At 46.5% G+C, this 65,846-nt stretch overlaps 3 protein-coding genes and 1 non-coding gene across 4 annotated transcripts; 1 reads left to right on the top strand and 3 right to left on the bottom strand.

The window, feature by feature from the left end:
• The first annotated feature begins 11,225 nt into the window (after window positions 1-11,225).
• Window positions 11,226-14,784, top strand: LOC138952475 (large ribosomal subunit protein uL14m-like). The gene is made up of 3 exons (XM_070324152.1): window positions 11,226-11,370; window positions 13,342-13,400; window positions 13,900-14,784. The coding sequence occupies exons 2-3, from the start codon at window positions 13,345-13,347 to the stop codon at window positions 14,270-14,272; spliced, it is 429 nt and encodes a 142-aa protein (XP_070180253.1). The 5' UTR covers window positions 11,226-11,370; window positions 13,342-13,344; the 3' UTR covers window positions 14,273-14,784.
• Window positions 14,785-16,201: 1,417 nt separating this feature from the next.
• LOC138952474 (uncharacterized) lies at window positions 16,202-40,567 on the bottom strand. The gene is made up of 2 exons (XM_070324151.1): window positions 38,481-40,567; window positions 16,202-18,667 (listed from the first exon to the last, which is right to left on the bottom strand). Exon 1 carries the CDS (start codon window positions 40,550-40,552, stop codon window positions 39,545-39,547), a length of 1,008 nt encoding a protein of 335 aa, XP_070180252.1. The 5' UTR covers window positions 40,553-40,567; the 3' UTR covers window positions 16,202-18,667; window positions 38,481-39,544.
• On the bottom strand, window positions 16,202-60,376 carry LOC138953278 (uncharacterized). Its single transcript, XM_070325077.1, has 16 exons — window positions 60,362-60,376; window positions 59,997-60,133; window positions 55,928-59,495; window positions 34,743-34,853; window positions 34,147-34,256; window positions 32,551-32,632; window positions 28,446-28,562; window positions 27,936-28,023; window positions 27,342-27,452; window positions 26,921-26,960; window positions 25,400-25,534; window positions 23,861-24,009; window positions 22,700-22,809; window positions 21,571-21,671; window positions 21,152-21,277; window positions 16,202-20,353 (listed from the first exon to the last, which is right to left on the bottom strand). Exons 1-16 carry the CDS (start codon window positions 60,374-60,376, stop codon window positions 20,257-20,259), a joined length of 5,097 nt encoding a protein of 1,698 aa, XP_070181178.1. The 3' UTR covers window positions 16,202-20,256.
• Window positions 45,231-45,349, bottom strand: LOC138954031 (5S ribosomal RNA). Its single transcript, XR_011451698.1, has one exon. It is a non-coding gene; the product is annotated as a 5S ribosomal RNA (ribosomal RNA).
• Window positions 60,377-65,846: the final 5,470 nt, after the last annotated feature.

The following is a 65,846-nucleotide window of genomic DNA, read 5'->3' as shown; positions in this document are numbered from 1 at the left end:
TTTCAGAACATTGTATACGACAAGGCTTTTAAGCTTTCGGTGTGAGGTTTCAAAATTTTAATTATACGAAAAAGCTTTCGGGTTTCAGTGTTCGGTTTCAGAACATGTTTTATATGACAAAGCGTTAAGCTTTCAGTGTTCAGTTTCAGAACATTTATACGACAAAGCTTTCAGGTTTCAGTGTTCAGTTTCAGAACACTTTGATACGATAAAGCTTTCAGCTTTCAGTGTTCGGTTTCAGAACATTGTATACGACAAAGTTTTAAGCTTTCAGTGTTTGGTTTCAGAACATTTTATACGACAAAGCTTTCAGCTTTCAGTGTTTCGTTTCACATGCACACACTCTGGACAGCGGCGAAATGGGGTATCCGAGAGAGAGAGAGAGAGAGAGAGAGAGAGAGAGAGAGAGAGAGAGAGAGAGAGAGAGAGAGAGAGAGAGAGAGGGAGAGAGAGAGGGGCCGGGAGGCGGTTACGAAGGCTTGGGGGTCGTGGCCGGAGGGGGATTTAGAACAAGAATCCCAGAATAAACTTTGCCGTGAATAAAGATGCCATTAAGATGGCTGTGAGATGAATAAGTGGTGTCAGATGACCCCGGCGTCGAGCAGCGAACCACAACCTTTACTCAATTAGTCTGAACATGATCAACTGCCAAAGGGCTTTAGAAATATCAGGGGGGATAATAAGGGGCGGGAAAGAAAAACATGGACACATTAGGATTTAAGCCTGGTGATTTGCAAATCATGATTTATGAGGTCCGCTATTGCAAGGACTTTTGAGTCCATTCAGTGTCGTTGTTGTGTCGTGAATCTTATTACCATGTTCACTGAATAGATTGTACCAGTCAGCAGGCCGAAGAAATGCGATGCTGATAACCAAGGAAAACTTCTTCTTCTTCTTCTTGGCGTTCGCAGAGGTTACACAATCAGTCCAGCACTGGTGATAAATGTTGTCGTTTTCTCCAACTCCTGTCGACTGCCGTATAGTTTGGTCTGCAAGGGAGTTGGTGACGGCCACACTTCTTTTCGTTCCTCATCTAGTAAGGGACATCGCTGTAAGATGTGTTCCGCTGTTTGGTCCTCTTGACCGCAGGCACAGGTTGGTGATGGCGCCAGCTTGAACTTTCGGTTCATGTGAGCATTGAGCCTGTTGTGGCCAGTACGCAGCCTGATGAGGTTGACTTGCTGCTCTCTGGACATTGTGTGGTAGTCATCTCTGTTTGTCCTTGGCCTCATCAATGCCTTGATGATTGTCTTCTGCTCACTAAAGCTGACACTGTTTTCAGGTTGGTCTTCCACGGCTCCTTCTTTTGCCAGCTCATCTGCCCTTTCATTTCCTGGTATCCCACAGTGTGCTGGTATCCACTGGAGGACAACTCTTCTGGTTTGTCTGACCATCTGTAATGCTTTGGCCAGCTGTGGGAGTTTGTCGTTCTCTAGGGCCTGAAGGACTGAAAGGGCGTCCGAGAGGAAGACAACTTGGTAGCAAGGGTCTGCGGAGTCCTGAACGAAGGAGGCGGCCTGCATGAGAGCTTCTGCTTCTGCTTTATAGTTTGTGCAGTATTTGCCAGTGGCAACGCTGGATGTAGCTGTATGTCCCCCAGGGAACTGGATGAGAATGCCTGCACCTCCATTGAGCACGGCGTTAGTTGCTGATCCATCGGTGTATACATGGATCCACGCCTCTTTTGGGTACTGTTCGTCGATCAGGGCTATAAAGGTGAGTGCCTGTCGAGCTGTGTCATTCTGATCTTCTCCTGAGGTAACATGTGGAACACTGGTGCAGATCTGGATGCCTGGTTTCTCTGTTGCCTTGGGGGTTTCCTCTTCTTCTTGAGTCAGAGGTAGAGTGTTCTGTGGAAGGACTTCCCTGTACTGTCGAGAAAGTCTCTTGCTCTCGTGTACAAAGCTGCTCCGTTTAAGCCGGTTCTTGGTGAGGTTGCTCAGTCTGTGCTTCATGGGGTGGTCGGGTAGGCACTTGAGCTTCTCGGCCTGTACCATAGTCTTGGCTTCTCTTCTCTGACAGAGGGGTTGGATGGTGGTAAGCTTCTCCATTTCCTTGATGGGCGTGGATTTCATTGCACCGGTGATGAGTCGGAGGGCCTGGTTTTGCACACGGTCAAGGGTCTGCAGGTTTGTCTTGGCTGAGGTTGACCACGCTGTGGAGCCGTACTCGAGGTGGGGTCTGATTGTTCCCTGGTATACTGTCTTCAGTATCTTCTCGTTCGCTCCCCAGGTGGTACCTGCCAGCTTCCTGAGTATGGCTAGCTTGCGCCGGGCCTTCGTCTCTGCCTGTACAATGTGTGGTTTCCAGGTCTGCCGTCTATCAAAGGTGACACCAAGGTACGTTGCTTCTTCATCCTCTCTCAGAGGAGTTCCACCAAGCCTAATGGTTCCGGCTTTCTGCTTTGGCGACAGTGTGAATAGGGTGGTGGAGGATTTCTCCTTGTTGATGGAGACGCACCAATCTTCTGCCCATGCGTTCAGCCTATCTGCCGCTTGCTGCATTCTGTAGGTGGCAGTACTTGCGTGCTCCTCCTTGCACCAGATCACAAGGTCGTCTGCGTAGAGAGCAGCTTTGATCCCCTTGGGCATCTCAGACACCAGATCGTCGATGAAGAGAAGGAAGAGTGTGGGGGAGAGGACTCCGCCCTGAGGGACGCCATGTCGAAGGAGGAACTTCTTGCTTTTGGTCTGGTCGACGTTAACTCTTGCCCTGCGGTTATAGAGGTAAGAGCGAATCCACTGGTACATGTTGCTGGACACGCCTTTCCTCAGCAGTTTTACAAGGAGTCCATCTTTCCAGACCTTGTCAAAGGCCTTCTGAAGATCTATCCAGGTGACGAAGACCAGCTTCTGTTCCTGAAAGGCATCTTCAACTTCTTGCGCCAGGTAAGTGACCTGATCTTCGGTGCTGCGGAACTGTCGGAATCCAGCTTGTTCAGGGGCGAGGAGGTTCCTGGATTCCAGGTACCACCTGAGGCGCTCGTTCACAATTCTCTCCAGGGTCTTCACAACACAGCTGGTGAGGCTGATTGGGCGATAGCTGGTGGCCTTCTTTGGATCCTTCCCTTTTTTTAAGATGGGGATCATGATCGCTTCTCGCCAGAGTTGTGGTAGCGATCCTTCTTGCCAGCTGCTGTTGAAGACCTCGAGTAGCTTGTTCTCTGCTGCACTACCAAGGTGGGTTAGCATCTCGTTGGTGATGCCGTCTGGGCCAGGGGACTTCTTCGCCTTTGACTTTTTCAGAGCTGAGTGCAGCTCGTGGAGTGTGAGTGGTTGACTCATGGCGTCCACTGTCGACTGTCTGGCAGGTCTCTCTCTTTTCTCTCTTCTTGCTTCTCTCTGTTTCTCGGGGCTAACATGGAGGTTGCTCTCAGCTGCATAGCTTTCAGCAAATTGGTTGGCAGCATGCTTTCCAGTTAGCACCTTCCCGTTCTCTTCTAATGTGATCTTTCCTCTGCTGGTGTTCTCATCATTCAACTGCTTGGTGAGCCTCCAGAGCTTTCTGCCATCCTTCTCAAGGTTCAGAGAGCTTGTTTTCTCTTGCCAGCTTCTCCGTCTTCCCTGTAGCTTCTTTTTGAGAAATTTGGCTTTGGCTTCCTGGAGGCGGATGTTGTTGTTTTGTGACGGGTTGACTTCTGCTTCCCTTCTGGCGTCTGCCAGATCATCATCCAGTTCCTGCAATTCATTGCTCCAGTAGGGCTTATAGTCTCTCCTGGCACCCCTGGGAATGGACTCACGCGCTGCTCTGAGGATGCTCATGTTGAAGTCCTTCGCCACCATGTTGATGTCTCGACCCTCGACTCTGATGTCTTTGGTGAGTTCGCTGGTGCGGTGTCTAAAGAGGAACCAGTTCGCTCTTTTGTAGTTCCACCGTGGGAAGGAAGCTTCAGTGCAGGACTCCATGCCCAGGGTCAAAAAGACTGGCCGATGGTCACTTCCACCTAGCTGTTCTCCGACCTCTCTGCTGGTTAGCTGGTGCATGTCTTCCGTGCAGAAGGCTAGGTCAGGAGTTGATGTAGTGTGCCATCTTCTGGAGTAGAATGTAGGGCAGTCAAAGGGACTGTTCAAAAGGATGAGACCTTTGTCGTCCTGCCAGTTCTCCACCTCTTCTCCTCTCCGATCCAGGTGGTCATATCCCCAACTCTGTGAATGACTGTTGAAGTCACCCACCACGATGAAGTTGGAGGCCTTTGCGGGGATCGTGTCAAGGGCGAGGTGTCTATCATTGGGGCAGTAGAAGTTGACAAGATGGAATTCTGATGTCTTCGTCTGGATTCGAATCACCTGATATTCGGAGTCCTCCATGTGCGTTTCTATCAAACAGGCATTGATGTTGTTCCTGATGAGGGTCAGGATTCCTCCTTTGCTTCGGTCTGTTCTGTCGGACCTAAGGCATTGGTAGCCTCTCACTTTGAAGGACTTTTGGGGTGTCAGGTGCGTCTCCTGAATACAGCAGATGTTGATGTTCTTCTCATGCAGGATATGCTCCAACTCTGTCTTCTTGTTCAGGATACTTTCTGCGTTCCAGTGCATGACCTGAAAAGGTCGCTGCTGACTGGGTTTCTTCCTGGTTGTGGTGGTGCCAGTCACTTTCCTCCCGCGTCCCCTGGCGTGACAAGACGGACGGGAGGGACCTCCAGTAGTTGGGGCTGGGTCCCTTTGAGGCATGGGACCCGACGCTGCTCCACCCTGGGGGGTCCTCAATGGGCGAGCGCCATTTCCATCTGTGCTGGTTGATTGTGTCATCATTTGCGTAAGTGCGTGTACCCGTGGTTTGTTAGAATGCGCCGTGCGGCCCGGGTCCTCCGTCTTCAGCATTCGGGGTTTTCTGTCGGGGTTACCTCACCCTTAGCTCATGGCCCGTACGTCCTACCCTGAGAGCACAGGGGGGAGGATTTTCCGGGATCCCACCCGGAGCCAGTTTGGTCCGCGGCCGCAAGCGGCTGATCTCCATATCTGAAGACCGTTCCCCTATCCGCCACCCGGGGACGCGCTGGGTTGGGGGTGGTCGCCCCACTGAAAATCCCACACTGGGTTAAGAAAGATCAGCCTGTCCCAGACCAAGGAAAACAAAGTATACCCATAGGCAAAACTTGTCTGGTGCAAGGACAACATTTACCGTTTAGGTTAATTCCTTCTCTCTTTATCTACCCTAGAAATGCTGAGAACAAGACGCCCCCCCCCCTCACCCTCTTTAAAAAATGTATGTAGATATGTTTCCCTAATACCCTCTAATTGTATCTGATTTATCTGATGTCAGCTGCTCTACCTCTCTCTCTCTCTCCCTCTCTCTCTCAGAAACAAACACGTACGTTCGCGGAACGCATGCACACACGCAAACACAAAAAGACAACACGCACGTACGCACGCGCACACACACACACACACACACACACACACAAACACAAACACACACATACACAAACACAAACACACACATACACGGCACACACTGACACACACACACACACACACACTAACTAACACACACACACACACACACACACACACACACACACACACATACACACACACACACACTTTACACTTTTTTCGCCACACACTAACAGATGTCATAACAATGACTCGCTTTGAAACTTTGTTGCTGTTGTTTTTTAGTCGGCTTCGCCAGTCTTTTTTTTCTTCTTTTTTTTCTTTTAAAGTATAAACGCGGGTAATAGTGCATTGCAGCTGAGCAAAACTTCTGCCTTGCAATGCAAACACTCACTGAAAACCTCTGGCCATAAACTTTTACATATCGTTGTTTTGAGAACTGCCATCTCAGAGAGCAAACTTGTACAAATCAGTGTTTCGCAATTTCCCTCTCTCAGCTCAAAACGGGCGAACATACAGCGTCCTGCCTGTCCCTAACAACGGGAAAACGCTCGACTGAGGAAAATGGAGACTAGGCCTAATGGACGTGTTTGTTCCGCCAAACCTAGACACTTCAATCGGTGTATCCCTTAACGTTTAGAGTCAAAACAGGACGAGTAGTAGTGAATTTCACTTTTATCTCCAGACACTGTTTTCGGCTAATTTGACCCGGGGTGATTTAGGTATCTATTTGGAGAGGACTGTTTATACGTATACAGGGCTAGGTCAGTAGAAGAGATTAAAGAGTTGGACTGAATGGTTGTTGCAAATTACAAACGAAACTTGAAAGGCAATGAAATTGGGCAAACTGCATGTGACCCAGGCTGCTGTGCTTTTATAAGTGCAATGATTGTGCTAACAAATGTATACCAACGGAGTATATGAAGTGACAAACGCGAACCTTGGTTCCCATGAGAAACTGGTAACTCGGCAGTGACAATGTCAGAGAAACATTCAACAATTAACTCATCTTTGGTACACAAACACACACACACACGCACGCCGCACGCGCACACACACACACACACACACACACACACACACACACACACACACACACACACCACGGGCCACCACCACCACCACCAACTACAACCGTGACAAAACAAACTCAAAGGAAATGCTTTTGAGTATATACAATACTAGATGATTACCCGCTTCGCCGGGTACCGGCTTCGCCGGGAAGAAGTAGAGCCGAATACCAGGCTGCGCCTGGGACCCGGTTTTGCCGGGTGTACGCCGGCTTTGTCGGCGCACGAAGGAAGGGAGATCTAAAAATAGTAACGTGCAGTGACCTTCTAAAAATAGTAACGTAGTAACGGGAATATGGATTGACGCCACACGAAGGAAGGGAGATAAACGCGCAAAACAAAACACTGGAGAAGATAAGGAAGAGTTACTGGGAATGGATATAGTGGATCTACAGAAAAACCAAAATCGGTTCAGCGCTGCGCGCTGAGAGCACGTGTTGAAATATCTCATCGATGAGGTTGTGTCCGGGGTGTAGCTGAATACGGTCTCCAAATTTGAAAAAGATCGACCGAGATTTTTGGCCGTGCATCGCGAACAGACACACAAACACACAGACAGACACTAGTCGTATATATATAATATAGATATCTAAATCCAACGGATTGGCGATTTAGTTTCTCGTATAAAATATTCACTTTTTAACCGGTAACGTACCAAACATGATCGCGGCCGGTCAGTGATGTCATAGTAGTCCCTGTTTGAAATGTACATACATTTGAGAACAAACGTGTAACATCGTGAAGACGAAAGTTGTTTAAATTGTTAATCATCGGTCTATGCTTTTTGGTCTCTCAAGCACCAGGAGAGCAGTAGAGGCTGGTTCCGCCGCATAACTCTCACTTAGATTACTCAGCTTGTCTACATTTAGAGCGCTTACTCCCTTTGGCGGTTTGTCAGTTTGTTCGTGTTACAACAGGCTTTTTTGACAGACTTACACCACACAAAACTATAGTCTGAAGGCCTCTCTTCTAATATAATTCAAGGAGTTAACAGTAAGATCTCAGTGAAGCTCGGGTACGGGCAGTGCTTACCCTGTTTTATTTCGTTTTTAGTGTGACACTAAATGCAAAGTAAGAATACATTTTGTTTTTATTGCGGCCTTCAGGTGTAGACAGTTACCTTTACTGGATCATTGAAAAGTAGGGTCGCGGACTGCACTTGACAACCACTTGACATAGGTCGGAGACAGCAAAACTGTGCGTGGGAAAGACAGGAAAATCAGTGTCGGAAAGCTATAATGGTGTTCAAAACTTGTTTTTATGGGGGCGAGGACGCCCCCATTCTATACGGATAGTTTTGAGGTTGACCATGGGCAGCGCCATTTTGTTGTGAAATACGTCATCAGTTTGTGTACACAGGAAGTTGTGACATCCGTCACCCTATGGGAGGGGTGAAGGCAACATTGTTCATCTGTAGAAAGTTGTGAAATCCGTCACCCTATGGGAGGGGTGACGTCAAAATTGGTCATCACAGAGTTTGTGTAACACAGGAAGTTGTGAAATACGTCACCCTATGGGAGGGGTGACGTCAAAATTGTTCAACAAAAACATGATATTTCGCATTGTGCAGGGTCAACTGCAACAAACTCGAGCTCAAACCGAGCCATTCATACCTAGCTGTATTTGAGAGACTTATATACCCGACATTTTTATTTCTTATTTTTAGCACAGGTGTAGGAAAAATCATGAACCAAAATGTTATTTATTTTCTAATTTAACTTTTTTTTTACAAATATGACCATGGTCTTTTAAACATACAGTGACATTAAACATTGTTATGTTAAAAAAAAGAAAAAAGAAATAAAGCTTTTGTGCACAAATCAGAAAATACATTGTACATTTTACCTACAGGCCAAACAGTGTCTGTTGGCGGCAGAGGGCCCAGCAAGTTGCTATTTTTAGATCGATTAAAAGTTGTCAAGAACAGGCGCTTACATTTGGATGTGTCCACTGATAGTAGGTTTGGTTGTGATCAATCAGAATGATGTAGGAATAAAAATGTATGACAGTTTGGTATGATGACATGTAATTCAAATATGCTGAAATGTAATATTATACATGATATAATATTATTATGGCTGTTGCCATGACCATGAACCCCAAGAAAGGTTTAATGTTATGTAAAATCAAAATACCAAAATCAAGCACCTACTAATTTGGTCTACGGTGCGGCTTGGACCAAAAAAGGATGGACACGCAACTCGCTCAGCCAGCCAGCGCTGCGAGACTTACAGCGGCCAACTTCGCCGCGGCGCGCTCATTGGCTAAGTATTGAACTTGCGTCAAGGCCGATGCGCGTAGATTCCCAGAATGTTTACTTTCGGTTAGATTCTTCGACAGCATTCGCAGAGGTGACTGCCGTATTGTGTACCGCAGTCAGAAGTAATTTATTACTTTTGGGAGTTTAGTAACGTGATATCAGTTTTCAATTGTTCGTTCACTTATATTGCTTTCAGATTTAACACACAAGAAACAGTAGCACGGTTTTCGTTGCGAAAATGTGCATTGGCAGTGCTACGCGATCGAATTGTGTATTATGTACACGCGGTGTTCTTCTCAGGAAAAGACCGAAGCGACATGTGACGTCAGTCGTTCAGACCGCGAGCGGTGGGATGGGGGGGTTCACATGGTTTGTTTGTTTCAGAACCACACCCATATACACACATTTCACATGTAAACCATTTGTCCGCCCCCTGTCGATATTTATCGACTAAGTTCCTTGTTCTAGTTGTTGTTCGGTTGCTAATTGCTGATGATCAATAATGATGATGATCATTGATGATGATGATGATGTGTGTGTGTGTGTGTGTGTGTGTGTGTGTGTATGTGTGTGTGTATGTGTATGTGTGTGCCACGTTGTGTGTGTGTGTATCTTAGTGTGTGTGTGTCACAGTGTGTATGTGTGTGTGCCGTGTGTGTGTGTGTGTGTGACGGTGTGTGTGTGTGTGTGTGTGTGACGGTGTGTGTGTGTGTGTGTGTGTGTGTGTGTGTGTGTGTTCGACTTCAGTACGTTCGTGCGTAGGTACAAGCGTGCGTGCGCGCGCGTGTGTGTCTGTCTCAGGCTGTTTCTTTATTTCTTTGTTTCTCAAGTTATTTCTGTCTGTCTGTCAGTCTGTCTGTCTGTTCTGTCTGTATGTATGTGCATACTCGGAATCATATAATGAGTGGCAGTACGTATCAGTCAGTAATCATGGTAGTGGTCAAAGACCGACAAACTGCACACAACAGAAGTCCAGCTTGTGTGACCTTGCTGACGCCATGCAGTCATTGGAGCCGAGATAACAGACACAAACCCGGACCAAGGTTGGTAACATTTGGGGGACGACTATCAAGCGATTTTGAAACGGCTGAAATGATAAGTTCTGTTTGACTTGGGGAGATTTGCTACTGAGGGAAACAGATCAAAAGAAGATTAGCGATACAGACTTGAACACTGAGACATGTGTGGAGGTAGCTGTCCTCGATCGGCCGCAGTTCAGTAGTTTTGTGGCGGAGTATTCGATGGTGATTTTAAAACCATACTGTAAAACTCAGTGTCAAGGTCTAAACTCACTATCTCTCCTAACCCCCCCCCCCCCACCCACACACACACACACACACACACACACACTGTCACTCTGACACTGACACACACATACACACACACACTGACACACACCGGGGCACACACTATACACACGCTCACACTGACACACACACACACACACACACACACACACACACACACACACAAAACACCGTCTCAACTTGAACTGACAGTTCTGACTGCCGCACCAAGGTCACTCAACTATGTGTGCGGGGGTATGTTTTGTGAGAAAGCCTTCTATTTGTGATTTAGGTACTTCAGTTTTATTTTTTTAAATATCGCAACAACAGACTTCCAGATCTATAACACGATCATATGTGTTCTCTGTTTGCATGTCTGTCCAGTGCCCTGTCCCCCCATAAAGCATATCAACTCTACCTGTCCCAAGATAGGCCAATTGGTTCTAAGAGGACGTTAAAACTAATTATCATCATCATCAGTTTTATTTTAATTTTATTCAGTTTTGTCATTGTGTTTCCTTGGTTGCTGGCTTGCTTGCTCAGTGCCACAATGATTGCTTATTTGTTTGTTAAGTTCAAGTTGGCAGGGGCGGACGAGGGGGGGGGGGGGGGTTCTGGGGTTTCCGGAAACCCCCCCAGCCCCCCCAAAAAATATATATGTTTTTTTTGGGTTGTTGTTGTTTGGGGTATTAATCAGTGGCAAAATCTGCTGCCTGAAACTGGTAATGATCATCCTCAGAATGCACAAGATTGCACCATTTTGCATCCTTTTTTTCAAAATGTTCCGGGGGGGCATGCCCCCAGACCCCCCTAGCAAGCTAGGCGCTTCGCGGCGCCTTCACACCCATATCTTCACAACTCAGTTATACTTTTGGACCCCCCCATAAAATGAACTGATCCGCCCCTGGTTGGTTTGTGTTGGCTTTGCTTTCAATTGTCACCTTTACAGTGTGTGTGTGTGTGTGGGTGTATGCGTGTCAGTGTGTGTGTGTGTGTGTGTGCCGCGTCATTGTCAGTGTGCCGTGTGTGTGTGTTCAGTCGGGTGCGGCAGTGTGTCACTGTCACCGTCGGTGTGTGTGTGTGCCGTGTGCGTGTCAGAATGCGTATGTGTGTGTGTGTGTGTGTGTGTTTGTGTCAGAATGGGTGTGTGTGTGTGTGTGTGTGTGTGACGGTGTGGGTGTGTGTGTCAGTCACACACACGCGCGCGCGCTCAGTATAGGGCTCAGCATGTTCGCGCTTTCAGGTTGCGGAGAGAAAGAGAGAGAGAGGGGAAGCTATCTCCCCGTATGACATTATTGAAAGCGCAGAGTGACCTCCCATTCTAACCTAAAGGCAAAATGGCTGCGCCCTTGTAAGGTCTCGTTGGAAACAGGCAGCTCGTCAAATACAGTGTTAAACGTCTTGAAAAGAACCACATTGTAAGCAAATTATGAGAGTACATATGCAATTATTTATTTATTTTAAATGTCGAGACTTTTAGATCGTAGGAGAATGAAATGAATGGTAGTCAATGATCTGTGCTTTACAAGTGACTTTTTTTAGGTGGAAGTTTTTTAAGACTCAGTCAGACATAATTAACACACGTGTAACATGTTGAAGGCATGCCTTTTATTGTAAACCTAGAGATTTCGTCAGAAAGTGAAGAAATGGCTAGTTGGCAAATGAAAGTATGAAAAATTTTTGCCTGCTGTGTTTAGTTAAAATTAAATTAAAAAGTTATTTGGAGATGCAGTTTTACCTTTATTTGATACGGAGTGGCTCGGAATTCGGCGAGCGGGATCTGGAGCCCCAAGGTTTGGGCACCGGCAGTCACCAGTATCTTAGAAAATAGCCTTTTCTATTTTTCACCTATCAGTCAGCTTGCCTTCTTAGCTCAGTCGGTAGTGATGTGGGCTAGAGATCATGAGGTCGCCGGTTCAATCCTTGCCATTGTCGGTTCATTTTTTATTTTTTCTGTATAAAAATAATCTGTTTATAGTAACTTATTTCCCCCCCCCCCCCCCCCCCCCCCTGTTAATTTCCTTTGCTTTATTCTGATTCCAAAGCATTTCCATGATCGAACTAAGGTCAGAACAACAAAGCAGCTTACGAGTCACTCAGTGATTCGGCATTGGCCATTACCCGGGTCACTGAATTCATCCTCGAACCAAGCAACGTGTGTCACTGGTCCCGATGCTAGACTGAAGCAGCATTAGTTAAAACGAAATGCAGTTAATAAATACTTAACATGGAAACAAACAAAAACCAACAAACATGTTTTAATACTTTTATGTATGGCAAAATATAAATTTACTTTGCATCGACTGAGATACTTCGACAGAATCTCGCTGACACCTGCGAACGAACCGCATCTCTCGCCATGCTACGGTCAGTCGCTCATCAGTGACCGCGCTGTTGCCGAAATACAGGTCTATCTAAATCCAACACTGATCATTATCAATCTTTCTCCAGTTCTTTGAATTGAACAGCGATTAGAAACTCATACACAAACACACAATAATGATTTACAGGGTGAGCACCCATGTGAGTGCCGGTTCCTGAGCCTGGGGGGCTCGAGCACCAACTCGCCCGTGCTTGAGCCTCCAGGCTTGGGATCCGGCTCGCCGGACCTCCAGCCACGCCATATTTGATACGTATTTGTCAACCAGTAATGTTTATTGAAAATTACGACGTCAAGATTATGAGTACAGTAGTACCTGCCATATCCGGTCACCCATTAGTCATTGCAAAGGTGACCGCAAATATCAGGTGGCCGTTCATTACAGGCCCCCTCCTCCTCCAAAAAAACCCAAAAAACACGATCACGTTTTCATGAAGAAAAGAAAGCGATCATCCACGAGCCGCCGATTCATTGTCTCTGTTAGTTTTGCTTTCGTTTATACATCTTAATTATTTGCGTGTTTAACTCGATCGTCCTGGCTAAGCTATTGTTTCGTATGTTTCTATGTGTGTTGTTTGGATTATTATATATATAGATATGTATTTGAGTGTCAGATAAACAAGTGTTTCAAACTCACATCAGCTGTGATCGATCCGGAAGTGACTGCCGTAAATGTACATGTATGCGCATGTCTGTATTTACAGTTTGCGCATGCGTAAGTATTCATGTCGTCTGCTCGTGCTGTGCCCACAACACACACACACACCACAGGCGCTCGCCCGCGAAAGTGACAAGTGGCCGTTAAGTGGCCGCTCCTGTCGAGTAAGAGGGGCACCTTAGGGCAAAAATCAGTGACCGTTGACCGCGTCAGACAGGTTAACGGCCATTAAGAGTCAATTATAGAAGGAAAACTCATTAGTCATGGGAAAGCTGGCCGCTCCGGGCAGGTTCACGCCCACGAAAGGGCCGGAAATGGAAGGGACTACTGTACATTTTTCTTCTGTTTCAGACCATGAATGTAATTTGCCGTCAGGCAGTTAGCCTCACACAGGCTGCAAGGTCTTTCAGGTAAGTTGCTTTAATGTATGTGGAGGAAAAGAAGGATAGTCATTTTGCATTCTGCATATGGTGAACCTAACACTTATTATATTAAGCTAATAAATATTTGAGTAAATAATCAACCAACAAACGAAATAAGTAGAAAGGACCAGGTTTGACAGGAACAGAGGAGTTAGGCCCGAAGTCTATCAAGGTCTGTCGCTTGACATGCGTACCTCCTTTGGCGGGAAAATCAGCTGCACATCTCTGACAGATAATGCTGTCCATAAATATTGTGTAGGCTCTTTATGTTAGCACACCTGGTAATTTAACTATCTATCTTGTCTGCACGTCTTGACGTACCTCAATTATCTGTGAGTGTGATCATTCTGTTCATGACATCAATCAATCACTGACGTCAATTTATCAACAGTACAAGGTCATGCCTCCACAAGCTTGACGTACCTCAATTATCTGTGATTATTGTGTTCATGACATCAATCAATCACTTTCATCAATTTATCCACAGTACCACCTCATGCCTCCACGAGCTCAGGAAGCTGTCTAGAGTTCGTGTGGTGGACAACAGCTCGATAGGCCGAGCAGCCGCAGTGGCGGGAAAACCAGGCCGCGTCATCCACGTCTACAACAAGCAAGAGGTCGCTACCCTCGGAGACAAGGTCCTGCTGGCCATCAAGGGGCAGAAGAAGCGAGCATACGTGGTGGGGGTCAAGCAGCGACAGAAAGCGGGCGTTCCAAGGTTTGACACCAACAATGTGGTGTTGATAGAAGACAACGGTGCCCCTGTGGGGACGAGGATTACTGTGCCTATTCCCTCCATCCTGCGGTCCAAGGAGGGGGACTTTACTAAGATATTGTCTTTGGCTACTAAGTTTGTTTGATGATGCTGTTTAGTGTGGAAGTTTTGTGATATATGTGTGTGTGTGTGTGTTATTGACATAGAGTGCTCAACATTTGGTCTAGTGTTGATTTGTTGTAGTGGGTGCGGTTGTGTGAATCTGAATGACTTGAGTGAATAGAAATAAGAAAACATAAGCCCATTTAGAAATGACAACATATGTTATTTGTAGTGAGTGGCATTTTTTTAAGTGTGTTTGCAATTACCAGATAAAAGAACATACCTGGTTTAGCACTGATCAAAGATGAATTTACTGAAATAACAAGGTGTGTAGTCTGAAACTCATGTAGATTTACTGGAATAGCGCTGTGAGGGCTTCTCTGAACCATGATCATCCAGAACACCAGCAGTTGACCTTGACTGTACAGAATCAAATGAAAGGTCAAGGGATGATGGTAACGGCCAGTTGCTGAAAAACTTTCTGATTGTGATGGTTGAACTTTGCAGATAATTGCAATGGTTTGAACAGCAAAAAATAAATGTATCTGATGTGTTTGTGTGTGTGGTATTCTTACTCCGAATGCTTCAGTTCATGATGCAGTTTGTTGGCAGGGTATGTGTGAACATTTGCATGTGGGTGTGTGTGTGAGAGAGAAGTTCAGCAAAATGAACAATTGTCAGTTCTAAGCAAAATAAGGATTGGTGTGTGTTGAACATAAGCAGGTGGCACCCCATGCTCATTCTCCATCTCGTTTTACAATGGCTTTCTCACAGTAATAACTGAGTATCATCACACACGCACACACATATACACACACAAATTCCTTCAGGATTTGAAATAATTATTAATGAGACAACAATTACAACTTTATACAGGTGTGAAATTACAGTTCTTTTTATAATTACTTTGTGAAAATGCCTGATTCTGTGGAGAACATTTGAAAAAAAATTCCTCCAAAAGTCATTTGAGCAGTATTTTGTCGTAGTGGAATTTTGGCGTGACTCAATTCTTGGCGATTTTGATGTTTTTGTGCTTTAGACCAAGTAAATCATTCTCCATGAGAAATATTCTTTAAAATACGATTGACAATACATGATTTAACATTCTTTTATCTTTCTATCCATATCAGGTACAAATATAAACACTATTTCATAATAAAATTAATCAGTTTGTCCTTCTGCTGAAAAACTGTCTAAACTGAGTTATGCCAAAATTCCATGACGACGTCAATTTGTCAAAAAATGGTAGAAACATATTCACAGGATGCAAAGGATTTAGCTACAACTACAGATAATTCTGACGTGTAGATTTTAACTGCAAACCTGAACTATTTACATAAAGATACAAGAGAGGTGACAAAGTCAGCTGGGATATGAAATACTTTGATAAAATGCAAGAAGGGTACATTTAAATTGAGAAAGAGACGAGAAAGAAATGATAAAAGGTTGATGTATGTGTTCATTTCTTGTTGCTATACAACAATACTAACAGTTGGTTTCTTCCTCCAAATCACACATACATTCCTATTTCCTTGAAGCAAGTACAATTTTGCTAACAAGTTATACATATAAAAAACGCTCGCGCTGGACCCGAGTACTCTTCATATTAGCTCGCTCCCCCAGTATGAAAGTTTTGGTCTTGTGCACGATTAAGACCAAGTGATTGATCTGTGTGAATTACAGGCATTCCCTTTGCTATATAAATACATTGCATGCGAGCCGAGGATGTGCGTGGTGACTGGCCTTTCTCTTTTATTTGTAATTTGATCACAGTGAAAATGCACACACACACATTCACACACACACACTCTCTCCCTCACTCCCTTCCTCTATCTCTCTCTTACACACACACACACACACACGAGTACAGACTCATGCACGCGCACACACACACACACACACAGTAACACTAACACATGTGCACAAAATGAACACACACACACACCGCGCGAGAGAAAAAGACGTCAAAGACTTTTGACCGTGACGTAATCTTTTTATGACGCTATATTTCTCGTCAATGTGTGACGCGTTCGGCTGTTCTATGAGACTGCCTGGCTGGCTGTGGCTCCGCGAATTCCCCCCGCCGCCAAGTCGTTTTTTTGTGGTTTATTTTGCATTTAGGTCCCAGGTAACATTATGAAGTTTTAATACGATCAATCGGACCTATTATCAAGTTAGTGTATCAACTTTTGAACGAACTACGCCCAGTAGTTTCCCAGCAATAAGCTGTTAAGTCGAGACACACACACACACACACAGACAATTAAAGTCTGCTGGACCATTGTACTAGCGTACTCGGGGATAAAGCTATCTCTTTCACAACATTCAGATACAGTAAAACCTGCATCTAGCGGACCCTTATTTCGGCGGACACCTTAGCATAAAGGACAATTCAAGTGAGGACGGATGTATTTTACACTCAAAAACACCTTAAAAGAGCGAACACCTCAAAGGCGCGGACGCGGACACCCTTTTTTTGTCCCGATTGGGTTCGTTACTTGTCAACAACGGACAAACCCTTGAAGCAGACAGCTTTTAGCAGACGCTGGTCCGCCATCTTGGTTCTGCAAATACAATCTCGCTGGCGATGTGAACGCGCGAGAAGCTTATTTTGTAAGCCAATGACAGCACTTGAAAGTTGATTTTTGCATGGTGCACGCTCATTGGTCGATGCCGTGAACTCACAAACAAAAACACGGGTTTCTACTTTCTGTACTGTGATGCATCTTCGTCTCATCCTTCGTCTTCGTCTCATGCCAAAACGAAAATTTTTGACTTTAGAAGAGAGAGTCGATGTCATAAAGAAATTGGACAAGGGGCTGTCCGTTCGAAAAGTTGCTGATGAGCTGAATTGCGGAAAAACTCAAATTTCCAACATAAAAGCTGATCGAACACAAATTCTCAGTCAGTGGGAATCCGGTGCCAGATCGACGGCAACATGTGTTAAGAGAAGAAAAACAACCTATGATGAGTTGAACGAAGAACTCTTCGAGTGGTTTTCAACAGCTCGATCAAAGAATCTTCCCGTGAATGGCCCATTGCTTCAGGTCGTAAGAAACCGATTGCATCTCTCTCTCTCTCGCTCGTTCTCTCTCTCTGTGACTTTTTCCGCAAACCCCAGTGATAAACTTACTGATTGTGGTTTTGTACATACATGTTGCAGACTATCCTTGAACTTTTTCTATTTGTCACTTTCTGCATGACTAATGCACAGTTTGGAATTTTTATTGACAATTGTTTTTCTGAACATCAAGTTTTGGTTTTCATTTTTATTACATGTAATGAAAGAAAATGAAAGAACTAAACATTCATAGGCACTCTATTTACATTTATATATAAACATGCACACATACATACAATAAAACTACATGTACCATTAACAAACAATCATGTAATTCATTTGGCTGTTGGGTTTTTTTCCCCAAAAAAATGTTAGCGCAGACCTGTGCACACTCAAAACGCTCATCAGTAGTAAACAAACCAAATTTCAGTAGTTTTTAAAATGTTTCAGTAGTAAGCTGTAACGACAGTTCAAGACATAATTCTGCTCACAAAGCACACACACTGAAACACTATGACGCAGTAGAATGGGAATTACTATTCATTAACAAGCCAAGGTGAAACATCAACACTGTTGTAACATTTGTTCTGAAAATGTCTTTGGTCTCGTCATTCTGACATTCATTCATCACTGGACTGTTTGCCAGCAGCTTTTTCGGCAGCAGCTTTTTTGACAGCAGCAGCCTGGCGTTTCCTCGCCTGCACAGTGGAGTTGTGGGCAGATTTTAGCTTTGCAAGCTCTTCTTTCGTGAAGTTCTTGCAGGTGTCGGAGAAGGCGATTTTACGATCTCCAGGTTGTCTTGAGAATAACTGAACTTCTTCTTTGGTGACAGAGCTGGTGTCTCATCTTCACTATCTGAATCTCGCACTCTTTTTTTCTTTTCCATGTTTCACTTCAATCACAAGTTGCCACGCAGACGCTGGACGAACTTAGTCTAAGAACAAAGACACGTGCGCTTCCGGTAAATCGGAAAACGTCTTTTCAGCGCAACGGCCAACTAATTGGTCAAAACATCTTAAAACAGAAAAAAGTACACATTTTTTGTGTGAGTAAAACATCGGAATTTCGGAATTTTAATTACAAATCCGTAGCACCGTATTCTGCATATAAAAATCGGAGAAATTACGGAGAAACCGTAGATGTGCACAGGTCTGTTAGCATATTCATAAGAAAGGACACCTTGCTACAAAGGACAGTGGCAAGGCTCCCCCAAGAGCGTCCTTTGCTCGCAGGTTTTACTGTAGTGTGCATGATGTGTTTGGTGATGTAGATGTAATCATGTGCATTTGTTAAATTATGTTTGTGTTCTGTGTGGAATTTTTATGATTCTGAACTTGCACAATACTTTCAGCTGCCATATGAAGGATAAACACAAACCTAAAGCTTTCTTATCTCACATATTTCAGGTTAAAGATCATTTGAAATCATGAGTTAAACAATATCATTTAAATGAGGCAGAAAAAAACCCTAAAGGTCTACTATGTGCAATGGACGCAAGCAACATCCTATGAATGTCGGTTTGCGTCTCCGCCTCTAGGCCGTGAAGCCAACATACAGTCACACTATCTCAGTTCTTGTGTGCACAGTTTTTACATAGATTTCAAAATACAGTGGAACCCCTCTCTAGCGACCTTGAAAATGTTGACAAAAATCGGTCCTTATGGAGAGGGGTCCTTACAGAGGGAGGGGGCGGGGTCAGGGGGCCTCAAAGAAAGTCAGATTTTCTTAAAAAAAGAAAACAGAGAAGTTTGAGTTGCTGACAACCGTTTCCTCAAGCAAACTGCTTCATTTCATGTTTGACATTGTCCATGGTGTCCACCAGTTCTGGTGCATGTACTACCCTGGCCAAGTTTCCTCTCAAGACATCAAAGAGACCGCCCCATAGGTTAAACTCCCCATAGGTTAAACTCGGTCACTGACCCGGGTGCAGGAAGTGTTTCCTCTCTCAGATATGAAAGGGGAACCACCTCTCATAGCTAAAACTGGGTCAATGACCCCTGGGAAGAAGGTCAGTGTCTATAAACAAGGCCACCCAGCTATCACAATGGACCTGCCTTTGATCTCGCCCCACACGGAAAATTCTTTTTTGTGTCTGTTCACAACATTCACTCGATTTTCGAGAGTTAAATATTTTATTTTATTTGTAGACGCCATGTCGATCTCCACTGCTTTTCTGTCCAAAGACTGTCTATTCTGACTGAGTTGAACGGTGTATGTTGGTCACGTGAGTTTGTTTTCTCGATGATTGGTTTGTGATGTTTACTCAGCCCACCCAACCATCACACCTCTCAGCGGTTTAGTGCCTTTGCTTACGCGAGACGGTTATAACTGGTTATAACCGGTTTGTCAGTGATGCGTTACGCTGACTGAGAGTCTTGGCTTTGTCTGACAAAGTCGTTACACAAGCTGTTAGGTCGGTCCTTAGACGTTAGAGCGGGGTGGTCGCTACACTGGTGACAACTATATAAGGAAACACATCGGTTAAAAAATAAAGGGTCGTTGTGGCGGGGTAGTCGTTAGAGAGGGGGGTCCTTGTGAGGGGTTCCACTGTACACTAAGCAACTTTGAAATCATTTTTGACAGAAAATAAACTGATACTGTAGTTACAAAGCAGGAAGGAGGGACATGTACAGGATTTCACCTTCTTCTTGAAAAAAAATTCTCTCATTGCAGAGTTCCGAGTGTTCTTAGAAGACATGCTACAAGGGAAATCTATGAATATTTAGGACTATTGAAACAGGCTACCTTGATCAGATGTATATCTGATTTGAGAATAACGGTGTATCTTTTCGAAGAGGCTGTTTGGTTTGAAGGCGTTTTTCTCTCTCCTGGAAGTGGTGCCGATATTCAAGGTGAACTGGTTCATGAAGCATGGCTGTAGGAGTAGATTATGTACAACTTTGATGGAAGCACCAACAAAGAACGAAATAGTCCGTCTAGAAGGTGAAACTGGAAGATTGGACCAGTCACTGCTGAATAAGATGATGCACCACTCGGAGGACAGTAGTGAAGTGTTTCCTGCCTGCCGGCACCTCTTTGATGACCTTCTCTACTTGGGATTCACTGAAACAAAGAGCATGTGCAAATGGGAGGTAATATTGCATGTGCTGAATGACGCAAAACCTAGGCCATGATACAGCTGTCACTTTGTTTCAACAGGAACAACCCTTGGATTCATCCTCTCCAAGAAAACGGCAACACACATAAAACAAAGTCCTGTGTTCCTTATTTTTCAGCCATTTTACCTCTAAATCTATCAACATTACATCTGTCGAACGCTCTTTGGTTTACTACTAGCTTTCTCTCCCTCTCTCCCTCCCTCCACTCCCCCACCCCCCCCCCCCCCCCCCCCCTCAACAAAGCCATAAAGCCATCTTCAGCTAGGCATGTGCTTGTAATTTTACATGCAAAAAACAAACAAACCATGATGCCACAAGAAACCTGCCCTGTAAGCTGACCAACTTTGTTACCTTATATGGGCGGGGATGTAGCTCAGTCGGTAGCGCGCTGGATTTGTATCCAGTTGGCCGCTGTCAGCGTGAGTTCGTCCCCACGTTCGGCGAGAGATTTATTTCTCAGAATAAACTTTGTGTGCAGACTCTCCTCAGTGTCCGAACACCCCCGTGTGTACACGCAAGCACAAGACCAAGTGCGCACGAAAAAGATCCTGTAATCCATGTCAGAGTTCGGTGGGTTATAGAAACACGAAAATACCCAGCATGCTTCCTCCGAAAGCGGCGTATGGCTGCCTAAATGGCGGGGTAAAAAAACGGTCATACACGTAAAATTCCACTCGTGCAAAAAACACGAGTGTACGTGGGAGTTTCAGCCCACGAACGCAGAAGAGGAAGAAGAAGTTACCTCATATCCCCCATAATGATGTGTGTCTGCCAAGTGAGCGGAAGGTGGGGGTAGCTGTCTGCAGGCATATCCACTGTGAGGGACACTTTTCGGAGTTTCTCGATGTTCCACAGCTGTGCTGTCACCCTGTGCATACAAAAAGACGACATGAACACTTTTGAGTGACCACTGGTAGAGAACAAAAGTTTCAACTTCCACTTCAGTTAGCTCAGAAATCTCAGGTTCATGTAACTAAAAGTATTGAGCACTGAAAAATGAAAAGGTTTCTGTGACTATTACTGAGACTTGGACACAAACTGAATGAATGTGATTACTTTTTCCTCGGTTTTCTGGCAGCTTTTGTACACAAAACTAAAAGCACAGGAAAGATAAGACTGCATCGTTTATATACGTTTCATAACTCAAAGCAAAACACTCACTGTTTGCCCTGGATGGTGATCTTGTACTTGAATGAGGCAGCCTTCACTTCCTGACACAAAGCTTTGATGTTTTCCACAATTCTCGTCACTTCATCTAGCATCTGAAACAAACACAAGAAATAACTTTTATATACTGCTATTGTAAAGGCAATAGTCTGGGAAGACCGATTAAAGATTTTTTGGATAAAATTTAAAAGTCAACCTAACCAGTGCTAAGTGGTGACATTTTCTAGGACCGTAAACATTTCAACACCAGTTCCATAAATGAAAATACTTACACCTGATAAAAAAACAAGAAGGGCAAAGCCCATACGACTCACATGCTTGACCTTGACAGCAATGACATCATACACTAAGAACTGCTTTACACATTTTTCCTACCAAAATACATGTGACCTTGACCCAAGGTCAAGGTCATCCAAGGTCATGCAACACAAAGCTGTTAATTCAAGACATAGGAAGTACAATGGTGCTTATTGGCTCTTTCTACCATGAGATATGGTCACTTTTAGTGGTTCACTACCTTATTTTGGTCACATTTCATAAGGGTCAAAGTGACCTTGACCATGATCATATGTAACCAAATGTGTCTCATGATGAAAGCATAACATGTGCCCCACATAATTTTTAAGTTTGAAACAGTTATCTTCCATAGTTCAGAGTCAAGGTCACTTCAAAATATGTATACAATCCAACTTTGAAGAGCTCCTGTGACCTTGACCTTGAAGCAAGGTAAACCAAACTGGTATCAAAAGATGGGGCTTACTTTGCCCTATATATCATATATAGGTGAGGTATTGAATCTCAAAAACTTCAGAGAAAATGTGAAAAATGTGAAAAATAGCTGTTTTTTAGGCAACATTTATGGCCCCTGCGACCTTGACCTTGAAGCAAGGTCAAGATGCTATGTATGTTTTTTGGGGCCTTGTCATCATACACCATCTTGCCAAATTTGGTACTGATAGACTGAATAGTGTCCAAGAAATATCCAACGTTAAAGTTTTCCGGACGGACGGACGGACGGACGGACGGACGGACGACTCGGGTGAGTACATAGACTCACTTTTGCTTCGCATGTGAGTCAAAAATGCAATCAAAGCGAACAATAAGTTGCAAAGTAAGACTTTACCTGCGGCAGCTCTGCCCTTGTGTTGAAGGTGTTGATGAACTGTTGGTGGGAGGCTGTGAGAGCGTCCACTGTGAGCTGTGTGGCCAGCTGTGCCCAGGCCTCTGACCCCTCTGCACACATTATGTCAACCATACAAACACAGGTATGAAACTTTTCTGCCAATTGGTAGATTTCCAACATTTTTAAAGCTCCAGACATAATTCTTGAGATAACACTAGATTGTACGATTTTGCATCATTTTCTCAAAAAAATGTCCTGGAGGTAATGCATGCTTTCCCGCTTTTATTAATTTTTATTATTTTTTATATTTTTTATTGTATTTGTTTACAACAGACGATTTTCGGAATGAACTCGGTCAGGTTTGCATGGCTTGGAAACATGTGCTCCTATCCACGTGTTTCCGACACACCCCTCGCTAGTGAGTGGCTCCTCCAATGTTTGTCAGAAGTTTTGGCAAGGGAATTCACTCTTCCACAACCAGTACAAACCCTACAGAGTTATTTTTGGGATTTGTCTATGTCATGACTTCATGTCTGAAACAGTGCTAGCATAGAATGATGCATTGTACCAGATTTGAGTCTTTTTGTTGTTGTAGCTTGTGAACCATAATACTGCTGCTTGAAGACTTTGTTATGACTGTCACTCCTTCCTTCCGGGACAGCTCCTCCAAACTTCCTTGAGTAGCCTCTCTTCTCTGCCTGTGGTACTCCATATTTCCTTGAGTAGCCTCTCTTCTCTGCCTGTGGTACTCCATATTTCCTTGAGTAGCCTCTCTTCTCTGCCTGTGGTACTCCAAATTTCCTTGAGTAGCCTCTCTTCTCTGCCTGTGGTACTCCATATTTCCATATTTCACCTTTGTGTTCTAACCTAATCCCTTTTTGTTCTTCTACCGTCAGTCTTCTCTGTAAGATGTAATAAACCCAGTAAACATTCTTTCAAAACAGAACAGACCTCTTGCGAGGAGCTTCCTTTGATATTTAGCACCCATGTTCTCCCATTTATACATAATCTGATCCTGTACCGCCATGCAAACCTAAGACGTGTCTACCTTTTCCCCCGAAATCGGCGTATGCTGCCCGAATGGCAGGGTAAAAACAATCACACTCGTGCAAAAACATGAGTGAACGTGGGAGTTTCAGCCCATGAATAAGAAGTGTGTACCTTTGAGACGACTGGTGGCAGTCATGTTGGAGACGGGTTGCTGTGGGGATGATGCACCGGTCAAGGTGACGGTCACGAGAACGGCGTCATACAGCAACAGATACTCCACACGCTCCTCCTCCACCCTCACTGGCCGCCAGCACAGCAAACTGAAACAGCAGACATTCGCAGCTACTGAACCCTTTGGCTGCCTGTTGGACGTCACCTAGGCTGAGCTACTGAACCCTTTGGCTGCCTGTTGGACGTCACCTGGGCTGAGCTACTGAACCCTTTGGCTGCCTGTTGGACGTCACCTGGGCTGAGCTACTGAACCCTTTGGCTGCCTGTTGGACGTCACCTGGGCTGAGCTACTGAACCCTTTGGCTGCCTGTTGGACGTCACCTGGGCTGAGCTACTGAACCCTTTGGCTGCCTGTTGGACGTCACCTGGGCTGAGCTACACCAACCAAAAGTGGGCACCACCCAAATGGGAGAGAACAAACCTTGGAATCACAACAAATCTCAAGTTGGTAACTTTCTTGTGCACCTCGGCCCTGATGTCCTGGGGAACTTGCTTTAACGGGCAACAACCTATTCAATAAACAACAAAGAAGAAGAAGAAAACAACAACAAACAAAGAATGTTTTCCTGTGTGGTGTACTCGTTTATACATCAAGTGCACATTGTTAGTCGTCAATGTAAATACATGTGATGCTTTTAAAACAATTATTTACTGGCATCGAACAGGTAGGTATCAATAGACCATGTTCGGAAATAACTCCTGTCAGGGCTTTTATGGGCTGTGCAAGAGTTATGGCCCTATGAAACAATGAGGCAACCACAAATGGCCACCGATCACTGCAGGACAGCAATCAAGATGGTAGTGAGTAGAGAACTTCGATGAGCATATTTTCAGAAGAAGAGGGCACACTGCACAAAATGCACATCGGATATCTATAATCGCCTGGTACACCTTTTCTCTACTGTGAAAGAAGTTTCACAGATCTGCCGAAATAATGGCAAAGTCTTGGCTGATTTGAAAGAAATTCTGGCGTTTTGTCGCTGCAAATGCTCAACGACATCCCTACCCTTAAAGCCATATGTACTCGATGACTATACACGCTAATTGCTTTACCAACAGCTGGAGACAGACTAAATTAAGTTCCCTGCAAAATATTGTGGTCTAGGACCCCTTAAATGTTGAGATATTTGAATTTTCATTTTGATCTGGATCGTCCTATTTATAGATTTGGCAACACATGTAACGTTGATGCAAGGGAGAGAACACCGCGGCTTTGTTGACATCCTCACTTTTTCAGAGGCTAGAACAAGCTGTAATGCATGTATTATGGTCCGCGCATGGTGACGTATCGTCATTATATGGTCTTATTGTGCGTTTGACATCGATTGTGGGCAAACTACACTTTGTAAACACGGGAGTGCATTAGTATGCCTTTAAAATGACATTGTCTGCACATTAGTTTAGTATTAACTGCTTGTAAGGTACTTAGAATAATAATAGGATTTGCGCTAACAAACATATTTATTATATGTATCATACCTGTGTAAAGAGGAGAGTGTCTGGTGCGCTTGTGCCAGCTGCGTCTGTCTTTCCAAGCTGATGTCCTGCCTCTGTCTGGCTCTGGTTCTCTCTGCTTCAAGCTCTGCCGATTTCTGTTCCAGCCTCTTTGCCGTGCTGCAGTCAATCACCACAGTTTCACATAGCTATACAATACATGAGACTCTTTCCTTTCTGTTAGTATTATCATGGTGCTTACACATACAGCGCAGCTGATGTCTGTTCCAGTCTCTCTGCCATGCTGCAGTGAATCACCTAACTGTTTGGCATCGCAATACAAAACATACAACTGCAATTTCAAAATAGTTCTACTTGAAAAAGAATGGTTGAATCTTTCAAAAGTAGTCTTTTGGGGGATTTTATATAACAAATAATTCTGTTCAGTTTTTTTCTTTTCTTCTTTATTTCTTATTTTTCTGTTCATTGTTGTTTGTTTTAGAAGAGGTGGGGGAATTTTCGTTTTGTTTCTGTTATGGATCTTCCATTAACCAAGTAATCAAATTAAAATGAAATATGCTCAGGGTCCCCACTGGTTTTTAGAAAAAAAATTCCATGACTTTTCCATGACTTTCCATGAGCCTCAATAACATTTTCCATGACTAGATCCACAGGTCGCCATTTCCGAACACGCAAACTTTTTACGTCTTGTCACTGCCAGTTTTGACACTGGCTTGCTTTGCACTGAATTTGAGTCAGTTTCTACGCAGTGTCTCTTCGACAAGCAAGTCAAGCATTTGCTACGCAGTCAGATTATCGGTAATGTTTGCTGGTCCTGTCATTTCACTAAACTGGACCAGCCACTGTTTGTATCCATCTGCACTTTCGTAAATTCCGTTTCGTAACCGTCACTGTGACTTGACGAACTGTCATTTTTTTCACCGCGATACACAGTTCATTGCGAAGATCTTCCTCGGTAATTCGTTCCAATTCCGCATACTTTTTGTTGTCAAGAAACAACTCGAAAGAAAGTTTCATTCAACCTCATCATCCTCCATCTTGCTTGTCGAAGCGCTAAAGTACTTTATCGATGCAAAAACAAAAGCAGAAAACTTCGACGAAACTGACTCAAATGCAGCGCAGACGACACGACGAGATAACGGAAGGAAGTGAGCCTCGCTTTGGCTCAAGTGCCGTTAACAAATACCGTTATTCTCGTATGCAAATACGAACGAGAAGTTGGTCATACGAACAAGCCTTGTGCTGGCGACGCAAATCGCTGCTGGCTGGCAAGGGGGGGGGGGGGGGGGGTGTGTGTGTGGGCGGCTGGGCAACGAAAATCGCCGCTGGCGTGCTAAAGGTTAATTTTTTTTTCTTTTTGTTAAATTCCATGACTTGAATTGAAATTCCATGACTTTCCAGGCCTGAAAAATTAAAAATCAAATTCCATGACTTTCCAGGTTTTCCATGACCTGTACGAACCCTGTATGCTTCAGCAAAAGTACAAGATTACTGCATAAAAGCATATTTTCAACTGATATTCTTCATAATATTCCCTCAGCTTACCTTTCAGCCTCTGAAATCCTCTCTTGTAAAGTAGAAAGTTCTGAAAAAACAGAAATGATATTAAAATCTTTTTGTTTTAGTTGTCAAAACATAGCAGCTGACAGAACAAACTGCATATTAGAATTTAGAAAAGGCAATCTTGAAAGGCATTCTAGCTTGCTGGCACACGCACACACAATGATGCACTCTCACAGAGCACATTACTGAACACATTATCAACAAACCACAGGCAAACAAATCACACACATGCACAACACATACAAAAACTTGAACGAAAAATATTAGCAAAGCACCACAACGTTTTCAAATAGGAACACGAAATGTTTTATGGGGATGTGGGGTGCTTATTTTTGGTAAAAAGATGATCCAGACCAATAACCAATAAGAAAATAAAAATGTCATCCCCTAAGGTGAAACATACCTGATTGTTGCTGTTCTAACTGTTTCTGTTTGTTTTGACGTCTTACACTTAGTTTCCTGGAAGATACTCGACTTCGAAGCAACTCCATTTCATTCTGAAGTCTGCCAATATCTGTAGGAAAAATAGACACACAACAAAATCGTGTAATGTGGAAAACTGACTGAAATGCAAACAAAAATAAGAGAAAAGACAAAAAAGGGAAAAAAAATACAGAAAAGAAAGGAAATGGATTAAGATGATTCAATGAAAATATATAATGAGGGAAAAACAATCTGTGACAGTGAGTGCAGCAGTAAAGAAACATATCAAAGAAAGCAGGAAAAGAAAATGCTTATATAACTCACCTTTTGTCATGTGATAACAATATGAATCCAAAAATTTTTGTGTGCTGATCTGATGATTTCCTCCTTATCGACCTGAACTTGACCCCATTCTGATATGTATCAATCCATTCCGTCAATAAAACTAAGAATATTTTGCAGATACAAACTTTCTACGCTTACTGGGATCAATACAGAACATGTTCATTAGACTATTTAATTAAACGAAGGTACCTGCTCACTGGAGGGCCTCCCATTACGTCACTGCACTTACTGTGATTAACACTCTCTGTCATGGCTCCCAAACTTTCTGCCCCTGCTGTCATCTCTGACATGTCCCCCATCACAGCCTGGTATTTAGCCTGCAATTAATCACAAACTGAACCGTGATACTAAAAAAAAAACCCCACATTATTTTGATGAAGTTCTACTCTTTGTGTGTGTGCGTGTGTGTGTGTGTGTGCATGTGTGATTGTGTGTGATTGTGTGTGTATGTGTTTGTATGTGGATGCATGTATGTGTTTGTGTGATTGTGTGTGTATATGTGTGTTTGTATGTGGATGCATGCATGTGTGTTTGTGTCACAGTATGTGGGTGTGTGTATGCGTATGTGGAAGGGGGGGGTGCAAACATGTATGTGTTCTCATGTTTCAGAGAAAGCATCTAAAACTTCAGAACTGACACGAATAGCTACATCAATGCGAATATATGAAAGAGAGTAAGGAAAACTTCACAAAAATAATAAAGGTAGTGTACAAATCTGTAATGCAACCCTCGTACAGACCTTGATATTTTCTGTGAGGGCAGTCAGCATGTGGGCTTTGTGTGTCTTCCAGACGGCCTGTGTGTGTTCCTTGCTGGCACTTTGCAGCTTGCGAACCTGTTGTCTGAGTGATGGAGACTGCAAACACAACCACACACAGCGTTTAGACAATACAATACAACCGAGAAATTATGAATTGTGGCTGACAATTATACAAAATGAACATCATAATAACAACACTAAAATACATCCATATTATAAGCAAATATCACACTTATAGTGACACACTCATGTGCGCAGGCTCACGCACACACACACACACACACACACACACACACACACACACACACACACACACACACTCACACAAATCTCCCTGTTCTCAGGCTTGTCATCTGCATGGTACGCTGGATTCAAAGAGAAAAAAACCCCAGCAATTCTGACTTCTGGTTTATTTCATTCCTGTAAACAGGGATGTTGCATTTGGAGCCACTGAAACACCTAACACTTTTTTAATAGCTGAAAGCTTTCTTGTCAGCAGAGGTGCTGCACTTTTTCAAAATTCAAGATGAGGAAAAGGCGATGCCTTGGACTGACACATTTGAGAATCTATGAAACTTCCATCACAATTTTGGCAACATCCTTGCAATAAGTACACATTGCGCAAAAAAAATACTTGCTCAGTTTACTGCATAACATACATAACATTGAAAGACGTGAGAAAATGTGCACCCTTGTGTAACTGTAATAGCAAAAAATAAAAACTTTGTACGGGCAACAAGTGGTTTGGAGCTAAAGTTAAACAAACAAAATCAAAACAAAAACACACACAAAACAATTATAATCATAGAAACCACATTTCTTCTTCTTCTTCTTCGTTCATGGGCTTAGACTCCCACGTTCACTCATGTTTTTAGCACGAGTGGATTTTTACGTGTATGACCGTTTTTACCCCGCCATTCAGGCAGCATACGCCGATTTCGGGGGAATAGAAACCACATCATAAATAAAACAACATAGTGAGCAGGAATATGTTGATCACATACCTTTGAGGGCCCCAAAGGGTTTAAAATCGTGATCGTGATTGGCGTTTTTTGACCTTTCTGTGACCGTGATTGCCGAAATTTCAATTTCTGTGATCGTGATGGGACTTTGCCCGTGATCCGTGATGACAAAAAAATCAAGTCTCGTGATCGTGATCGTCATTTGTTTTCGTGATCGTGATGGGCATTATTGCAAAGCATTTTATTTTCAACGTACATTTTTCACAGCTGTATCACTCTATGATCCTCTATTCGTCAAGCAAGGAGCCAATCCTGATTGAAGGGAAGCAACAACACAAAAGAGAACCAATCACACAAAAAAAGAGATCCAATCAGAAGGCGAATTGCTAAAGCCTGCCAAACTTCATCCAATGGAAGGGCTTCGTGCTAAAGCCTTTTGAGTGCATTCAGTCAAATTCGAATTCGAAGATAAACAAGAAGGGCAAAGCCCATACGACTCACATGCTTTACACATTTTTCCTACCAAAATACATGTGACCTTGACCCAAGGTCAAGGTCATCCAAGGTCATGCAACACAAAGCTGTTAATTCAAGACATAGGAAGTACAATGGTGCTTATTGGCTCTTTCTACCATGAGATATGGTCACTTTTAGTGGTTCACTACCTTATTTTGGTCACATTTCATAAGGGTCAAAGTGACCTTGACCTTGATCATATGTGACCGAATGTGTCTCATGATGAAAGCATAACATGTGCCCCACATAATTTTTAAGTTTGAAACAGTTATCTTCCATAGTTCAGGGTCAAGGTCACTTCAAAATATGTATACAATCCAACTTTGAAGAGCTCCTGTGACCTTGACCTTGAAGCAAGGTAAACCAAACTGGTATCAAAAGATGGGGCTTACTTTGCCCTATATATCATATATAGGTGAGGTATTGAATCTCAAAAACTTCAGAGAAAATGTGAAAAATATGAAAAATAGCTGTTTTTTAGGCAACATTTATGGCCCCTGCGACCTTGACCTTGAAGCAAGGTCAAGATGCTATGTATGTTTTTTGGGGCCTTGTCATCATACACCATCTTGCCAAATTTGGTACTGATAGACTGAATAGTGTCCAAGAAATATCCAACGTTAAAGTTTTCCGGACGGACGGACGGACGTCCGGACGGACGGACGGACGTCCGGACGGACGGACGGACGGACGGACGGACGACTCGGGTGAGTACATAGACTCACTTTTGCTTCGCATGTGAGTCAAAAATGGCGTGCAGCGGTACTGTCATCGAACTTCTGTTATATTTTGTGGATTCAAACCAGACAAAACTGAAAAGCAGGCGGCGAGAATGCCTTCCTTGATGGAAAGGTCAGGCTACGGGTCCGTCTTTCCGAAGACAAAATGTCAAGGTATGTTGATCTATTCAGGGCCGGACTAGGTAAGTATAGGGGGGGGGTGGGGGTTACAGATGGGGGTCCAGGGGGCGAAGCCCCTTGGTGGGGGTCCAGGGGGCTTCCTTGGTGAGGGTTGCAAGGAAGCTGAACGTTTTTTGATGTTTCTGGAGGGAAAGGAAGCCTCTCCTTGAACGAAAAAGGTAAATTCGACAGCAAGCTGTATAGGCAATGAAGAAGAATTGAGATTGTAAGGACTCATACTTTTCATCACAAGAATCGTTGAAGATAAATGTCTTTCGAAAGGGGGTGAGAGGTGCGATTTCTCCTCGGATTTCATGATGTTCCAGATGCAACCCCCCCCCCCCCCCCCCAAAAAAAAAAAAGCGTTTGGGAGGTACATGCTTAAGCCGGGGGGGGGGGGGGGGGAGCATTTCATCCCAGCAACGTGGACACGCTTGGCATAGATTCTAATTGTCGCTTCTTTGCATTAAGCTTGGATTTATTTTAGCGCCTGTAAACTTATCAACAATGGGTTAAATTCAGGAACTATGGCGGGGAGACGTGCCATGTCAAAGTCGATCAAAGTCATGTTCGTTGGGGATTTTGTTATTATAGACTCTACCATCACACATACATGTACTTTAATTTCAATCCACCCAATAGTTTTTGAGAAAATGGGTTTAAAAGATTTAGCTCTGGAAATGTGAAATTGTGCAAGTATATATTCATGTGTGTGAGTGAGGGTGTGGGAGTTGAATGTGTATGAGTGTATATTCCTTCACCCACCTTCATGATTCCTAGACTGACCTTTAGTCAGGATTATAGACTCTACCATCACACATACATGTACTTTAATTTCAATCCACCCAATAGTTTTTGAGAAAAAGGGTTTAAAATAGTTAGCTCTGGAAAGGTGAAATTGTGCAAGTAGCCTATATATATATATTCATGTGTGTGAGTGAGGGTGTGGGAGTTGAATGTGTATGAGTGCAGGGGCGGATTAGGAGGGGGGGGGTTACAGGGGTTCCAGACCCCCCCCCCCCCCCCCCCCCGGCTGTAAAAAAAATAAATTAATACTAACTTTAAAAGAAATAATGAGTGGCTGCTGACACCAGTTGATCATGTTTAAAATCAAGGATAAGCCATAAATTTTTCATAAAATAGCTAAAACTCTTCAGCTTCTGGGGGGCTAAGCCCCCCAGACCCCCCAACGGGGCCTTGCCCATGTACCCCACAAGGTCTACCCCTGGACCCCAGGTTGTAACCCCCCAACCTCTGGCTTAACTGCTCCGCCCCTGGAGTGTATATTCCTGTGAGTGTCTGAATGACTATGAGAGAGAGAGAGAGAGAGAGAGAGAGAGAGAGAGAGAGAGAGAGAGAGAGAGAGAGAGAGAGAGAGAGAGAAAACAATGAAAACAACATTCTTGTTACTGATTACAAATCATGATATGTATTTCTATGTGTGAATGAAAGAGAATTCAAAAAAAATAATACAAAAGTGCAACAGTTGTCACTTTGTGTTGAATAAACAATAGATCCAGAGGAGCGAATAACTGTGTGGTTGTGTTTACTTTGACACGTGCTTTCTGTACCTGCAACTTTTACCGTGACCGTGATTTGCCACTGGTGTTCGTGATCGTGAAAACTAAAATCAAGGTAACTGTGATCGTGAAAGCTAAAATTTCCCTTCCCGTGATCGTGATGATACCCCCCCTTTGGGGCCCTCACCTTTTCTGCTTCTGCAACAAGGTTCAACTGTGAGATCTGTTGCACCACCGTACTCTCCAGTTCTTCTGCTGACTCCTCTTCTCTGCCAGAACAAAACACAAATAATACATAGATTACACTTTCTGTTTTCTTTACCCATGCGTTTGTGTTTTCTTACTTCTATTAATTGTCAGTGAAGTCCTGAGATAGGTAAATATTGCTGCAATACACTCAAAAGCATTTTTGCTTTTTTGTGTGCCCCTATACTTTCCCCTAACATTGCATTGGCAAGAACAAAAATCAGAATCTACTGGAAAATGATAATTACATAAGGTACTAGAATGAATACCCGCTTCGCCGGGTAGCCGGCTTCGCCGGGAAGAAGTACTTAGAGCCGTCCGAACTATGGACCCGCCAAGCTTAGGTCCCTCCCAGATTCGTGGAATGGGAACAGCACGAAAATGATTCAGTGGCCATAATGCCATTCCTGACCATATCGAGTCCCATCCTTGTCGACGAATGTAACCGTGTTAATCACCTTTAGAGGCGAACTCCACTCAAACAGGACTGAGCAAGTTATGGCTTCTCAAAGGAAGGCCAGTACATAAAATTACACAAAAGCCGCCAGACCACATCACAAACAGAACTGAAGAATGCACAGGTGTTGATTACATAGAGACACACACACTTACACACACACACACACAAACACAGAGAAGCCGTATCTATAGAGAGATAGATGACAGTGTATTTTTCGCGTGGCTATAAATTGATTCGACCTTTGCACTTTTACAGTGAGGATAATTTACGGGTCCAATTTACGTTCTGTACACTGCGTTGACCTTCTAAAAATAGGTAACAGTAACAGAACGCCGGGAATATCCGAAGACGCTCAGCGCAGTGGACAGCGCAGTGTAGTAACTTACAACTGAACGGGAAAGCCACACGAAGGAAGGGAGATAAACGCCAAACACTGGAGAAGATAAGGAAGAGTTACTTATAATGGTGAAATGAACACAAAAACGAAAATGAGTTCAGCGCTGCGCGCTGAGAGCACGTGTTGAAATATCTCATCGATGATATTGTGTCCGGGGTGTAGCTGAATACGGTGTCCAAATTTGAAAAAGATCCACCGAGAACTTTGGCGTTGTGATGTGGTGTAGCGGCTATGGTGTGTCGGTATGGGGGCCCGGGTAGCTGAGGTGGAACCAAAATAGCTGAGGTGGAACCAAAATCGGTTCCGCGCTGCGCGCTGAGAGCACGTGTTGAAATATCGACCAGGTTGTGTCGTGTCCCGGGTCTACCTGAATATGCCCACCAAATTTGAAGCAGATCCATCGAGAACTTTGGCCGTGCATCGCGCACAGACAGATACACAGACACACAGACACACAGACACACAGACACTAGTCGTATATATATATAGATATTCAGCAAGAATTCAGGAACACAATCAGTGCAAAATCAAATTAAACATGGACTCCATTTTTACAGCAGAGAACGAGAATATGTACACAAAACTATTTAAAACTAATCACATAGTGACTATGTGTGCAAAAGACACGTTTAAACCAATCAGTCCCTGTGACATCAAATGGTGGACTTGCATTAATTTACCTTTCCAGTACGGCAGTCAACTTCTTGAAGAAATCAGCCTTCAGGTCACACTCAGGCTTCATCACCAAGGCCAGGTTCAGTCGATCCTCAACAGTTTCACACGGAACATCCTGCATATGTAACATGCAGAAATCAACGATCAAAAAACAAGAACGGTTATGGGTTACTTTATGTAACATCTAATTATTCATACACAAAATTAACAAAAAAATTAATGCACCACCCAAACTTGGTTTCCAAATTAACAACAAATGCCTCTTTTCTTTTGCAAAACAGGCTTGATTCTGAGCAAAACTCTGTCCAGTCAATTTAGTTCAGACTATCTGTATGCTTCCGCTCTATACAACAGCAAATTACATAAACCCAGAGCCAACACTTTTTTACAACCTGCACTTAGTAATTATTAAGCATATCAGGTAATATTTGAAAGGTGATTTAAACTAATTGACTGGGCTTGAGTTTTCGCATGATGAAACTGCTAACAAAGGTATTCTAAACTGATTTTCACCCAATACATACATCTGTGAATTTAATGATTTATGCTAATCTATGCTTTCTACCATCCCACTCTAATGTGCTATTTGAAGTGAACTTACCAGCCTAACAATACCACTGCTACGTCGGCACACTCGTCCTTTCAGCTCAAAGTCTTTGATTCCAAGCTGCTCACATATCTGGAGGAAACTGCTGGGCTGGTTGCCGTTATCCTGGATTGAACACAAAAATCAAGATCATTTGAAGAAAAGGCTGCGACTCCCTGAGACTAATAGTAATAGTAATACAACAAAATGTAAGGCTTCTTTTTAAGCCTACTGTCTATATGATACTTACCGAGACAGTACTATTCTTGCACATTATCTATTATAGGCCGAAAAAATTGGACAAAACGCTGAGTGGGTACAATTATCTCCCATAACCATGCGCCACCGTGGATCCCAAGCACTGTCCGAGTGCTTCCCCCTTACAGGATGTAGGTGGCGCGTCCTCTTTCTTTATGAGCTGCAGACCCTCAAAAAGCCCATAACATATCAAGAGGGGAGGCGGGAGGGAAACTCTAATAGTACTGTCTCGGTAAGTATCATATAGACAGTAGGCTTAAAAAGAAGCCTTACAGTCAATATAACACTTACCTCGACAGTACTATTCTTGCACAGAATACCAGAGTGGTGTGAGGGTGATATGTAGAGTATTAAACTCCTTAATCAAAATCACTTAAATCCAAGGATTAAGATACCCAGGCAATTTTCGAACAGTACTACCGTAAAAGAAAATATACCCAAGAAACATATCTTAGACTGACGTGACCATGCTGGCAACCACTGCTGTGTGGTGAACTCAATGTCAAAGTCCAGGCCACTCAAAGCTTGAATACCACTGAGTCTACGGCAAGTGGCTAAAGCGATGAGGAACAATTAGTCTTAAAAATCAGCAACTTGATACTGATGCCTGCCAGGGGTTCAAACTCATTGCTACGCAGGAGTTTGAGGACCAGGAAGACATCCCCCTTGGGAAATGAAACCCGAGGTTTAGACACCGCTGCATTGCTAATACCCGAAAGGACATTAGCGATGAGGGAGGACCTGATCAAGTGTTCAGACCATGCGACCAGTAGCGGCCGCAATCGTGGAAGTGATGGCAGATTTGTATCCAAGAAGAGTCTTAGAAGAAAGACTCTTCTTTTGATACACTTCCACCAGGAAGTTGGCCAAGTCCTGTGTTGAGGGATAAAGCGGCTTTATCCCCTTGGACAAGGCGAAGGTGGCCCAAGCTCTCCAGCGTAAGTCGTAGAGCTGATTAGTTGATCGCCTCTTAGCGTTCAAGGAAAACTCTACTGAACTCTTGTGCAATCCTAGTGCAAGCAGTTTGGAGCGCACAAGAGCCATGCGGTCAAGCACAGACTCTCTGGACGTGGATGAGGGAGGCATGACCGAGGCTGGAGCAGACTTCCCCCGTCCAGATCCAGAGGTAGAGGGTCTACGTGGGTGAGACCGCGAAGATCTGGAAACCACGGAGCTGTTGGCCAGTAAGGCGCGACCAAAATCAGTCTTGGTCGTTCCTGCAGATATTTTGCCAGCACCCTCGGAATCAGAGATGTCGGGGGATAGGCGTAAGCATCGAGGAGCCTCCACAAGAGAGTGAATGCGTCCAAGTGGAACGCATTCGTGTCTCGAAAGGGGCTGACGTACCTGGGAAGCCGAGCGCTGAATCGAGTTGCGAACAGATCGATCAGAGGACGGTCCCACCTTGCCCACAGACGCTGTAGAACGTTGTGAGCGATGGTCCATTCTGTGGAGAGAACCTGATCGCCCCGACTGAGAATGTCGGCCAGGGCGTTCAGTTTCCCCGGAACGAACTGGACTGACATCCGGACCTGATTGGTCTGGCACCAGAGCAGAATCTCCTCCGCCAACAGGGAGAGGGACCGAGAATTGGTGCCCCCCTGGTGGCGAAGGTAAGCTAAGCATGTGGTGTTGTTGTCCCCGTTGAAAATCAGAGGGGCCAAGGACAGGCCGAATGGGAGGGCCCGAAACTCGAACACTGTGCCCTCCCAAACGAACCGGAGCAGATGTCGGTACCCCGGGGCCACCAGGATGTGGAAGTAAGCATCCTGGAGGTCCCAGACGTGGCCCAATCGTTTGGCCGGATGGCCAACCGGACCGACGAAGGGGTTTCCATATGTGGAAGTAAGCATCCTGGAGGTCCCAGACGTGGCCCAATCGTTTGGCCGGATGGCCAACCGGACCGACGAAGGGGTTTCCATCTTGAACTTGCACCTGTGAAGGTACAAGTTCAAGGTGGAGAGGTCCAACACCGGCCTGAACCGGCCATCCTTTTTGGGGACGGCCGTCCCTTTTTGGGGACGGTGAACAGGCGGGAGCAGAACCCCGGAGAAGGCTGAGAAAGGGGGTAGACCGCCTTCTTCTCGACCAACGAGTTCACCTCGTCCTGAAGAGCCTGCCATCTGGCAGGGTCTCGAGGAGGGGGGAACGTCAATGGTAGAGCGGACAATGGAGGTTGTGACGACAGCGGTAGAGAAAACCCCGACCCCACCACCCTCAAGATAAACTGGTTGGAGACCAGTCTGCTCCACATGTCGCAGGCCCGAAAAAGGGAACCGACGGACGAAAGAGGGGCAACTTGAGGGGGCGTCAACGTAGGGCCGGGACTCACTGAAAATTCTGCTGGCGGGCAGGCGCAGGCTTGCGACCACCCCCCCTGGTGGTGCTGCTTCCCCTTACCTGTCTGAGCACCCTTCTTCTTGCTTGGGAGCACGAGAAGCCGGGGCCGCAGGGGGGAACGCGACAGGCGCCTGAGAGGAGGAAGAAGGAGGCAGTGAAACTGGCTTCTTCTTCTTCTTCTTCTTCGGCTGGGAGCTGGAGGTGACTGTAGCACTTCTCTTACTCCCCGCCGCCGTCGCCGAAGCAGCGAGGCCAACCATCAGAGAATCAGTGTTCCTCCACAGAACGAACAGTGTCCGGATGAAAGAGGGAAGAAGGCTGAGGAAACGTGTTCCTCAGACTCTTCCTCATATCCGGAGGCACTATAGAAGTAGCCAGAAAATGATCACGGAACAGGGCCAACAAGTGGACCTGTGTTCCAATGGCCAATTCTGCCGCAGACGTCACGCACGATCGCACGGCATGCAAAGCCCGATCCACTCGAACCGTGTCAAGGACCCGAGTGGAATCGGACTCTGCCCGATCGGGAGGGTCCAACAGTGTGGACAGCGTGCTCATCCATGTCAAGGCCTGTGATTGGGCCTCGACTGTGGAAGAAACGGTGGCCTCAAGATTGTGGAACGAAGCAGAGCTCAGTTCCACCTTCTTGACCGAAGGCACCTCCCCAACGAACACATCACCGTCAGCCCCACCCTAAACACTCGAAGTCTGGAAAGGGAGAGTTCGAGAGTCAAAGGGAAAAGGGAGGGACGAAACAGATTGGACACGAGGAAACAGTGGAGGTGCGCCTCCCGAAGGAAAGCACGGCACTGAACCCGCGTCCTCCCGAGGAACATAGGTCGCGTTTGCACGTGAATCTGTACTCCTCAGGCGATGTGCTGCCGCTTCCACCGTGGCACTAAGACTAGGGTGGAACGCGAATTGCCGGCGGCCGGATCGTTCATAAAACGAGCCGCCGGCAGATGCGGCGTGTGCCTCCCGCGCCCGGGCCGAAGCGGACTCAAAGGACGAGAGGGCGTCTCAAAGGACGAGAGGGCGTCTCAGGGAAGGACGTCCTGAAACTGTTCAAACGTCCTTCTAGCTGTGCGAGGGCAAGCCTCCTGCCTCTCGTCCTCAGACCCCGGGTCCACGTCCTGTGTGTCAACACTAGACGACTGTAAGGCTTCTTTTTAAGCCTACTGTCTATATGATACTTACCGAGACAGTACTATTCTTGCACATTATCTATTATAGGCCGAAAAAAAAAATTGGACAAAACGCTGAGTGGGTACAATTATCTCCCATAACCATGCGCCACCGTGGATCCCAAGCACTGTCCGAGTGCTTCCCCCTTACAGGATGTAGGTGGCGCGTCCTCTTTCTTTATGAGCTGCAGACCCTCAAAAAGCCCATAACATATCAAGAGGGGAGGCGGGAGGGAAACTCTAATAGTACTGTCTCGGTAAGTATCATATAGACAGTAGGCTTAAAAAGAAGCCTTACAGTCAATATAACACTTACCTCGACAGTACTATTCTTGCACAGAATACCAGAGTGGTGTGAGGGTGATATGTAGAGTATTAAACTCCTTAATCAAAATCACTTAAATCCAAGGATTAAGATACCCAGGCAATTTTCGAACAGTACTACCGTAAAAGAAAATATACCCAAGAAACAATACCTTAGACTGACGTGACCATGCTGGCAACCACTGCTGTGTGGTGAACTCAATGTCAAAGTCCAGGCCACTCAAAGCTTGAATACCACTGAGTCTACGGCAAGTGGCTAAAGCGATGAGGAACAATTAGTCTTAAAAATCAGCAACTTGATACTGATGCCTGCCAGGGGTTCAAACTCATTGCTACGCAGGAGTTTGAGGACCAGAAAGACATCCCCCTTGGGAAATGAAACCCGAGGTTTAGACACCGCTGCATTGCTAATACCCGAAAGGACATTAGCGATGAGGGAGGACCTGATCAAGTGTTCAGGTCTGCGACCAGTAGCGGCCGCAATCGTGGAAGCGATGGCAGATCTGTATCCAAGAAGAGTCTTAGAAGAAAGACTCTTCTTTTGATACACTTCCACCAGGAAGTTGGCCAAGTCCTGTGTTGAGGGATAAAGCGGCTTTATCCCCTTGGACAAGGCGAAGGTGGCCCAAGCTCTCCAGCGTAAGTCGTAGAGCTGATTAGTTGATCGCCTCTTAGCGTTCAAGGAAAACTCTACTGAACTCTTGTGCAATCCTAGTGCAAGCAGTTTGGAGCGCACAAGAGCCATGCGGTCAAGCACAGACTCTCTGGACGTGGATGAGGGAGGCATGATCGAGGCTGGAGCAGACCTCCCCCGTCCAGATCCAGAGGTAGAGGGTCTACGTGGGTGAGACCGCGAAGATCTGGAAACCACGGAGCTGTTGGCCAGTAAGGCGCGACCAAAATCAGTCTTGGTCGTTCCTGCAGATATTTTGCCAGCACCCTCGGAATCAGAGATGTCGGGGGATAGGCGTAAGCATCGAGGAGCCTCCACAAGAGAGTGAATGCGTCCAAGTGGAACGCATTCATGTCTCGAAAGGGGCTGACGTACCTGGGAAGCCGAGCGCTGAATCGAGTTGCGAACAGATCGATCAGAGGACGGTCCCACCTTGCCCACAGACGCTGTAGAACGTTGTGAGCGATGGTCCATTCTGTGGAGAGAACCTGATCGCCCCGACTGAGAATGTCGGCCAGGGCGTTCAGTTTCCCCGGAACGAACTGGACTGACATCCGGACCTGATTGGTCTGGCACCAGAGCAGAATCTCCTCCGCCAACAGGGAGAGGGACCGAGAATTGGTGCCCCCCTGGTGGCGAAGGTAAGCTAAGCATGTGGTGTTGTTGTCCCCGTTGAAAATCAGAGGGGCCAAGGACAGGCCGAATGGGAGGGCCCGAAACTCGAACACTGTGCCCTCCCAAACGAACCGGAGCAGATGTCGGTACCCCGGGGCCACCAGGATGTGGAAGTAAGCATCCTGGAGGTCCCAGACATGGCCCAATCGTTTGGCCGGATGGCCAACCGGACCGACGAAGGGGTTTCCATCTTGAACTTGCACCTGTGAAGGTACAAGTTCAAGGTGGAGAGGTCCAACACCGGCCTGAACCGGCCGTCCTTTTTGGGGACGGTGAACAGGCGGGAGCAGAACCCCGGAGAAGGCTGAGAAAGGGGGTAGACCGCCTTCTTCTCGACCAACGAGTTCACCTCGTCCTGAAGAGCCTGCCATCTGGCAGGGTCTCGAGGAGGGGGGAACGTCCAGGGTAGAGCGCACAATGGAGGTTGTGACGACAGCGGTAGAGAAAACCCCGACCACACCACCCTCAAGAAAAACTGGTTGGAGACCAGTCTGCCCCACGTGCCGCGGGCCCGAAAAAGGGAACCGACGGACGAAAGAGGGGCAACTTGAGGGGGCGTCAACGTAGGGCCGGGACTCACTGAAAATTCTGCTGGCGGGCAGGCGCAGGCTTGCGACCACCCCCCCTGGTGGTGCTGCTTCCCCTTACCTGTCTGAGCACCCTTCGTCTTGCTTGGGAACGCAACAGGCGCCTAAGAGGAGGAAGAAGGAGGCAGTGAAACTGGCTTCTTCTTCTTCTTCTTCTTCTGAGGCTGGGAGCTGGAGGTGACTGTAGCACTTCTCTTACTCCCCGCCGCCGTCGCCGAAGCAGCGAGGCCAACCATCAGAGAATCAGTGTTCCTCTGGCGTGTGGACTCCACCACAGAACGAACAGTGTCCGGATGAAAGAGGGAAGAAGGCTGAGGAAACGTGTTCCTCAGACTCTTCCTCATATCCGGAGGCACTATAGAAGTAGGCAGAAAATGATCACGGAACAGGGCCAATAAAGTGGACCCGTGTTCCAATGGCCAATTCTGCCGCAGACGTCACGCACGATCGCACGGCATGCAAAGCCCGATCCACTCGAACCGTGTCAAGGACCCGAGTGGAATCGGACTCTGCCCGATCGGGAGGGTCCAACAGTGTGGACAGCGTGCTCATCCATGTCAAGGCCTGTGATTGGGCCTCGACTGTGGAAGAAACGGTGGCCTCAAGATTGTGGAACGAAGCAGAGCTCAGTTCCACCTTCTTGACCGAAGGCACCTCCCCAACGAACACATCACCGTCAGCCCCACCCTAAACACTCGAAGTCTGGAAAGGGAGAGTTCGAGAGTCAAAGGGAAAAGGGAGGGACGAAACAGATTGGACACGAGGAAACAGTGGAGGTGCGCCTCCCGAAGGAAAGCATGGCACTGAACCCGCGTCCTCCCGAGGAACATAGGTCGCGTTTGCACGTGAATCTGTACTCCTCAGGCGATGTGCTGCCGCTTCCACCGTGGCACTAAGACTAGGGTGGAACGCGAATTGCCGGAGGCCGGATCGTTCATAAAACGAGCCGCCGGCAGACGCGGCGTGAGCCTCCCGCGCCCGGGCCGAAGCGGAATCAAAGGACGAGAGGGCGTCTCAGGGAAGGACGTCCTGAAACTGTCCTTCTAGCTGTGCGAGGACGAGCCTCCTGCCTCTCGTCCTCAGACCCCGGGTCCACGTCCTGTGTGTCAACACTAGACGACAGACGCTTAAGAGAGGCATCCGTGACGTCAAGACGCCGCGTGATGTCTGTCATGTACTGTTGGAAAGTACGAAGCATAGCTTCGGAAGTTCCATCAGAAACCGGCAAGGGTAGAGGATCAGTGTTAACCTCAGGGCGACCCTGATCCTCCTCCCTATCGTCCTCCGACTCACTCTCCTCTTCACTTCCCAACAACTCCTCAAAAGCAGGAGTGTAGGGAGCTTGAGGGGGAAGAGCCGAAAGCGATGAAGCAGGCTGTGAAGAAACGCCCACAGAAGCAAGAGGCCGCGAAGACCCCTGCCCCAAAGACGAAACGTCTCCAGCAGCCGAAGGGGGAGAAAAACAACAACCCTGCGACTGTTGGGTCAGCCCAGCCAACGAACCCCCGCCATTTATAGACTGAACAGGAACCCATCGGGTCTGATCAGAAAAGAAATGGTCCGGTCCGGTCGGGGGTGCCGATCCGGTCCGGTAGGGTGGTCCGGTGTTCTGGTCCGGTGTCGTACCATCCGGAGGTCCCGTTCTGCACCGAACCATCGTACCCACAGAAGTGTTCGGGTGGTTAGGTCCGGACGTGGACATACCGTACCATCCGGACCCGTAGGTCCGGTGGTCCGGTATGGTCCGGTTCGGTGCCAGACCATCCAGACCAACAGAGGTGGTCGGGTGGTCCGGCACCGGACCATCCGGACCCGTAGGTCCGGACCCGTAGGTCCGGTACCATCCGGAGGTCCTGTTGGGCACCGAACCATCCGTACGCACAGAAGTGTTCGGGTGGTTCGGTCCGGGCGTGGACGTACCGTACCATACAAGATACAAGATACAAGATATTTATTCACCAATTTTGCAAAAGGATTTCATCTTGGCACGGCACGGTAAAAATAAAATAAAAACCAACCAGACACATATGCAGACACACATCACCATGCATGCATACATACGTACATTACACTGTCATGCACACACAGACACAACTCACACACACACACACACACACACACACACACACACACACACACACACACACAATTATTTACATTCTCACACATAACCAGCCACATATCTACATCACAAATTCACATCGTCGCCTTGTAAAGGTAAAAACCATATCAGTTTAAAAGGGGTGCCCGTAATATCAATACAACATTAGTGAATACTAGAACAATACCTAAAATTTATAATCCATTTAAAAGTAAGTAGTACACGTAATTATTATCATTTAGTCAGATCATCACATAAAATTATATAATCATGATCTAGCCAGTTAGACAGTTTAAAACAACAGTATTAACAGACTATCACAGATCTACTCAAGCACCTGAACCTAGAGTCGCATTGCACAAAACTACTACCATCACAGAACTACTCCAGCACCTTAGAAATAAGGACCATTCCACATTGCACATATTTCCACTATCACAAGTTATGAGAACAGTAATGGAATGCAGTGAAAGGACTAAGTAACAAAAGAACCCCCCCCCCCAATCCTATAACTACAGTATATTACAACGTCTTCACTACAGGAGTTGTCAGTACAGCATGGGGGATGAAGCTAGAGCGAAAGCGACTAGTTCTGGCTTTCAAAGACCATCCGGACCAACAGAGGTGGTCGGGTGGTCCGGACCGGTCCGGTAGGGTGGTCCGGTCAGGTGTTCCGGTCCGGTGTTCCGGTCCGGTCCCGTACCATCCGGAGGTCCCGTTCGGCACCGAACCATCCGTACCCACAGAAGTGTTCGGGTGGCTCGGTCCGGACGTGGACACACCGTACCATCCGGACCCGTAAGTCTGGTGGTCCGGTATGGTCCGGTTCGGTGCCAGACCATCCGGACCAACAGAGGTGGTCGGGTGGTCCGGTCCGGACCGGACCACCGGTCCAGCACCGGACCATCCGGACCCGTAGGTCCGGTCCGGTCCCGTACCATCCGGAGGTCCCGTTCGGCACCGAACCACCCGTACCCACAGAAGTGTTCGGGTGGCTCGGTCCGAACGTGGACATACCGTACCATCCGGACCCGTAGGTCCGGTTCGGTACCAGACCATCCGGACCAACAGAGGTGGTCGGGTGGTCCGGACCGATCCGGTAGGGTGGTCCGGTGTTCCGGTCCTGTGGTCCGGTCCCGTACCATCCGGAGGTCCCGTACGGCACCGAACCATCCGTACCCACAGAAGTGTTCGGGTGGTTCGGTCCGGACGTGGACCTACCGTACCATCCGGACCCGTAGGTCCGGTGGTCCGGTATGTTCCGGTTCGGTGACAGACCATCCGGACCAACAGAGGTGGTCGGGTGGTCCGGTTCGGACCGGACCAGTCCGGTCCGGTACCGGACCATCCGAACCCATAGGTTCGGTCCGGTCCCGTACCATCCGGAGGTCCCGTTCGGTACCGAACCATCCGTACCCACAGAAGTGTTCGGGTACGGTGGCTCGGTCCGGACGTGGACATACCGTACCATCCGGACCCGTAGGTCCGGCATGGTCCGGTTCGGTGCCAGACCACCCGGACCAACAGAGGTGGTCGAGTGGTCCGGCCCCGACCGGACCACTGGTCCGGTACCGTACCATCCGGACCCGTAGGTCCGGTGGTCCGGTGTGTTCCGGTTCGGTGCCAGACCACCCAGACCAACAGAGGTGGTCGGGTGGTCCGGTCCCGACCGAACCACTGGTCCCGTACCGTACCATCCGGACCCGTAGGTCCGGGGGTCCGGCAAGGGCCAGAGGTACTGTCCCGCACCGGACCTTAGCACCGGACCCTAAGGTCCGGTACGGTCCCGTACCATGGGTCCCGTCCGGACCAAACCCGGAGGTCAAGTCCAGTCGGGACCCGTGGGTCCGGTTCGATCCCGACCCGTAAGCCTGGAACGTTCCGGACCCTTGGTCCGGACCATCCGTCACCCGAACACCAGACGCTAAGGAATGGCGTGGGGTCAAGACGGTCCGGTCGGAGGTGTCGGTCTGAGCAACAGAAACAATGTTCCCGTCGCCCTGACCATTCGACAGAAGTACCACGTTCTGTCGAACACCTCCACGTCCAGTAACTAGTCGGCCGGAGCGTTTCAAGAGGGACAGCCACCAGTCACACGGACGTCAGAGGGAACCGTAGTAGCAGTGGTCGTAGGCACGAAGCCTGAAACCCCTGCCCCCACAGGACCGCCCTGAACGGGGTCAATTCGCATCCCAACCCCAGCGGGGAGGGAATTCAGAGACCCCGTCATCTCCTCCGATCTCCCCCCCCAGGAGGCCGAAACTACTGTCGAAACAGCAGCAGACGACCCAGCGAGGGAGTTCAGAGGAGGACCCGTGTCCCTCCTGGCACAGGAGAGGCACCGGAAAAGGAAGATTTTAATGCCAACTGCACCCGGTGTTCCCAGGCGGTCACCCATCCAAGTACTAACCGGGCCCGACGTTGCTTAACTTCGGTGGTCGGACGAGAACCGGTGTTTACAACGTGGTATGGCCGTTGGCTGTCAAAACCTGAGTCTCTCCAGTAGCCCCTAGATCGGATTCACCAACCCCCAAAGAGGGTTGGGAATCGACCTGCCCCCGGATTCGAGCCAGGGAGGAGAAGGAAACCTTCCCCCCAGGCTTGAAACCGGGAGGAGCTGAAGCCTGAGACTGAGGGCCGGACAACGGCGTCGAAGGGGGGGAAGCCTGTTCCACTGAAGGAGAAGGAGAAAGAAGCTTTTTCTTTCCCCTCGACCTTCCCCGAACCTTCGACGGCGCAGCCCCGCCCGAAGTCCCAGGCTCAAGCCCAGCCTGTTTGAGCAAGCTCGCATTGAGCTTGCTCAAACAGGCTTTCTCCGCCCTCCCTCGCCGCAAACGCAAAGCGTTTGGGGAGGGAGAGTCGGAGCGCCGAAAGGTCCCCTTCTCCGTGCGTAAAACATGACGCTGGGCGCCCGGAGAAGGGTTGCCCCCGGCAGACTCTGGTTCCGTAGAACCAGAGCCCAAAACAGGACGAGACATCCTACCTCGCCCTGTACGTACCCTTAAAGACCGAGAATTAACAAAATTCAAAGAAAATTTAGGTCAATACTCAAGTGAATGCGGCGAAACGAGAAGCAGACGACCGGTCACCACGAAGTAGGACGGGAGGCACGCCGAGTCCGCCACACAAAAACGGAGGCACAAGTTGAAGGAAACACAACGTAGCCTCAAGCCAGAAGTGGAATAACACACAATAATCCAACAGGTGATAGTCCACACAGAAAAGAAGCCTCTTAGTCCAAAATAATCCGGGAGCGTAGCAGAAACACAGCCGGTCTGACACGCGCGAAAAAAGAAAGAGGACGCGCCACCTACATCCTGTAAGGGGGAAGCACTCGGACAGTGCTTGGGATCCACGGTGGCGCATGGTTATGGGAGATAATTGTACCCACTCAGCGTTTTGTCCAATTTTTTTTTTCGGCCTATAATAGATAATGTGCAAGAATAGTACTGTCGAGGTAAGTGTTATATTGACAGACGCTTAAGAGAGGCATCCGTGGCGTCAAGACGCCGCGTGATGTCTGTCATGTACTGTTGGAAAGTACGAAGCATAGCTTCGGAAGTTCCATCAGAAACCGGCAAGGGTAGAGGATCAGTGTTAACCTCAGGGCGACCCTGATCCTCCTCCCTATCGTCCTCCGACTCACTCTCCTCTTCACTTCCCGACAACTCCTCAACAGCAGGAGTGTCACAGGTCAGTTTTCGTCAGCCTGTTTCTTTCTGCGTGCGCCTTCCAAAGGAAGTTTATGGAAGGAAAACACGCCGCCTTTTCGTATTAGCTAAAGAAACAGGTACTGCCTTGACTTTACTTTCCTTCACTCTTTCCCATGCTCTCGAAGTAGCGGAGAAAGGTCAACACAGGTTTATACAATTTAATGCATGGATAGTGTTAATAAAATTCTTGCAATGCAGCACACATTAATCAGGTTAGTCTATATTTTTGCTAAATATCAGTATCGTACTAAATGTATCACACACTGTTCAAGCTAGGTCATGTTACTTGCATCACAGCACACTCTGATCAAATGTCTATTGCTGCTGGATTTCAATTCTGTCACGGTAATCTAACGTGACTCCGCTGCTGCAAACGTTCTTCAGAATGTTCCCTTGAAGGACATCAAAACAAAAGGAATACACATAATGTTTATGAAGTTTTGACTTAGCTCGATGTCATTGAAAAAGTACTCGAGATGACTTGTAGCACTTGACTGGTCTAGAAGACCGCGCTCCTGGTTTGGTTCGTCACTCTTCTTCTCAAGACACCATCATCAAGTTAATAGCAGTAGTAGTCTGGTTACATCTCTCTCCACAATTACGGCAACATGAGGAAGAGGAAGATGAATAAATCGTTAGACCGTGGGTTCCCTCAAAGAAGGGGAACGGCTTTTCTTCCAAGCGTTCTTCGCGTGGACTTGCGGAAAACGACCCTCTCGTGAAACGATTTTAGTTTACGTCAGTACATTTGGATACGTCACATGAATACGTCACTTGGCTACGTCGTGTAATGCGCGAGTAGTCTCGGTTGCCTATTCTATTCTTGACAGGTTCGCGCCTCATAATAATAATTCATGACAGCCCCTTTCTTGAGAATGAATTTCCCAAATTTAGTCACTATATGAAGCGCGACTTAATTAATTTGCTCTATGGTTGTCATAACCCGGTATTTCTTACCTCCTTTCTTCTTTACAAAAACGATTTGAGCATTGTACGGTGAGTTTGCCGGTTCAATGACCCTGAGCTTCAACATCTCGTCGATCTCGTCTACAACCGTTTTCACCATCGCATGAGGTATGGGTCTCGGTTGAACAAACACAGGTTTCTTCTCTGAAAGTTCGATTCTGCACTTCTCCAAGTTGGTAGTAATCGGTACATCAGTCATATTCTTGGAGAATGTACTACAGATCGCTTTCGCCTCTTTTGTTCTTTCTCTACTCAATTCTTTACAGAAGTTCACGCTTGTGACATCTTCTGTACGAGTAGTTTCCAGCAGAGGAATCATCTTCTGAGTGTCTATTCGGAAGATATCATCGTTCATCGTATCATCTTCCTCGATGACTACGGCGATGTGTTCTTCTGCTTCTTCTTTTTTTTTCGTCAATTCTGTTTCTGAGGTCGACAACGTATTCTGCTGTCGTCTTCTGTTCACCTTCGACCGATTCATCAGTCCATGCCCGACGCAGATCCTGCATGGGACCTCTGATGGTCTTGCCATACTGCATTTCAAAGGGTGAGAACCCCAGACTGTCTTGAGGTGCTTTCTTGGTTCTGCTTTTTGGCGCTGTTCTTTGGCATGTGTCACACGAGAGACAGTAACGTTTTATGTCTCCGACAAAACCTGGCCACCAGAACTCACACCGGATTCTATCAGTGGTTTTCTTTTGCCCGAGATGACCTGCCATCGGGTGGTCGTGCCCAAAAGAAAGAACTTTGGTTCTCATTTCTTTGGGAACAACGACTTTACTAGACTCACTCCCGGTTTTGTCGAGGGTTGTCCTGTACAAGATTTCTTTCTTGTAGACATACCTCACGCCGTGGAATGATTCTCCTGAAACAGCCATCTGGCGTACTTTTGCCAGTGTTTCATCATCATTCTGAGCCTTCTTGAGATCGTGCGGGGAATACATCTTGTGTGTATTTCTGTCATCATGCCTAGTTCCCGGCACAGGTTTCTCATTCTGCTCTTTTTCCTCCTTCTCTTGCTTACGTGTACTGACCGTCGCGTTGGTCTCACCTTGATACCAACTCGGGTCACGTACTGGAAACAAAGGGGTCTTCCTCTTGTTCTGGCCTACACCATACCATTTTCCTATGAGGACAGGATAAATGGGATCTTCGAGTATGACCACTTCGGTTTTGGCATCAAAATACGGACAGTCAATGTGGGCCACAGCCGTGGGACACAATTTCCGTGTTTTCTTCTCTGCGAGAGTAGTTTCTTTTTTCTTTGCCAAGTACCTTTCTTCAGGTATAAGGTCGGCCCTGACCATAATACCTGAGCACCCGGAATCGCGTAATGCTTTTACGATTCGGCCGTCTAATTTGATGAACACTTCCTCTTTGAAATCCTTCTTTTTGCACGACTTGCACAGCTTGTCAAGATGTACGGGGATTTCTTGTCCATCAAATTCATTTCGAACATGAACTGCGTGAACGCTTTCTCCCTTATTGGGACAAAATCGCGACAGGTGCCCTTTGCCCTTGCAAAAAAAACAACAGCCTGTGGCTTTCAGTCTTTGCTTTTCATCATCGCTCACGTATTTATGTTCTTTCTGTGACGCTTTCTCTTTCGCGTCACTTCTGACGACATTCGAACTTTTTGTGTTCGAAAACGCGCTGCCGCTAGAATGGTTTTGGTGAGATTGCCGTGGCCTGATGTTCGAACGTGATTGTTCGTACTCCGTGGCAATTTCGCCCATTTCTTTCGCAGACTTCGGTTTCCGATCAAGTACGTGCAACATCACTTCGGCAGGGAAGGTGTTCTCTAATTGTTCTCTGAGAACTAGATCCTTCAGATCTGCCACATGTTCATTGCACTTGGCTAACTCGATCCATTTATCGAGGATGCGCTCAAGTTTGGTGACATGTTCTTTGTACGTGTCAGATGGGTTTCGCTTCAGCTGACGGAATTTCTTCCGATATTGATCTGCTGTCAGTTGAAATCCATCATACAACGCATTCTTCAAAGTGTTGTAGTTGCGCGCGTCTTCGAAACTGAGTTTTGCATAAATGGTTCTCGCCTTTCCTTTCAGGAAATACACCATTCTCGTAGCTTTGCGTTCGTCGTCGAGATGACAGTCGGTTGCATAATGTTCAAATTGTGCAAACCAACTCTCGATGTCGTCTTTGTCATCAAGAAAAGGGATTTTTGGGATAAAGTCGTCATCCCCACGACGCCTCGACGCGTTATTGTTGGCGTTGTCTCGGCGTGCTTCCGTTTGTATCCTCAACTGTTCTAGCTGAAACGCGCGATCGGCTTCTCGTTCACCGGCTTCACGTTCACGTTCACGTTCACGTTCCTCTCGTGCGCGTTCTTCAGCTACAAACTCACGCAAGTCTTTGCCTTCGAGTCCTAACTCTCGTCCTATCGCCAAAAGTTCGCGAGTCCACTCCAATCCGGATTTCACAGGGTGGATCGGACCTGCACGTTCATTACTCGCAGCGGATACATAAGTCGTTACACGCGCGCCTAACGTCTGAGAATCATTATCGCTCGATTCTCCTTGGGTGTTTGTGTCACCACCTTCAACATCTGAAACTACGGCCTCAGCCGTATTCTGGTTCTGCGGGTCAGCGTTCATTTTTGCTATATGCGCCCTAGTACTCGGGTGTTTGGATGTTTGCATATCCTTTACGTTAACTCACACACAGATATTCACTGAATCAAACTGCAAATACGTGATGCTCGGTTGAAAAACCGATTTGACTAAACTGCTTTTCACACACTATTTACTAGAGAGAGAAAACTCCCTCACTATAGAATGAAGTGTTACTTTAGTGAAGCTCACTTTGCTACTTGAATTCATGAACGTTCAACGTTACCTCAGTAAACGCTACGTGTCCCAATGACACGATTTCTCTGAACCATTCTAATATCCTTTTACAACCACGGATACCTAACACTAGAATTTATGGTTCTTCTGGTATATGTCAAACAATATACCGTTCTATCGAGTGAACTTCATTTTAATATCTCATCGGCGCTCCATCAACGTGGACCTTTCGCCTATATTAATATCAACTCGATTCTATCGCACAGTAAGTCGAAATAAGATTCTTCAATTATCTACTGCGATATAGACAATAATCTAATTTTCCTAACCCTTACTCTTGGCGTTGTGAAGTGTGACTGTCTGCAGAATCAACTTCACTTCCACGGTCCTTCTGGACGAAGATGAGTGCTATCCCTCGTATATAACCCAATTCGCCCACCAACCTCCCACGGCGACCAACAATATTATAATTTTGTCGACTAAGGGACACAGGATGGCCTGACAGGGTGTTAGTCCACTGTCTTCTGTTATAGCTTTTTGTTTAGCACAGCCAAATAGGGGGAACTAAACTACTATAACATTAGTGCTTTACGTAAATTATTATAGTGACGTCAAAGCCTTGCGTCACTCTTCATTTGGATTATTCCCGTGTGCTGAAGCACACACGTCAGACTCTGTTATCGTTAAATGATGAGCTAACTATAAACATGAATAAACACAAAAGTTGATTTATACGATGATGAACATGAACGGACGAACACACAAACGAAAAACGAATAGGGAATTTGTTTGAAGAAAATTTGTTTGGGGAAGCCAAATTGAAATTACGAGTTACAATATCCCGGACGAAGCCCCCATATGTCACAGGTCAGTTTTCGTCAGCCTGTTTCTTTCTGCGTGCGCCTTCCAAAGGAAGTTTATGGAAGGAAAACACGCCGCCTTTTCGTATTAGCTAAAGAAACAGGTACTGCCTTGACTTTACTTTCCTTCACTCTTTCCCATGCTCTCGAAGTAGCGGAGAAAGGTCAACACAGGTTTATACAATTTAATGCATGGATAGTGTTAATAAAATTCTTGCAATGCAGCACACATTAATCAGGTTAGTCTATATTTTTGCTAAATATCAGTATCGTACTAAATGTATCACACACTGTTCAAGCTAGGTCATGTTACTTGCATCACAGCACACTCTGATCAAATGTCTATTGCTGCTGGATTTCAATTCTGTCACGGTAATCTAACGTGACTCCGCTGCTGCAAACGTTCTTCAGAATGTTCCCTTGAAGGACATCAAAACAAAAGGAATACACATAATGTTTATGAAGTTTTGACTTAGCTCGATGTCATTGAAAAAGTACTCGAGATGACTTGTAGCACTTGACTGGTCTAGAAGACCGCGCTCCTGGTTTGGTTCGTCACTCTTCTTCTCAAGACACCATCATCAAGTTAATAGCAGTAGTAGTCTGGTTACATCTCTCTCCACAATTACGGCAACATGAGGAAGAGGAAGATGAATAAATCGTTAGACCGTGGGTTCCCTCAAAGAAGGGGAACGGCTTTTCTTCCAAGCGTTCTTCGCGTGGACTTGCGGAAAACGACCCTCTCGTGAAACGATTTTAGTTTACGTCAGTACATTTGGATACGTCACATGAATACGTCACTTGGCTACGTCGTGTAATGCGCGAGTAGTCTCGGTTGCCTATTCTATTCTTGACAGGTTCGCGCCTCATAATAATAATTCATGACAAGGAGTGTAGGGAGCTTGAGGGAGAAGAGCCGAAAGCGATGAAGCAGGCTGTGAAGAAACGCCCACAGAAGCAAGAGGCCGCGAAGACACCTGCCCCAAAGACGAAACGTCTCCAGCAGCCGAAGGGGGAGAAAAAACAAAAACCCTGCGACTGTTGGGTCAGCCCAGCCAACGAACCCCCGCCATTTATAGACTGAACAGGAACCCATCGGGTCTGATCAGAAAAGAAATGGTCCGGTCCGGTCGGGGGTGCCGATCCGGTCCGGTAGGGTGGTCCGGTCCGGTCCCGTACCATCCGGAGGTCCCGTTCGGCACCGAACCATCCGTACCCACAGAAGTGTTCGGGTGGTTCGGTCCGGACATGGACATACCGTACCATCCGGACCCGTAGGTCCGGTATGGTCCGGTTCGGTGCCAGACCATCCAGACCAACAGGGGTGGTCGGGTGGTCCGGTCCGGACCACTGGTCCGGTACCGGACCATCCAGACCCGTAGGTCCGGTCCGATACCATCCGGAGATCCCGTTCGGCACCGAACCATCCGTACCCACAGAAGTGTTCGGGTGGCTCGGTCCGGACGTGGACATACCGTACCATCCGGACCCGTAGGTCCGGTGGTCCGGTTTGGTGCCAGACCATCCGGACCAACAGCGGTGGTCGGGTGGTCCGGTCCAGACCGAACCACCGGTCCGGTCCCGGACCATCCGGAGGTCCCGTTCGGCACCGAACCATCCGTACCCACAGAAGTGTTCGGGTGGTTCGGTCCGGACGTGGACATACCGTACCATCCGGACCCGTAGGTCCGGTGGTCCGGTTCGGTGCCAGACCATCCGGACCAAAAGAGGTGGTTGGGTGGTCCGGACCGATCCGGTAGAGTGGTCCGGTGTTCCGGTCCGGTGATCCGGTCCGGTCCCGTACCATCCGGAGGTCCCGTACGGCACCGAAAGATCCGTACCCACAGAAGTGTTCGGGTGGTTCGGTCCGGACGTGGACATACCGTACCATCCGGACCCGTAGGTCCGGTATGGTCACCCGTAGGTCCGGTGGTCTGGTATGGTCCGGTTCCGTGCCAGACCATCCGGACCAACAGAGGTGGTCGGGTGGTCCAGACCGGACCAGTGGTCAGGTACCCTACCATCCGGACCCGTAGGTTCGGTCCGGTCCCGTACCATCCGGAGGTCCCGTTCGGCACCGAACCATCCGTACCCACAGAAGTGTTCGGGTGGCTCGGTCCGGACGTGGACATACCGTACCATCCGGACCCGTAGGTCCGGTGGTCCGGTATGGTCCGGTTCGGTGCCAGACCACCCGGACCAACAGAGGTGGTTGGGTGGTCCGGACCCCGACCGGACCACTGGTCCGGTACCGTACCATCCGGACCCGTAGGTCCGGGGGTCCGGCAAGGGCCAGAGGTACTGTCCCGCACCGGACCCTAAGGTCCGGTACGGTCCGGTACCATGGGTCCCGTCCGGACCAAACCCGGAGGTCAAGTCCAGTCGGGACCCGTGGGTCCGGTTCGATCCCGACCCGTAAGCCTGGAACGTTCCGGACCCTTGGTCCGGACCATCCGTCACCCGAACACCAGACACTAAGGAATGGCGTGGGGTCAAGATGGTCCGGTCGGAGGTGTCGGTCTGAGCAACAGAAACAATTCTCCCGTCGCCCTGACCATTCGACAGAAGTACCACGTTCTGTCGAACACCTCCACGTCCAGTAACTAGTAGGCCGGAGCGTTTCATAGAGGGACAGCCACCAGTCACACGGACGTCAGAGGGAACCGTAGTAGCAGTGGTCGTAGGCACGAAGCCTGAAACCCCTGCCCCCACAGGACCGCCCTGAACGGGGTCACTTCGCATCCCAACCCCAGCGGGGAGGGAATTCAGAGACCCCGTCATCTCCTCCGATCTCCCCCCCCCAGGAGGCCGAAACTACTGTCGAAACAGCAGCAGACGACCCAGCGAGGGAGTTCAGAGGAGGACCCGTGTCCCTCCTGGCTTCCACAGCGGTGGAAACCGAGGAGGGCACAGGAGAGGCACCGGAAAAGGAAGATGTCGAAACCTGAGTCTCTCCAGTAGCCCCTAGATCGGATTCACCAACCCCCAAAGAGGGTTGGGAATCGACCTGCCCCCGGATTCGAGCCAGGGAGGAGAAGGAAACCTTCCCCCCAGGCTTGAAACCGGGAGGAGCTGAAGCCTGAGACTGAGGGCCGGACAACGGCGTCGAAGGGGGGGGAAGCCTGTTCCACTGAAGGAGAAGGAGAAAGAAGCTTTTTCTTTCCCCTCGACCTTCCCCGAACCTTCGACGGCGCAGCCCCGCCCGAAGTCCCAGGCTCAAGCCCAGCCTGTTTGAGCAAGCTCGCATTGAGCTTGCTCAAACAGGCTTTCTCCGCCCTCCCTCGCCGCAAACGCAAAGCGTTTGGGGAGGGAGAGTCGGAGCGCCGAAAGGTCCCCTTCTCCGTGCGCAAAACATGACGCTGGGCGCCCGGAGAAGGGTTGCCCCCGGCAGACTCTGGTTCCGTAGAACCAGAGCCCAAAACAGGACGAGACATCCTACCTCGCCCTGTACGTACCCTTAAAGACCGAGAATTAACAAATTCAAAGAAAATTTAGGTCAATACTCAAGTGAATGCGGCGAAACGAGAAGCAGACGACCGGTCACCACGAAGTAGGACGGGAGGCAAGCCGAGTCCGCCACACAACAACGGAGGCACAAGTTGAAGGAAACACAACGTAGCCTCAAGCCAGAAGTGGAATAACACACAATAATCCAACAGGTGATAGTCCACACAGAAAAGAAGCCTCTTAGTCCAAAATAATCCGGGAGCGTAGCAGAAACACAGCCGTCTGACACGCGCGAAAAAAGAAAGAGGACGCGCCACCTACATCCTGTAAGGGGGAAGCACTCGGACAGTGCTTGGGATCCACGGTGGCGCATGGTTATGGGGGATAATTGTACCCACTCAGCGTTTTGTCCAATTTTTTCGGCCTATAATAGATAATGTGCAAGAATAGTACTGTCGAGGTAAGTGTTATATTGACTGAATTAATAATAATAATAATACGAATATTTATAACGCGCACATATCTCACCAACAGGCGACTCAAGGCGCACATACACTCGTTCACACACACGGAGACTTAAAGTCACTAGCACACACACACCATCAAACATTAAAATATGTACAGTTATTCAGGGTGGGATGGGGTGGGCAGTGTAGAATGCATGGATTATTTGGAAAAAAGGAATGTCTTGAGTGCAGATTTGAATGATTCGAGGGACTGTTGTTGACGGAGGGGGAGAGGTAGTGTGTTCCATTGGCTAGGTGCTTGGAAAGAAAATGAGCGTTGACCTGCTGTTTTGAGTTTGGTGTGGGGGATGTTGAGCTTGAGGGAGTCGGCAGATGATCTGAGTGTTCGTGAAGGGACATAGAGAGAAAGAGAGTCGGAGAGATAGGCAAAGGCATCAGAAAGAATTAGGATTTTTCTTTCAGACAAAGGTCCAAAATGCTGTACATGTATAATCATCATCATCATCAGTCCCCTGACTGTGGCAGTTGTTGGGGGGACATGAGGGCTGAGGAGGAAGCTACCCTTCTCCAGGCTGTTCTATCAGGGGCTGTCGCCACAAGGTCATGTAAGCTCAGCTGCGTCCATTCCTTGGCGTTGTCGGACCAACTCTTCATAATTACATATAATCAGGGATCTGATTTCAATACATGGTAAACACAAAAGCACATGCTCATATGACATACCTTGATCATAAGTAACAATATAACTAAGAAATAACTATGACTACAAGTGTTATGTTGTAAAGTGGTGTTTACCTCTTTTTCCACAAAACTCTTGCCAAGGGAGGTCTGCATGACAGACACAGACATGGATGTTCCTGCTGCCACTGAGGTATCTGATGTCAGTGGGAAAAACACTGGCATGGTCTCTTGCAGAATGTCTGGAGATGGATCAGCGTTCCTGCTGCTGCCTGAATTACTGAGCTGCTGGGCTGGTGAGATCTCTGTGGTTGTGGCATTGCCGCTGCCCGAGGATTTATTTGCATCTCCGTCAATTTCCATTTCATTTTCAAGGACTGAGGGTTGTTTCTGTTCTTGTCTAGCTGCCTGCTGAGATGCGTTTGAGCCGTCTTTTTGTACTGCCTGCCCGCTCAGTCGCTGGTACTTAGCTTTCAGTCCGCTGCCCAGGGGATTGAAGCTTGAGATATGACGCTTCAAAGCATCGTGGGATGTGTTACTTCCTAAACTCTTCTCTCTTTGTGTCTGCAACCAGCTCTGAGAGCAATCCACTGCCTGGGCTGAATTTGTCACCGGTGACAGCTTCAACTTGCGACTGCTTCCAAACTTAGTATTTTCTGGTTGGTGGTTTTGGTCTTTCGCCAAAGGCGTTTTCAGCACTGCACTTTCTGTTGTCAGGGCTTTACGCTCAGGACTCTCTTCCTTTACGGTCTCTGCCGGCGTTTCCATCTTTTTCTTCAGTTGAGCAAAGATACCTGTGAGCTCCATCAGGGCTGTGGGCTCCCTGTTGTCAAAACCATCATCTTCCTCCTCCTCTTCCTTCTCCCCAGCCTGTGCTCTAGAGTCTGTCAAGTCGGAGTTCCTTTCCTCTTCACTTGGAGAATTTGTCTCCTTGCCACAGTCTAGCTTGGCAGGCAGTGGACATGTCATCGTCATCTGTGCTGCAGTTTCATCAGCCGAAAAAACAACGGTCTGGTCTTTAGTTGATTTCCTGGCCCCAGTTTGCATGTTCTGTGGCAAAGGCTGGGTGGACGGGGATGTGCATGTCAAGTCCATCATACCCTGGCTCTGGTCAGCCTTGAACGTAACTGTCTTGTCTTCCGTTCCTTGCTGTGTATGGTTCAAACTGAGCGTTGGCCATGTCTCTTTGCTACTCTGTGCTTTTTCAGACTCTGCATGCTGCGCGAGGGACATGTTGACGCATGTTAGACTCATGTTACCACCTGTAGCTTCCGTTCCGAAAACGATGCTTTTCTCCTCCTTTTGCTGCAAGTCAGCGTTGATAACTGTTTTGCTGATGTTTTGTTTGAGTGAGATATCAGCGCAAGTCATGCTCATGTTAGCAGCAGTCTCCTCCCCTCTGAGCATCATGCTCCTCTCACCTGCTGGTTGTGCGGCTGAATTTTTCGGTGAAGTGTAGGCACAGGTGAGGCTCATATCAGCTGCTGTTTCCTGCTTTTCAAACAGGATGCTTTTGTCAGTGGATGCTTTGTTCTCAAAATGTGTCAAGGGCAGAGTTGCACAAGTCATGCTCATGTTGGCGGCTGTCTCCTCACCTCTGAACATCATGCTCCTCTCACCTGCTGGTTGTGCGGCTGAATTTTTTGGCGAAACGTATGCACAGGTGAGGCTCATGTCAGCTGCCGGTTCTTGCGCTTTGAAAAGAATACTTTTGTCAGTGGACGCTTTGTTCTCAAAATGTGTTAAGGGCAGAGTTGCACAAGTTATGCTCATATTGGCGGCTGTCTCCTCACCTCTAAACATCATACTCCGTTCTTGTGCTGCTTGTGGAGCTGATTTTTTGGGCAAAACGTATGCACAGGTAAGGCTCATGTCAGCTGCTTCTTCTTCTTCTTCTGCGTTCGATGTTCTGTCAGCTGCTGATTCTTGCGTCTTGAAAAGAATGCTTTGGTCAGTGGGAACTTTCGTCTCCAAACCAGATTGGGGGAGTGTGGTACACGTCATGCTCATGTCTGCTGTGGTCTCTTCTGCTGCCGAAGACTTTCTGTTGGAAGGAGCGCGTGGAAGTGTGGTGCAGGTCAGGCTCATGTTGGCAGCAGTGTCCTCTTGGCTGAAGGCAACACTTTTTTCGGGGGCATACTTGCTCAGACTGTCAACTCTTTCTGTCAACTGAGCCTCATGCTGAGAGTGAGAGACTGACCGAGTACTGCCAAAAGCTGTGCTTGTTAAGTTCATGTTAGCCGCTGTTTGTTCCAAGGGATGAGCCTGCTGCAGAGAGTTATGTGTTCCCTGTACTGGAGGAATGACTGCATCAACGTGTCCTTGTTCTGCTGGCGCCATGGCAACTCTCTGGCTTTGTGCTATGGACATCATTGGCATTCTGTGACCTTGTCCCGGAGGCACCACTGCAGCTTTTTGGCCCTGTGGCACAGACACCATTGCTTCTCTTCCAGGGGTACTGCCCACGATGCAGCTGGCTTGTTCAGAAGAAACCCTGCTTTCAGGGGGGGCTGGTGGGGAGGTACTGTATCGTGAAGTGATGTCTACCAAGGCGTTTCGGCCTGGCGATTTGCTGGTGTTTCCCTCACTGACATGGGGCAGGTTGGTTGCAATGATGGCTGAACTGTTGGCCTCCAATAAAAGCTGTCGTGTGCTCTCCACACATCCTGTCAGCTCCATGGTTTCAGCAACATCGCTGTCATCCTGCTGAGCGGCCAGCATCTCTGGCCGAGGCTTCTGTGTAGACAAGCTCTGCAGAGGAGCAGGCTGGAAGGCAGCGGAGATGGGTACGCTGAAAGACCGGCCTGCTGCGTCCAGACACCCCGTCATCTCCATGGTCATCGTCATGTCCTCTTTGTCTTCATTCTGCTCCTGGGTGGGGCCGAAGCCCAACATTTCCATTGCTGTAGGCTCATGAGCAGAAAACCGGGTGGGTGCTGTGGGACGCATCCCGCCGAGCGAAGCCAGAAAGGATTTAGCTGTTATCTTGTTCTCTTCCCCGTTAATCATGTTCAGATGTGACACGTTTCTGGTGACGTTCATATCATCGGCAGCATCCATGTCGGTGAAGAAAACGGTTTTGTCTGCGGCCATGGCGCTATGTGCAACAGGCATGAAAGCGGTGCATGAGGTGTTCAAAGTTGTGGTGGTGGTCGTGATGCTGTGTTGGGGGATGTTCTGCGTCAACTCCATGGTGCGGCCGTCCCCATCATCGTTTGAGAACAAGATGGTTTGCTCCGCTCTCACCTGCCGTACTTCAACCATCTGCCTGCCCCCCATCCCACCTGTTAACTTGCTCAGAAAATTGCGGGCGGATATCTTGGGCTCTTCAGACGGCGGCAGAACGTCCACCCTGGAAGCCTCCATGAGCGTCAGATCCATGGTTCCTCCATCCTGGTCGTCAAACAGAACGGTCTGATTCCCTGCTCTCCCCTGGAAACCCATGCTGTAGCCAATCTCTGCTTCAGCGGGATTCTGCCTGAAGGTTTGCCTGTTGCCCAGCTGGTCCTGACCGCTCCTCATCCTGTCGGCCAGGGGGTTGAGGACCAAAGGTGCGCTGAGGGACGTGGTGACAGAGAGCGCGCCCTGCTGTTGAGGCGGGGCAGGATAAAACACGCTGATCTCTCCTTGTGCAATCTCTGACATATCCAGTCCATCCGCTTCCCCGAAATCACAGTTGTTAAACCTGTTCAAACCAGTAGTCATTAATTTTCATGATGTTGCAAAATGCTGAATATCAGATGATTGGTGTGTGTGTGTGTGTGTGTGTGTGTGTGTGTGTGTGTGTGTGTGTGTGTGTGTGTGTGTGTGTGTGTGTGTGTGTGTGTGTGTGTGTGTGTGTGTGTGTGTGTGTGGTGCAGAGTGGAATCATGATGAATTTTGCAGGTAAAAAGTGTGTCTTTCTTCAGCAGGTAGTTATACTTCAACCTTTTAGGAAAGTGAGATGCATTAGACTTTTACAAATGCAGACACCCTCTACTTTTCAATAATTGGCAGGATTTCCAGCTGAGACATTTATGCGCTTGCATGTAACATTGATTCCAAAACATAAAACTTGTTCACAAACTCACAGTTTTCAGTTTGAAATTGTCTCAAGTCACAATGTCTCATCGTTTTTGGAGAGTATGGAAAAAAAAAAGATAGACTGACTTCTTATCCAGACACATTTCTTGAATAAACGTCTTACTTATCCAGATTCCTGGTGGATTCCCGGAAGCCTCCAGGGTCAGCCATTCCACTGACGAATGTGGTCTCTCCCTCGTCCAGCAGAAAACTGGAGCCTGCCGCTGCCACATTGTCAAAGGGCTGCTCTGCATCTTGATCCTGTCATGTTTGTAAACATTGGCATCAAAAATGTCATCGAAAGTGCACTATTGAGGAAATAGTTCACGAAGTCTCACATCGACAGCAACAGAAGTTCCACAAATTTCTATTGATAGTCACATTTTTCCTCGTGACATTATAGGCCAGTCTAGCGAAGGGGTGTGTCTCAAACAGGTGTAAACGGAACATGTGTGGATAACTTGCCTCACTAAAAGCAAGGGTATTCACTCTTTCACAACCCATACAAACCCTGACAGTTATTACCGGAATTCCTCTATGATTTTATTCAAATGAAGTATCAAGGGACAATAATAAACTAACTCTCAGGGCATGAACTCAAAGCCAGAACTTATCTTATGTGGCCCAGTAACTGCAATTTGAATGTCTATTCTCTTCCTTTGTTGATTTCCTTTTGTATCCCTTGCGGTTCACTTTGAACTCTACACATGACTCACAGGTGCATGATCCGGGTCAGTGGCAAGGTCTGGAATCAGGTTGACGTTGTCCCTTGAAGTGTCGACTTTATTCTTTTCAGCTGCCTTTGAAAACTGTGGGGAATCCCTGGGAAATTCCCTGAGAACGAGAGAGATCAACAAAGAAACATATAATTCACATGACCTGACAGATCAGTCATAGATTTCCTCCCTTTTCAAATCTTCTTTTCTTATCCACTCGTAATGCACATACATTTTCCTTCACTTAAAGTTTTAACTCTAACTATTTTCATTTGTCTAAAAGTCATGGGTATGCATTTTTTCCACACATGATTACAAATACAAATTTTTACAATGGAGAAAAACCGGCACATTATTTTTGCATATTCAATACACAAAGCAAAAAAACAACAACATGCCAGCAAATTGTCCAATGCGTTACTGTTACTTAAATTGTATGTATGGCAATTGGATCCCATGTAAAAGTGATGACTATCCATTCCATGTTTTACGTTCACAGATCTCAGTAAAGTGAACTTACTTTACACAGCAAGTCTCAGCAAAGCTTACGCGTTTCGAAGATCTGCGTTTCAATTCTTTCTTCTCCTGCTGAAAGGGGAAAACAGAAATTATGCAAGAAATCAACAAAGAAAGACACGTGACATCCCATTGAAATTATCTTTGTGTGAATGTTAACTCTATTAACTTATTATATGTATGGACAAAAACATCCATCCATATGCTTTGAGTTTGATTGTACTGGGTAGATTAGATAAACAACATCTTTAAAACAAATAAAAAGCGCACATTGGACATGACTATCCACGTGTTTCTTCTTCTCCTGAGTCCGTCATTTAAAACAAAAATTAAACTTCACACAGCACTATCAACAACACAAAATTCTCACCTTCACATTCACATGTATGTCCGCAAGCGCTCTTTTCAGAATCTGGGAAAATACAAGCGACTTCTATTTCAATCAATATCAAAATAACACCATAAGTGTATAGCTTTCTTTCTACATCATGAAAAAACAAATCCATGACTTAAAATTACACACATGCTAGCTTTAGTAAACTGAACATAGGTCAAAGGACCCGATTAATTTATAAAGAGCCATAAATAATTGTATTTGGTATTATGGATCATTGATCACCAACCTCTTCCAGATGACATACTGCGTCACAGTTTCAGTAGTTTCACATGCAAGCGCGCACATGTATAACTTATACAGTGACACACACACACCAGTCACCTGCACCGTTCTTCTTTCTTCCATATGAGTGTATTTATCTAAAGCTGTTTCAACAACTTACATTTTGTAATAATATGTACTTTAAGTTTAACTTCAAGTTAAACAGAACACATTTCTAGATTTAAATGCATAATCATTCAAGATGCAACCACTAGCAATGCATAGTTTCTTACTTTCTGGCCAAAACTAAAATTAACTAAAGGCAAAGGACTGGGTGGCCGAGTGGTAACGCACTTGCGCTCGGAATCGAGAGGTTGCGTGTTCAGGCCTGGGTCAGGCCGCAATTTTCTCCCCCCTTTCCTAACCTAGGTGGTGGGTTCAAGTGCTAGTCTTTCGGATGAGACGAAAAACCGAGGTCCCTTCGTGTACACTACATTGGGGTGTGCACGTTAAAGATCCCACGATTGACAAAAGGGTCTTTCCTGGCAAAATTGAAAAGGCATAGCTAAAAATGTCCACCAAATACCAGTGTGACTTGGAATAAAGGCCGTGAAAGGTGAATGCTCGCCCTAATAGGCTTGAGGTTTGCTGGCCGATGTGAATGCGTGATATATTGTGTAAAAAATTCCATCTCACACGGCAGAAATTAATATGTAAATCGCCGTGAGCTCTTGTGAGAAACGGCGATTAATAAATGTCCATTATTATTATTATTATTAAAAAACAACAGTAGATCAGTTAAGGATTTACTCAATTTTGTACAAATTTGGTTTTTGATTGTTGAATACATTCAGCAACAACACCCGTACCCAAGAGCTGACCAACTTATCAAAAATTACTAAGTATCTGGTTGTGAGGAAGGATTTATTGATTAATAATTAGATAAAATTCTACTTCTAGAGGTGTTTTACTCACTGAAGATCTCCGGCTAGATGACCGCTTCCCTCTGAAAAGAAAAAAAAGAATTTAAGTGTGAGAAATCAAATTATTGAGGTACAGTTTTAACATACACAGTTTATAACAGGATGGACACAGTCAAGATTTCAATGGCTGAAAGAGGTAACCAGGGTTTAGCCTGGGAGAAAAAGGCAATGGCACATTTGTCCCCCTCTACCAAATTCCAATCGGACATAGTCGAAGGCAAGTAGCGCTTTGACCAAAGATGCAAAATGGTGCAATCTGAGAATTAGCCGCTATAATTATTGTGTTATCTCTGTATGTGCGTGTGTGTGTGTGTGTAATCCAATGTAAAGTGTACATTTGGTGGCGCAGTGGTACGTTATCTCAATGTGCCCTTTGACGCACTGAAGGGAATTGTGATGGGACATTTTCAGATTTAATGCGCCAATGGCGCAGGGCGCACTAGTAAATGAAACCCTGGATAACACCACTTTTTTCTTTCTCAGTCAAAATTCTAGTTACTAAGGCCAACAAAAAAAATAGGTCTGTTTACGGTAACATAGGCCAAAAAAATAGGGTCGGTAGGTCGGGATTTTCTTTAATTTTTTTTCTCCAAAAAACCATATTTTTACGTTATTTTTTTCCCCCAAATGCCAAAAAAAAAGTCTAGGGTCGCGCAAAAAAAATAGGGTCGGTCGGGTTACCGTAAACAGACTATTTTTTTTGTTGGCCTAATACCATTGTTTATAATCATATTCACATTTGTATAGTAAAAAAACTAGTGCCTGTTCAGATGATTCATTGATCACATAATACATGACTGTGTATGCTCATCAAACTATTCTGTTTTCGTAGTTTTAGAAAAGGCATGGCATTGTGTACATGTGAATAATAACTATAAATTTAACTTTATTTTTCCACTTGACCCACCCAAGGTTTTTTTGGAAAAAGTTTGATATTAACACTAATCCGTAGTAATCGACATATATAGCCTGGTTTGTCACTATGGTTCGTCGCCACACCAGACCTGTGCACACTCAAAACGGTTATCAGTAGTAAACAAACCAAATGTCAATAGTTTTTAAAATGTTTCAGTAGTAAGCTTTAACGACACTTCAAGACATAATTCTGCTCACAAAGCACACAAACTGAAACACTATGACGCAGTAGAATGGGAATTACTATTTATTAACAAGCCAAGGTGAAACATCAACACTGTTGTAACATTTGTTCTGAAAATGTCTTTGGTCTCCTCATTCTGACATATTCATTCATCACTAGACTGTCTTGAGAATAACTGAACTTCTGTATCTCTGTATCTGTAGGGTACGTCGCTAGCATCCAGATTGCTGGCTTTGGCGCAACGGGTGGGTGTGCGCAGCGACGTCGTCTTCCAGCACTGCTGTGCCGTTTTCTTCTTCTTTGGTGACAGAGCTGGTGTCTTCTCTTCACTATCTGAATCTCGCACTCTTTTTTTCTTTTCCATGTTTCACTTGAATCACAAGTTGCCACGCAGACGCTGAACTAAGTCTAAGAACAAAGACTCAATGCTGAGAACATGCGCGCTTCCGGTAAATCGGAAAACGTCTTTTCAGCGCAACGGCCAACTAATTGGTCAAAACACCTTAAAACAGAAAAAAAGTACACAAATATTTTTTTTTAGTAAAACATCTGAATTTCGGAATTTTAATTAAAAATATGTAGCACCGTATTCCAGTGATCGCGCTAGGTATTTTTCAAACCGGTATGACGTCATGAGCTGGCTACAAGGCTCTCACGAAAATCGGTAAGCTTGCCAAGGCAACCAGTAAAAGACAAACAATGACTTACAATACATTAAATCAATGTCAGTGATATGCGGACGTTTTTTCTCCCCCCACCCCCCTCAAAGCAACTGTCGCACAACTTGACAGTGACACATCAGCAGCCGCTGTGAGAGAGAGAGAGAGAGAGAGAGAGAGAGAGAGAGAGAGAGAGAGAGAGAGAGAGAGACAGAGACAGAGACAGAGAGAGAGAGACTTCAGAAATAAAATAGTAAAGCAAATAGTAATCACGCAACTGGAAGACTTACTCACTAGTTACTTACTGTTACAGTTTCACTTTCGCCTAGTCTTTGTTGTCAAAAAGTTTTCACGCGCAAAGCCAACAGCATTTCTATGACTTAGCGATTTTGAATGGTCTTCGAGAGATGAATGTTGAAAATTTCGACAACCTCTTGTGTAACCATTTTTTTGACGTGTTTTTTGCAGTCTTCACAAAACATGAGAAAGTTCTCCCCCTCCCCCTCTGTCCGCAACCACAGAAACTCTTTGCACCATTTTTCCTGAAATCGTTTGACAGTGGAAGATGCCGATGTTGGTTTCTTTGCCGCCGCTTGAGACTCGGGCTCTGCAGATGTACTAGGCCGTGAAGTACTTTCACTTTCAGTTCCTTCATTCAAAGGCCTTTTCTCACCTCTTGGGGGTAGAAAAGACAGTAAAGATCGTTGCTTCTTCATCGCAATCGACTCGCCTCACAATAATCAACTGTATGTAGACAAAGATCTAAGCTGGTGTGAGTACGTGATTTCCCGGTATGATGCTATGTCGGCTATAGTTAGACGCCGTCCCTTATAACATAAACTGAAAGATTTTTAACGATGGACCGGGAACCGAAAGAAATGGCGCGAAAAGTATGATGTCTGATTTTTGACGTCATGTTTGACACCTTGACATCAAGTGTCATCAATGGAGACATAATCGCAACATTGTAGCGCTGTCACAACAAGCCATCCAAATCTCTCTCTCTCTCTCTCTCTCTCTCTCTCTCTCTCTCTCTCTCTCTCTCTCTCTCTCTCTCTCTCTCTCTCTCTCTCTCTCTCTCTCTCTCTCTCTCTCTCTCTCTCTCTCTCTCTCTCTCTCTCTCTCTCTCTCTCTCTCTCTCTCTCTCTCTCTCTCTCTCTCTCTCTCTCTCTCTCTCTCTCTCTCTCTCTCTCTCTCTCTCTCTCTCTCTCTCTCTCTCTCTCTCAGTCTCTCCCTCGTACATACTGACAAACGATTTTTGTAATTACTACTTTTTTTTTTACCGGTCAAACCAAATAACAATCGGTACGTCTGACCGACATCCACTTTTTTTTCTCCGGTATTGGCGAATCTTAACCGGTAAAATACCGGAAATTACCGGTAAACGCGATCCCTGTATTCTG

This window comes from Littorina saxatilis, linkage group LG17 (genome assembly GCF_037325665.1).
Source record: "Littorina saxatilis isolate snail1 linkage group LG17, US_GU_Lsax_2.0, whole genome shotgun sequence".
Classification (NCBI taxonomy): Eukaryota; Metazoa; Mollusca; class Gastropoda; order Littorinimorpha; family Littorinidae; genus Littorina; species Littorina saxatilis.
The sequence above is the reverse complement of the archived record's forward strand: the minus strand, read 5'-3'. Positions and strand labels throughout refer to the sequence as shown.

What these genes read in the sequence shown, in the direction of transcription:
- LOC138952475 (XM_070324152.1), top strand. Translation starts at nt 13,345, where the DNA reads ATGAATGTAATTTGCCGTCAGGCAGTTAGCCTCACACAGGCTGCAAGG. An exon ending in CAGGCTGCAAGGTCTTTCAG is followed by an intron (nt 13,401 to 13,899) that starts GTAAGTTGCTTT and finishes ATTTATCCACAG; the next exon opens with TACCACCTCATGCCTCCACG.
- LOC138952474 (XM_070324151.1), bottom strand. Translation starts at nt 40,552, where the DNA reads ATGGCAGGCTCTTCAGGACGAGGTGAACTCGTTGGTCGAGAAGAAGGC.
- LOC138953278 (XM_070325077.1), bottom strand. An exon ending in GACAGAGAGTGTTAATCACA is followed by an intron (nt 27,453 to 27,935) that starts GTAAGTGCAGTG and finishes TTTTTCCTACAG; the next exon opens with ATATTGGCAGACTTCAGAAT. An exon ending in GTTAGAACAGCAACAATCAG is followed by an intron (nt 26,961 to 27,341) that starts GTATGTTTCACC and finishes CTGTTTTTTCAG; the next exon opens with AACTTTCTACTTTACAAGAG.